We start from the raw sequence: 72,089 nt of genomic DNA, 5'->3' as shown, positions 1-72,089 counted from the left end.
TGAAGTCTGAAGTTCTTCGAAGATAGACCTTTAGGCACTCTACTGGACATAGAGAGACATCTTCCTTCAGAGGGCAGATTCTCCAAGGACCCCACCTTTTGGTGGGTAGCTCGTTTTTGGCAAGAAATGTAGGATCGGGAAAAAGATTCAGTTCTCCCTCTTCTGTGAACTGAATATGGCCCTCGTCCCTTGATAGGGCTACTATTTCACTAACTCTAGCCCCTGAGGCTATAGCGAACAAGAATATCACTTTCTGTGTTAGATCCTTTAGGGAGCAATCTTTATTGTTCAAGTTCGAAGCATAGTGCAAGACTTTGTCCAAAGACCATGAAATGGGCTTCGGAGGGGCTGCTGGTTTAAGTCTAGCGCATACCTTCAGAATCTTGTTGAAGATTTCGTTCGACAGGTCCACCTGGAAGGCGTATAGAAGAGGTCTAGTCAAAGCTGACTTACACGTAGTTATCATGGTGGAAGCCAAGCCTTGTTCGTGAAGATGGATGAAGAAGGACAGGCAGAAGTCTATCGAGATTTCTGTCGGCTTTTTTGCTTTAACAAAAGAGACCCACTTCTTCCAAGATGATTCATATTGTCTTCTAGTTGAATTTGACTTCTATTCTTCTATAAAGTCGATACTGTGTTTTGAGATCCCAAACCTTTTCTTGACTGCTTGACTGCTAAGGCGAGAAAATCATGAGATGTAGGTTTTCGGTTCTCAGTGATGAAGCGTAGACAGTCGACTTCTGAACTAGTTGGGATAGAACTGGGTTCAGTGGAGGAAACAGCCTCAGCCTCAGTTCTATCACTAGTGGGAACCAATTGCTCTTGGGCCATTTGGGGGCCACCACTGCTGCTGTCCCTTTGAAGGATCTCAGGTTGTTGAGGACCTTCAGCAGGAGATTTGTTGGCGGGTACAGATAGATATGACTCCATCTGTTCTAATCGAGGGACTTGGCGTCCATCGCTTCTGCCCAAGGGTCCTCGTATGGGGCTATGTATCGAGGTAGTTTCTTGTTGTCGCTCGTTGCGAAGAGGTCGATCTGCAGTTCTGGGACTTTTTCCAAGATGAAGGAGAATGAGTCTGCATCTAGGGACCATTCTGAACCCTTGTAGGTGAAGTGCTGATAAATGCCATCCTTTCTTTCTTGCCAAGCGAAAGATGGCCAACATCATGTGGTTGATGTAGGGCTATCTCAAGCCTTGTCGGTTTAGACATCTCACTATCACTTCGCTGTCCAAGACCAACTTGATGTGGGCTGATCTGTGAGGGGATAGCTTTTTCAACGTCATGAGGACTGCCATGGCCTCCAGAATGTTGATGTGAAAAGTCTTGAACAGGGATGACCAAGTCCCTTGAGCTTTCCTTTGATGGGAATGACCTCCCCATCCTTCCGTTGAGGCATCCGTGTGGATGACTACCGACAGTTGAGGTGTTTGTAAGGGAATAGTCCTTGCTAGGCTCTTGACCTTCGACCACGGCCTCAGAAGCGATCGCAGTAATGTCGGTGTTGGTCTCTGTTGATCTCTTTGAGCATTTGATGCGTATCTTCTCCATACTCCTGACGCATCTTTTAGCTGTCCTCTTAGCATTGGGTCTGTTACTGCTACGAACTGGAGAGAGCCCAGTATTTTTTCCTGTTGGCGTCTTGAAATCCTGTTGGATTTCAGTAGTCTCTTAACAGAATCCGCGATCTCTCTCCTCTCTTTTGGTGGAATGGAGAGGCGGTGTGACTGCAAGTTCCAATGGATTCCCAACCATTGAAACTCTTGAGCTGGAGAGAGGCGAGACTTCTTGTAGTTGATCTTGAAGCCCAGATGTTCCAGGAACTGGATCACCTTTGTGGGTGTCTGCAGACAAGCAGTCTTGGATGCTGTCCACACCAGCCAGTCGTTCAGGTATGCTGCTACCTGAACGCCTTCTAGGCGTAGCTGTTGTACGACTGTGTCCGCAAATTTCGTGAAAATCCTTGGGGCTCTGTTTAGTCCAAAGGGCATGGCTCTAAAGACATACTTTGTCTTTTTTAGCTTGAATCCTAGGTAGGAGGAGAGGGGGCAGCTGACTGAAAGGTGCCAGTAAGCATCTGCCAGGTCTATTGAGACTGTGTACGCCCCTTTCGGTAACAGGGTTCTTATGTGTTGTAAGGTTAACATCCGGAACTTGTTGTTCTGGATGAACTTGTTGAGTGGAGACAAGTCTAGAATGACTCTGAGTTTGTCCAAGTCCTTCTTGGGAACACAAAACAGCCTTCCCTGGAATTTGATGGACTTTGCTTTCCTTATAACCTTTTTGTTCTAGAGTTCTAAGGTATATTCTTCCAGTAAGGGGGTGGAGTGTTGGAAGAATTGAGGATATGAAGGTGGAGATCTGTTCCATTTCCATCCCAGTCCATTCTTGATTAGGCTGTGGGCCAAGGGATCGAAGGTCCAACGATCCCGAAAGTGGAGAAGTCTTCCTCCTACTGGAGCACCTCATTGCTTGGGTGATCCGTAGGGTTTGCTACCCTGACCCCGTCCTCCTCTACCTCTTGAGGGGTTTCATGAGGAACCTCATCTAGATCCTCTACCTTTCGGGCGAAAGTTAGTGGTATGCCTCTCAAAACCTGGGTTAAAGGCGGGTGTTGAGGCACCACTTGGAATGTGGTTTGCAGCTGAGCAACCATTTGGGGCACCGTGGTTATGGTTACCGTAGGATGTTGCACAGGTCGAGGAGGCAGTCTTGGCTTCTTCCTCTTCCTCTTAGGTTGGGGACCAGCATCAGGAGAAGATTTTCTCTTAGCAGAGAAGCCCCACATTTGGAGAAGGTTCCTATTTTCAGTGGTGGCTTTGGCGACTACCTCTTGGACTGCTTCCTTTGGGAAGAGGTCCTTGCCCCAGATGCAGGAAGTGATCAACTTCCTGGGCTCGTGTTTGACCGTTGCATTGGCAAACACAAACTCTCTGCAGCCCCTCCTGACCTTCACAAAAGCGTACAAGTCCTTGACCAATGTAGCCATGTCATCTTGGCTAGGACTGTATACATGTCTGGGGTGCTTGCAATGCCTGCACACATCTCCATGCAGTTTTGGAGGGACAGAGAGGTGGCTAGTCTCTCTTTTGTCTCCTGTTCTCTTCTCAGGAGAAAGTCCGACAGCTTCGGGAGGTTCTCATTGAACTGCTGTCCTGCAATGTCCGCGTCAAGCTTTGTGACTGAGAAGGTTAGATGGACCTCGTTCCAATCCTTCTCGCCCGTGGGCAAGGCCAGAGACAATGGCCTACACTCCTCTAGCGTAGGACATGGTTTGCCTGAATCAACCGCTTAAGCACATAGTGGAGAGCTTTCGACGTGAATGGAAAACCTCTGTATGAAGGAGCAAGGAAAGTAGGGTGCTTCTTACAAAACGCAGAAACTTTAGAGTTCGTATAACCTGCCTTCTTCAGGCAACTCGTCAAGAGAGCCTGTGCCTTGTCGTGTCAAAGACCATGATCTCCTTAGGTTCCGTCTCTTCCTTAGACACTGGTTCACTCTTCAGCCGGATGAAACATTCCGGGTAAGCAGAAAGGTTTGGCCAGAATTGAATATCGTCAAGGGGGATGGCCCCCATCTTCTCCGAGATGTAGAGTTTCCTATTCATCATGGGCATGAACTCTGCATACCTCCAGGGATTGGTTTCGGAGCATGGTGGCAGGTCAGAAACTTTGGGCCGCTTGTAGGATCCACGAGAAGCAAGTACTCGGCTTGCTTCCCTGAATTCCATCCTCATATCGACGTTTTCTTACGGAGAGTATCGACCAACTGCTGGATCTGGGCCATAAGCGCTTGGCCCGTGGGAAACAGCGGGTCTGGTTGAGGGGTTGGAGCCGAAGAAGTTGACGGCACAGGTTGAAATGCCGACACAGACAGAAGAGGGTCCTCCGCTTCTGTCGACTCGAGATCTTTTTCCTCCTTAGGTGGTTGGGCCACCTCTTCTCCAGGGTCTTCTTGAATGAGACCCTTTTCGGTGTCCGAGGACACTTCTGACATCCTCTCCTGATGGATGTCCATGCCTTGTAGAGCCTCTTGTAGAGCCTCGTTGATGTTGGCCTCTAATGCTAGTTGCACGCAGGGAGGCCCGGGTCGTGCCTGAGGCACGACTGCATCAGATGTCGCCTTAGGGAACAGCAGGCTTCTAATCGCGTCGCTCGGTAGAGACGGTCCCAGAGAGTTCTTCTGGAACCCTCGTACCCACTTCCGAAGCATTTCCCTCACAGTATCCCCCAACTCCGATGTCTTGGGATCGCCGAAACCCTCGGTCATTAAGGCCGAGCAGACTTTGCAACCCTTGAGGTCCCAGTAACTCAGGGTTTCAGTTGCGATGGAGCAGGGGGCATAAGACCTGCACATGTTGTGGCCACAAAAGTTCTTACTCTTGTGGTTGCAGTACATAACTGCACACTTCACCTTGGACTCCTCCTGTAAGGAAAGAAAAGGGTGAAATGAGTCTGGGGTAATTTATCACACTGAATAATTAATTTCATGCATTACAAATAGCACTTGCTGTTATCATTATAGCTTAGGATAGTAAGCTAAGAAAGAAATAGGAAAGACACATATCTGTGTTCCCTGTCCAGGCAATTGCTGTGACCTCCCTCAATATTAATATTAGAAAGTTCCTTATTAGGGAAATCTTGGGTGGAAGAGCTCTAGAATATAGTGCTGAAGATGGTGTGTACTAGCACTAACCCTCCCACAAAAGAAATGTTAATATAGTAGTGTAAAGATATTATGTTCTGATGACCTAGGAGTCATCAAGATATTGAAGGAATACTTCACTTCAACATTATTTAGCGGTCTCAACAATGGACTGTGAAAGGCTACACAGAATATGTTGGAAAACATGCTACTGTATATTATATACTATAGTTTTTTGGGCTCAAGCCATGTCGTCCTGATGGAAGTTCCTAAAGGGTAGCTTCCTTGGGTATATATAACTACGGCGATATTCCCAGAGAATTTACCTTAAGGTACCCATAATTCTAACTCCTGGAGCGAATATCCCTAATAAAAGAACCAGGGATATCGCGAAATATCAGAGGACGTATTCTTGACACGCCACATAGCAATCTGCACCCCGAACAGAGTTAACACTTCGAAAGGGTCAATTGGCAAGGAAACGAAAACGAGAAAGAAAGGAGAGCCGCTCGCAAGGTATCTCTCCTCTCCCGTTTCCTAAGCGTGCATTGCGCCGCTCACGGCGCCATCTGTATTCCTTTTTGCGTAGCTCAACAACTCTGTGTTTTTCCCTGTGTTATCTCGCAATTCTTGGATTATTTCAACGTTATAATGCTTTCTCCAACTTCTTCTGCTTCTGATAAGTTGAGTATTATTTCTTTTATGTATAAATGTAAGCTCTTGGTAATTTTAAAAGTGATTCGATAGTGATATCGTTGTTACAAGAGCTGTTGCCTACCGGAGGCGTCCTGGACGCTGTCGCTCGCTATGTATGAGTTATTTAGTTAGCCAGAGTGACGTTCTCGGCTGTTTTGCTTTAATAATTTTAGCTATTCAGTGTTACATAGGTTTTCTTTATATGATGCTTTTAGTATTTCCGTTTTGGCGGAAGATTTGCCGATTCTGGCCTACGCTAGACCTTGTAGCCTAGTCGTTTGGCCCTAGTACTTTCCTGCATGATATTCAGATTTCCGAGTGTTTTTAAAATTTTATTGAAGCTTTAGGCAGTTTTTTACATTTAAGATTACTGTATGTTGATTTTCTTCCAAGATAGTATACGAGTGAGTTTCGGTGATTTACTTTTTTTGGCTCAAGCCATGGCGTCCTGATGGAAGGTTCCTTTTTGGTAGCTTCCTTGGGTATATAACTACTAGATATTCCCAGAGAATTTAACCACAGGTTTATCACAGAATTCTAACTTCTGGAGCGAGTATCCAAAAGGTTTCCCTTTAAGACATCGTATATCAACAGGGGACGCATGTATTAACGCGCCCCATAGCTATCTGCACCCCACATAAAGTTAACACTTCGATGTGTAGGGGCGGAGAATAGCTGGGGAGCCGTTCCACAGCTAATCTTGTGGCTACTTTTGGTACTCGAGACGTAAACAAACGGGCGCCATTGCTAAATGACGTCACGTCCGTCCTCATCCTTCGCTTAGTAGCTTGCCTTACTAGACGGATTTTTCTCTGTGCGTATCTTACCGACTTGCATCTTAGCCATGTCTCTACCCTCGGCCTCGCCTTCTTCTGGAAAGTTGAGTACAAGGTTCCTGTATTGTTTAAATAAGCTCTGACCGTAAAGTAACTTTTACTTTTCGAGATATTTTATGTTTTCTGGCAGAGCTGTGCCTCGACCGGACCCGCCATTTTATGGCGTCGCTGTTGTTTTGCATGCCTTATTTAGCTAGCCTCAACAGCGTTTTCCGGCCTCATTAACTAATCGATACTATTAGTTATTTAGTCTTCATAGCTAGGAACTTTATATATTGTGTTTTGACGCTCTGTTATTGGTCATCGACTGACCCCATACCAGATCGCTAGTCTAGCCCCTAGGCCAGAGTGCCTATCATCAGTGTTCATGCATGATATATTTCAGTGATCCTAGGTTTAGTTATGAAGATAGTGGCATTATTTTATGATACTGTTGACTGTGATGCAAGTGTTTTCGCCTTCAGGGACCATATAGGGGATAGGTCTGATAGTGTGCCTTTCTAACCTAACCTAAATGTAGGACCCATATATGCTTCCTTCACCCCCTGCCTTAGGGCATCCCCTCTGTGTAGCCTTGCTCCCCCTACCACGTAAGGGGATCAAGCTCATATCAGAGTATCTATTGCCTCTCTGTCCTCCCTAAGGGAATGATCCCCCCTTAGGGTTGCATCTGAGAATGAGGAACGGCATGCCCTTCCTCTATTGCTGGGGGTAGGTTTCCGACCTTCCCTGCAATAGCGATACGTCTTCCATCCTTCCTAGTTCAGGGTGTAACATCCCTGCTCTAGGTTAGGCTTGGGGGGAGTTAGTTCTGTGCCTTGCTGAAACGATACCCATGCACCGTTCTCAGACAGGCTGCCTAACCTTAGGCTAGGGAGCGTCCTCCCTTCCTTGGTGGCCGCTTTGGTACAGAGCCTCTCCTATAGAAGACCCTTCTTCTTCTCCCCTCCCCTCCTATCTCTTGTATGGCCTAGCCTATACTTAGGTTAGTCTATACCCATCTGTCCCCTGTCCTACAACTCCTCCTTAGGGTGGAGTGATAGGGCTACCTTGAGTCCCTGTGTGCAGTCCCCTCTGGTACATATACCCTTCATAGTGTCCTATGGGGTTAGCCACTGGATGCGTTTTGTCCGCAGGGGTTCTCCCCCCTCTTGGGTGTTCCCTAGCCCTCCCTTGGGCTACCCTGGCTCCCGGCCGCCTGCGGCCCCTGCCACTGGGTGATAGGGCTAGCCTCTATCATGGGTACACCCATTCAGGTGAGATGTCTTGGGGTCCGTGTCCATACCCCTACATCCCTCCTTCTGTCTCTTTCACTGTCTTGGTGCCGGTCCCTTGCCGCCTCCCCTGTCGGTGATACCCACCTCCCACCCTTGGTGACACATTCCTTGCCCCCTGGGCCGTCAGTCCTCCGTGTGCCGGGGGACTGCCGCCTCCCGTCGGCGTCCAGCCGATGGCCTTCCCTCATACCTCATAGCTTCGGTCGTCCGTCCATTGGTCCGGCCCCCGGAGTGCCGGCATCCACTGCCGGCAGTCCGGTTCTGCTGTAGCCCTTTCCTTGTCCCTGTCACCAAGCCGGCAACCTTCGGCTGCCGGAGCCGCCGCTTCCCGCCGGCGTGCCGCCGTTGTGCTGGCGGTCGCCACCCTGGCATTACTCCTGACTTATATATTTGTCTTCCCTAATGCCAGAAACTCTGCTGGAGCGGCCTCCGGCGTGCCGTCGGTCTGCCGGAGCCTTCCGGAGGCGACAAAGCGACTTGCACCCCTTCTACTAGCTATCATCTCATGTTGATAGTCCTACATTGCAACCAGACGGTTTGACTACATAAATAGATAGGTATTATCTTACCGTTCTATTAACCCTGGATAGGTACGGTCCTCGGACACCCCTTTAAGGGTATACTCGGACGCGAACGACCCCGACGCCAAAAAAAATTCTTGAAAAATCAGTTTTTGCAGTAACCTCCTTTTTTCTTTTGCCAAAAAAAACTTCAATGAATGCTTAAAACAACTGTAAAGATAAATACTACTCATCTGCAGAAAAACTATTTATTATAAATATTTTAAAAAATTAAGTAGAAAAAAAAAAAGACCTGACATAAAAATTCATAAAAAAAAAGTTTATACATATATACACAAATCCTTTTAGGAATTGATTCTTGAATGTTTAGGACACATCTTGATGTATTTTGGATGAAGTCAGACCCATGGAGGTGAAGATCTGAAATGAGAAAAAAAGGGTAACTTTTTTTGGCCAAAAAAAATTGTCCAAATTTCATGAATTTTTTTGGGTACCCAAATGAAATAGGAAGTGGCTAATTTTTTTAGGGAATAAACATATGTTATCCTAAAATAGAAATATGTAAAAAAATCTTCATTATTTTGTAAATTACATTTATATCAGGGGCCATATCTAAAGGTAATTTTTTGAGTACTTGGAAATTTCGTAAAAAAATACATATATTTAATATATAATATGATATTTATGCAGGTAAAAATATACCAAAATATCACAAATTCTATAGGGAACAAGAATATATATAGATAGGGCAGCTTACGCTTCGGATATGTCCACAAAATGGCCGCCAACCACACTGACTCAGACTCCCTAATCTGCCACTTGAAATGTAGGAGGGGTATGTCAATTTCAAGGTGTTATTTACTAATCTAATTATTATTGGATATGCATAAAAATTGTATGGTGGGTTGCTGGATAATTGTCGATTATTTTACGACTATAAAATTAAAATTCTGACCCAAAAAAATTTTTTTGAAGGGAAATAAAATCGAAAAAAAAAATGTAAAACAATATTTTAGCAAAAAAAATTTGATGATATTCAATCAAAAAAAAAAGTAAACAAAATTTTCCGACAAATAAACATCTAGAGGAATCATTACTCTGTGATAGTTCCTTAGTACGTAGTAATTTTGAAAGAATTGGGAAAAAACGAAAAAATGGCAATCACCGGAAAATCGAACACATACCTATATATACGCCATATCTGGCTAAAAAAAAGATAGGCATGGGTAGCCAGATCATCTAGAAACACTTTCCAACACTATAAAAATATAAGTTTTGCGACACTACTTGCCAATTCCTTACGGTAACATGACTAAGCAAAAAAATGCAAAACAAATAAAAAGGGGCACTCGTGGAAAAATGGCCATTCTAATATACGGCATTTCAGAAAAAAAAAATTTCAGCCACGTGCTAGGCAAACCATCAAGGCATATTTTCCGACAAATAAACATATAAATGAAATATTACTCTGTGATAGTTCCTTAGTACGTAGTAATTTTGAAAGAAATGGGAAAAAACGAAAAAATGGCAATCACAGGAAAATCGAACACATACTTATATATACGCCATATCTGGCTAAAAAAAAAATAGGCATGGGTAGCCAGATCATCTAGAAACACTTTCCAACACTATAAAAATATAAGTTTTGCGACACTACTTGCCAATTCCTTACGGTAACATGACTAAGCAAAAAAATGCAAAACAAATAAAAAGGGGCACTCGCGGAAAAATGCCCAACATTCTAATATACGGCATCTCAGATAAAAAAAAAAAGACATGCACGTGTTAGCCCAACCATCAAGGCACACTTTCTAACACATAAACATGAAAAAAAAATCAATAATATACGGCAATTCCTTACTACGTAGTAAATTTTTACAAATATTGAAAAAAAAACAGAAATTGGCAACCGCAGTTAAATACCCAATATACCAATAACTACGTCGTATCTGACAAAAACAAAATCACGCATGGGTAGCCAGATCATCTAGACACACTTTCCAACATTAAAAAAGCAAAAGTTTTACGACACTATTTCGCAATATCTTACGGAAAAATGACTTGGCAAAAAAATTAAAAAAAATTAAAAAGGGACACTCGCGGTAAAATGCCCGACATTCTAATATACGACATCTCAGATAAAAAAAAAGACATGCACGTGTTAGCCCAACCATCAAGGCACACTTTCTAACACATAAACATGAAAAAAAAATGAATAATATACGTCAATTCCTTACTACGTAGTAATTTTTACAAATATTGAAAAAAAAACAGAAATTGGTAACCGCAGTTAAATACCCAATATACCAATACCTACGTCGTATCTGACAAAAACAAAGTCATGCATGGGTAGCCAGATCATCTAGACACACTTTCCAACACTAAACAAGCAAAAGTTTTACGACACTATTTGGCAATATCTTACGGAAAAATGACTTGACAAAAAAAAGAAAAAAAATGAAAAAAGGGCACTCGCGGTAAAATGGTCCTCGTGGTGATGAACGACATTTTAACTAAAAAAAAAAACATGCACATGGTAGCCAAACAATCCACCAAGACTTTCCACAACTGATAACCTATACAAGTTGCACCATTCTACGACAATTTCATAATACGTAATAACTTTGATAATTATGCAAACTACCTCAGAAGGGTAAACTCGGACGCGAACGACCCCGACGCGTCTCAGAAATCGGGGAAGGAGTACAGCTACAGCAATGCACATCTGGACACTACTAGAGCGTGTAGGGGAGACACCTCCTGCAGGTCGATCACCCACAAATTCAGTCACAGGGGTGAGTCACGTGAGAAAAACCTGTTTTTTTTTGACGCTCGGGGTCGCAAACGACCCACCGTACCTATCCAGGGTTAATAACCATGCTGTCTTCTTGCATATCACAATTTCCAGCATGCTGTGTGTATCTTAGCACGGCTGGTTGCCGGAAACCGTTACCCTATGGGATCGTCTACGTTCCCAATTCTATGGTCTGAATGGCCTCAGTCCCAGTTTTATATCCTTGGCAATTCCCACTAGAATTCCCCCTGCCTCCCTGTCAATCTATGAAGAATTCTGCCCTGTGCCCTCGGTCACAAACAAATTGCCTATGGATAAGGTTACGGTAACCAGCCGGGCGGGTTACACGGAGTATGTGTCTATCTCCTTCATTTCCGCCCACTCTCAAAACATCACATTGTTTATACCACTTAATATTAAGTTAAAGATTAATCCTTTAATATTTAACTTTAGAATATAAGTCATTCTTATGACTGCCCCATACTCATGTTCTCTTCCTCTTACAGGAGGAGTACGTGAAGTGCGATCACGGCTTCTGTGCAGTGAAGCGCCCGCACTTCTACGGGCACACGGCGTGTAGGACCCACGCCCCTTGCGCCAACAAGAAAGGCGATCTGAAGTTTTGGGACCCGCAGAACTGTACAGTCTGCAAGGACCGCCTGGTCGAGGCGTTCAATAATCCTCCCTCAGCGGAGGTTAGGGACGCTTCTCGAGAGAAGCTACGCAAATGGGTGCGTGGCTTCCAGAAGAACGCCACTGGACCATACCTTGCCACTGAAGACTTGAGGGCCTTGCTTTTCCCGAAGGCATCCCCATACTCTGTGGTCCCCAAGGATCAGATCCTCACCGTCCAGATCACGGTGGAACCCGATGTAGTCATGGCCCAGTCCATGCACGAGTGTCGCCTGGATACCGACAACGCGGAACGTATGTCGGAGGTGTCGGAGACCACGGAGAGGAACCTCATGGCCGAAGAACTGGACTATGAGGAAGACCAAGTGGAACACGTCGAGTCGGAGCAAGAGGTCGCTCCGCCTTCCACCCCCGCCCCAACTCCTACACCGACGGAAGTATCACTCCCGTCTACCTCCGCCACCCCGGACCCCATCCCATCCAGCGCCCAGGAGATGTTCCGTATGCACGAAGCTCTTATGGACAAGAAACTCCGTGAGACACACGAATACATCAGGACCATGGGAAGTTCAAAGGATTTTGGTTAAGGACCTCCCGGCATGTTCGCACGCCAACCCCTGGAGGTATGCTGAGCACATGCCTATCGCAACGGGCAGAATCTTCGTCAGTGAGAAGGTCGGCTCGGTTGCCCTGGAAGAAGTGGAGTTCTTCCCGAGTTTTGAGGCTTATCCGGACTGTTATGTCCGACCTCGATCCGAACCTGCCTCTAGAGAAGAGACCGAACCTAAGGAGGTGATAGTGTTCGATCTCCCGAATGCCCAGGCTATGCTGGCCAACGCTGTTAAAAGTAGGGGTTTTACCTGCTCAAAGCTTCCGGCGCTGAGCAAGAAGCACCCTACCTACGTCGCACCAGATGATGGGATCCTCCCCTTCATGGAAAAGGCCTTCGCTGCGGTACACAAAACAGTGGAAGAAGGGAAACCTTGCCCTGCACTGGAGGAGTGCAGACCCTTCTCCCTGATTACTCCCCCCGATGTTCGACACTGGAAAGATGTCCAGCATACTTTCGTGGTGGGGAAACTAGATCCTGACGTTGCTGGACGTCAGTTTAACGAAGACCTCCCGAAACTTAATGACCATCTCCTTCGTCGGGAACATGACACGAAGGAAAGGCTCGCCGCATCCATGTCCCTCCAGGTACAGCTCGACGTCATGGCCGGTGACACTAGAGTCCCCGATCACTACATGGTGCTCGCCAAAATGCATTTGGCGACTGTAGTTAAAGACCTGTACAGCTTCATGAAGGCTCGTAGAGCCTGTCGTGAATTCTTGTTCTCCAGTGCCACAGTGAGACACGAACCCCGGAGGCTGATTTCCTCCAACATCTGGGGTAAGCACCTCTTTCCCTCTACCCTTGTGAAAGAGATCACCGACAAGGCCGCCACGGAGAACAGGAACCTTCTCCACAAGTGGGGCATGTCGAAGAAGAGGAAATCCTCTCAGGACGACGGCCCTCAACCTAAGAGGAAATCCTCCAAGCAGAAACCCCAGCAACCTCAACAGAGACGGCAGTTTCCGGGATCCGCTACTCCCCAAGTGGCAGCTCAGCCACAGCAGACCTTTCAGCTGGTCACCCAACCGGTCTTGTCACAGACGCCGGTTTTCACCCCTGCTTTCGAGCAACAGACGACTACCTTTCGTCCCAAAGGTAGAGGCTCAAACAGAGGTGCAGGCAGAGACGCATCTCGCTGTCCCTCCAGAGGCAGAGGAGGAAGGGGAGCTAGCGGCCGAGGCAGTAAACCCTCGGGACACCAGAAGCAATGAAGTGCTTCCGGTGGGAGGAAGACTCCGCCAATTCCAGGATCGTTGGACCTTCGATCCCTGGGCACACAGCATCGTCAAGAAGGGTCTAGGCTGGAGTTGGACTCAACCACCCCCAACCTTCCAGCAATTCTTCCAACAATCAACCCCCCTTCTGGAAGAATATGTCCTAGATCTCTTGAACAAGAAGGTGATAAGGAGGGTAAAGTCAACCAGATTCCAAGGGAGACTGTTTTGCGTCCCCAAGAAGGACTCCGACAAGCTCAGAGTCATTCTAGACTTATCCCCCCTCAACAAGTTCATAGCGAACAACAAGTTCAAGATGCTGACTCTTCAACAGATAAGGACCCTTCTGCCTCAAGGTTCCTACACGGTCTCCATAGACCTGGCGGATGCCTACTGGCACGTTCCAATGAACCACCACGCTTCCTCCTACCTAGGATTTCGACTCCAAAGGAAAAGCTACGCCTTCAGGGCCATGCCCTTCGGCCTCAACGTGGCCCCTCGGATATTCACAAAGCTGGTGGACGCTATCGTTCAACAGCTTCGCCTCCGAGACGTCCAGGTGATGGCCTACCTCGACGACTGGCTAGTCTGGGCTCCATCGCCCGAGGATTGTTTAAGATCCTGCAACAAAGTCCCCCAGTTCCTAGAACACTTGGGATTCAAGATAAACACGAAGAACTCTCGCCTCTCTCCAGCTCAGAAGTTCCAATGGTTAGGAATCCAGTGGAACCTTCAGTCACACCGCCTTTCCATTCCCCAGAAGAAAAGGAAGGAAATATCAGGGTCTGTCAAGCGACTGCTGAAATCCAAACGGATCTCAAGACGTCAGCAGGAATGAGTTCTAGGCTCTCTACAGTTCGCCTCAGTGACAAACCCAGTGCTACGTGCACAGCTAAAGGATGCCGCGGGAGTCTGAAGACGTTCCGCATCCATCGCTCGAAGAGACCTCAAGAGACGGCTCCCAAACAGACTTCGGCTGCTCCTAAAGCCGTGGTCGGAAGCAAAGGCCTTGAAAAGGTCCATCCCTCTTCAACACCCACCTCCATCACTCAACATCCACACGGACGCTTCGCTGGAGGGTTGGGGAGGTCACTCCCACCAAAAACAGGCTCAAGGAACATGGTCTCCCCTATTCAAGACGTTTCACATCAACATCTTGGAGGCCATGGCGGTCCTTCTAACTCTGAAGAAACTCTCCCCGCCTCTCTCGATCCATATTCGTCTAACCCTAGACAACTCGGTGGTAGTTCGATGTCTCAATCGCCAAGGCTCAAGATCGCCCCAGATAAATCAGGTGCTTCTGACAATCTTCCGTCTGGCAGAGAAGAAGAAATGGCACCTGTCTGCAGTACACCTACAAGGATTCCGCAACGTGACGGCGGACGCTCTATCTCGGACAAGCCCGATACAGTCGGAATGGTCTCTAGACGCAAGATCATTCTCCTTCATCTCTCACCAAGTCCCAGAACTTCAGATCGATCTCTTCGCAACGTGCGACAACAATCAACTTCCTCGATATGTGGCCCCGTACGAGGACCCCAAGGCAGAAGCAGTGGACGCCATGTCACTGGATTGGAACAGGTGGTCCAAGATCTACCTGTTCCCTCCCACCAACCTTCTGCTGAAAGTCCTCTCCAAACTGAGAACCTTCAAAGGGACAGCAGCCCTAGTGGCTCCCAAGTGGCCTCGGAGCAACTGGTACCCCCTAGTCCTGGAGCTACAACCTACGCTGATCCCTCTCCCGGGCCCAGTTCTCTCCCAGCAAGTACAGAAGTCGACTGTCTTCGCTTCATCATTGAAAGTCAGGGACCTTCATCTCATGATTTTCTCTCCCTAGCCGTGAAGAAAAGGTTCGGGATATCGAAGAAGAGTCTCGACTTCCTCGAGGAATACAAGACCGAATCCACACGACGGCAATACGAATCATCCTGGAGAAAATGGGTCTCATTCGTCAAGGCAAAAAATCTTACGGAAATCACCATCGATTTTTGCATGTCCTTCTTCATTCACCTTCATGGACAAGGCTTGGCAGCCAACACGATTTCTACTTGCAAATCGGCCTTGACTAGACCACTAATGTACGCCTTCCAGATTGATCTGTCCAGCGACATCTTCAATAAACTGCCGAAGGCATGCGCTCGTCTACACCCAGCACCCCCACCAAAACCGATCTCCTGGTCCCTGGACAAGGTGCTCCATTTTGCCTCCAACTTGGAAAATGATTCGTGCCCTCTCAAGGATCTGACTCAAAAAGTTATTTTTCTTTTTGCTCTTGCCTTAGGAGCCCGAGTCAGCGAAATAGTGGCATTATCAAGGGACGAGGGTCACATTCTGTTTACAGATTCAGGAGACCTTACCCTCTTCCCGGATCCGACGTTTCTCGCCAAAAATGAACTACCCACCAAAAGATGGGGCCCTTGGAGAATCTGCCCCCTGAAAGAAGATGCCTCTCTATGTCCAGTAGAGAGCCTCAAGGTCTGTCTTCATAGAACTTCTGACTTTGGTGGAGGCCAAAACAACTACGAGCGAAAATCACCTACTTCATTCGCAGAGCGGATCCTGACAGTACACCCGCAGGTCACGATCCTAGAAAAGTTGCATCGTTTCTGAATTTCTTTCAGAGTATGGATTTTGAGAGCCTTAAGAGTTTCACAGGCTGGAAATCCTCACGTGTTTTCTTCAAACATTATGCGAAACAAGTGCATGAAGTCAAACATTTTGTGGTAGCCGCAGGTAGTGTTATGAAACCTGCACCTAACTCTGCATAGAACAGTGAGTTACTTGGGACTCTAACTCCTCGGGTGCCTATGTTGACCCTCGTGTGATACGTAGTGATTTCAAAGACACTTAGTGCTTTTTCATATACTGTTCTTATCCCAGGTGAAATGTCATAGTCGTCACATGAGTGCCGCATGCCTAGAGCGTGATGTGTTTTCTTTTTAAAGACTGACGTTCCTCTGGAACGAGTGCCTACTAATAATTTGAAATTCCCTTTCAGATTCAAGAGCAAGTCTTTCATTACTATGTACATTATAATTTGTTGTAAATTACTTTTACATACTTATTGCATTTAATTACCATATTCTGCAATTGTGAAATAAAATTTCTATTTTATTACTTGTGCGTCTCAATCCGCTCCTACTTATACAATAAAATACATGACTGTCATAGTTTTATTATCCCCTTCCTCTTATATACGATGAAGATTACTAAGGATTCAATCCTTATTATATACTCACCTCTGCAATGTAATATTCCTACCCGAATACTTACTTACATCATGCCTTCGAGACCAGACGATTCTCTCTCTTCACATACAGTGCCTAACCACCACTTGTCTGCTTTTGAGAATGTTCCTATATGAATACCAACCATTCAGTCTTGTCTCCGAGTTCTTCATGTTCTCCCAGCAAAGTGGGTAGCCCTTCCATGTCCACTTTGATCTTCAGCATGGTCCGTTGGCACTTCACTGCCAGGGGGGCAGGAAGTTTTCTTCCCTACGGTTCCTCTATTGAGATTACTATGCTAACCTGTTCAAAGCCCTCGGCACTTACTCTTCAAAGGGAAAAATCTACCACGATACATTGATTCTCTGGTATTCTTCCATCAGGACGCCATGGCTTGAGCCCAAAAAACGGATTTTGAGCGAAGCGAAAAATCTATTTTTGGGTGAGATAGCCATGGCGTCCTTATGGACCCTCCCTGCTACTTCGTCCAGTTTTTTCAGGTCCCACCCTGTCCTGCTGTATCATGGTGATCGGCAAGCAACTGGCTTCAGGATGAGGACGGACGTGACGTTATTTAGCAATGGCGCCCGTTTGTTTACGTCTCGAGTACCAAAAGTAGCCACGGACGAGATTAGCTGTGGAACGGCTCCCCAGCTATTCTCCGCCCCTACACATTGAAGTGTTAACTCTATGTGGTGTGCAGATAGCTATGTGGCGCGTTAATACATGCGTCCCCTGTTGATATACGATGTCTTAAAGGGAAACCTTTAGGATACTCGCTCCAGAAGTTAGAATTCTGTGATAAACCTGTGGTTAAATTCTCTGGGAATATCTAGTAGTTATATACCCAAGGAAGCTACCAAAAAGGAACCTTCCATCAGGACGCCATGGCTATCTCACCCAAAAATAGATTTTTCGCTTCGCTCAAAATCCGTTTCTCACACTCCCCGGTTGCTCTCTTCTCTTCGGAGAAGGTGTGCAATCCCTTTCCCTCTGTTTAAGCCTTGGGCTTAACCCTCATGGCTTATCTGAATTGACTTTAGATACAACTATATTAGGGTGTTTCTATTCTTTCCTGTTTCCAGTGAGTCTGGCTTCAGGAAGGGGGCAGGACATCAGAGTTCTTAGTCTGAGTCTGTTTCTGTCTAGCTTGTGGTTGAGATTCCCTTGCTAGGCTGACAGCAGACATAGGAGGCTTAGCCTCCTTAGTTCACTTTCGAAGGTTTCTGTACGAGATGATTCCTTCTTTTTGTGATCTAGCAGACTAGTCCAGTGCTGTTGTTCTCAGTGTGGAGGATGAGATCCTCTTTTCTGTGAATAGCAACGCCTTCCTTGCTTTGGTTCCGAGGGAGTTGGCAGGTATTGCTGGCCTCCCTCCTCGGATATCCCCTAGGCTAAGATGAGTTTTCTTGGCTGCGGGTGATTCATTCTTGAGCAAGGTTGGCAGGACCCTCTTCTCCCTTTCCCCCTCTTTCCTTAGTGATGGCCTAGCCATTGAATTCATGTCCGTCATTCTACATCTGTACCTAGCATAGGTTAGGATGTGGGGTTGACTCAGTCCCTTGCCGGCCGGTACGCACTTCTGCTTTGAGTGCTACCCAGACCTCCCTTGGTCTCTCATCCTTGTTTGTCTGAAGAGCCAGATGGCATTGGTCAGGAAGCCTGAAGTTATATTCTCCCCTTCCTTATGTGCACTCTTTCGGGTTGCCGGGTTATGAGGCAGTACAGTCTCTTATCCCGGCATCCATTCTGTTTTTCTTCTAGTGTTGTACCCTAGCCCGGCTGCCGGCCTGAGGGGCCGGCAGCCGGGCAGTCGGAGTTCTCTGATTCTTTTGTTGCCGGCAGGCATTGGTTGTATACCTTTGCCGGCCGGCTATATATCACACAATTGTCTGCCAGCCGCTACGATTAGTGGCCGGCAGCCGGGTGTGGTTGTTGTTTAGCTGCCGGCCGGCAGGGGACTGCCGGCCGGCAATAGAAACACACCGAGGTTTTGCCGGCCGCTACGTTTGCCGGCCAGCAGCCGGGTGCTACCTTGCACACGCATTTGAACCAGCGTTCTTCCACCTTATAGTTTATAAGTAGTATACTATGGAACTAGTTAAGGTGTGTGCCGGCTGGCACATTACCTTCTATACTGTAGCCAGTATTTTTCAGTATAGTATATACTGTTGGGAGAAAACTATAGTATAGTATTTGTTACAACACTAAGTTTTTCTAACACTTTTGTGTTGTCTTGCACAGCCCTTTGGTGTAACCTTACGGATAAAGAAAGTGAGTTCTTTCTTGTCTACTATCCAGCATTTTAAAATCACTTTTTTGGGTGTGAGCTACACCTGTTTCCGCTGGAAATTATTCATTGGTTGCTCTAGAATAGATTAACCATACGATTTTATTATCTGGAAGGTTGCAGCAATTGACTGTGCGGGAAATACAAGTGTGTGTCTTTCCTTTCTAGTTTAGTTATGCTAAGCTATGTATATCCAGTGATACGTAGTTCACTTGATACTCATGGAATTTTCTTCTCTTTACAGGAGGACCATTCGAAGTGTGGAAGCGTTTTCTGCAACGTCCGCAGCAAGAACTTCTGCGGACATGATTTGGGTAGGAGGCACTCAGCATGCGCAGTCTCCAAAGGTGATCTCCGGTATTGGGACCCGCAGGTATGTACCGTGTGCACAAACCTGATTACTGAGGCTTTTGATTCCCCTAAGACGGCAGAGTCAAGGGACGCAGCAAGGGAGAAGCTTCGTACCTGGGTAAGGGGCTTTCAGAAGAACACTTCTGGGCCCTATCTTCCAAGTGAGAAGATGAGGGCTTACCTTTTCCCCAGGGCGTCAGCTGAGGCAGTGATTCCCCAGCCTCAAGTGGAGATACCAGTGGTTCAGATCCCCGTGGATGCTGAAATCGCGGACGCCCTGCAGGACATCCAATTGGACGATAGGATGTCGGAGGTGTCCGAGCGTCTGGAAGATGACCTTCTGGCAGAAGACCAGGATGAAGAGCAGGCTCCAGACAATGAAGAGGAAGAGGTCGACGAGGTGTCGGCTACTCTGGTTCAGGCCCCTGAACCTATTCCCTCAACATCGTCCTCTCTCCCAGATGAGCTGGGAAAGACCCTTTCCTCCATCGTTGGAATGATCCAACAAATGCAGAGGGAAAATAATGAGAAGGCGGCTGCAATGAAGCTGGAAATGCGGAGACTTGCAGCATCACGTGGGCCCCAGAAGAAGCTCAGCGTGAAAGACCTTTCCTTGTGCTCAGATGCTAACCCTTGGAAGTATGCTGAGCACATGCCTATGACGACGGGAAAAATCGTCATTTCGGAGAAGTTAGGCTCAGTCCCTCTTGAGGAGGTGGAATTCTGGCCCAGCAAGGAGTCGTATCCGGACTGTTATGTCCGTCTAAGGAAGGAACCAGCCTCAAAGGAAGAAACGGAGCCGAAGGAGGTCATAGTTTTGGACCACGCTAAGGCTCAAGCTTTACTGTCAAGGTCGATGAAAGAGAGGGGCTTCACAAACTCAAAGGTACCTGCTTTGAGTAAGAAGCACCCTTCCTTTGTGTCCTCTCCTTCTAGAGCCTTCCCCTTTATGCAGAAAGGGTTTACGGCTGTGCTGAAAGCAGTCGAGGCAGGTAAGCCATGCCCCTCCTTGGAGGAGTGTAAACCTCTGTCTTTGGCCCTACCCATGGACCACAAGGACTAGAAGGACGTCCATCTTACCTTCTCAGTCGGGAAGTTGGAGGCTGATATTGCCGGACGTCAGTTCAGTGAGAACCTCCCCAAGCTGTCTGACTTTCTTTTGCGAAGGGAGCTTGAGACAAAAGAAAGACTTCCTGCCTCAATGTCTCATCAAACGACTCTGGAGACAATGGCAAGTGACCCCAAGGTCCATGAAATGTTCATGGTAGTGGCTAAGACACACCTAGTCACAGTGACGAAGGACCTTTATAGCTTCGTCAAATCTAGGAGGGCTTGTAGGGAGTTCGTGTTCGCCTCGGCTGCGGTGAGGCACGAGCCAAGGAAGCTAATCTCCTCCAACATTTGGGGCAAAGACCTCTTCCCTAGTGAAGCGGTCAAGGAGGTTGTAGATAAGGCCGCAACGGAGAATAGAAACCTTCTCCAGAAGTGGGGCCTATCTCTCAAGAGAAAGTCTTCCCCGGATGAGGGTCCCCAACCAAAGAGGAAGACTAAGAAGACTAGGCTACCCTCTCGGCCAGCCAAGCCATTCAGACAGCAGCAATTTCCTATGCCTACAGTGCCCCAGATGGTGGCACAAACCCCGACCACGTACCAGGGGGTACCCCAAGCCGTGTCGACGCAGTCTCCGGCATTTAACCCAGCGTTCGAAGGGCAGTCAACTACCTTTCGAGCGAAGCCTAGAGGAGCAGCCAGAGGTTCGTCTAGACGCCCCTAAAGGGGGAGGGGATTCAGGGGTGGTCGCGGTCAAGGAAGCAAGGCCTCAGGGCAACAGCAGTCAAAGTGAGATGATACCGGTAGGAGGGAGACTTCAGAATTTTCAGGATCGGTGGACCTTCGATCCCTGGGCCCACAGCCTACTCAAGAATGGACTGGGTTGGAGCTGGTACAGCACTCCACCCCCGTGCCCTCGATTTTTCCAACACTCCACCCCCGTTCTGGAGGAGTACATTCAAGAACTGTTGGAGAAAAGAGTAATCCGAAGAGTAAAGTCCATCAAATTCCAAGGGAGGCTGTTTTGTGTTCCCAAGAAGGACTCAGAAAAACTCAGAGTCATTCTGGACTTGTCGCCACTCAACAAGTTCATAGTGAACTGCAAGTTCAAGATGCTAACACTGCAACACATAAGGACCTTACTGCCCAAGAGGGCATTTACCGTCTCCATAGATTTGTCAGACGCCTATTGGCACGTTCCAATCAATTGTCAACTCTCCCCCTACCTAGGGTTCAAGCTACATCGAAGACTCTACGCCTTCAGAGCCATGCCATTCGGGCTAAACATAGCCCCAAGGATCTTCACGAAGCTTGCGAGCGTAGCTCTCAAACAATTACGCCTAAAGGGAATCCAGGTGGTAGCCTACCTGGACGACTGGCTGGTGTGGGCAGCATCCAAGAAAGAATGTTTGCAAGCTTCCCTACAGGTGATCCAGTTCCTAGAGTATCTAAGCTTCAAGATCAACAGAAAAAAGTCTCGACTTTCTCCATCTCAAAAGTTCCAGTGGTTGGGAATCCACTGGGACCTAGTATCACACCAACTCTCCATCCCGGCGAAGAAGAGGAAGGAGATAGCTGGTTCTGTCAAGAGACTTCTGGATTCCGAAAGGATATCAAGACGCGAACAGGAGAGAGTGCTGGGTTCTCTCCAGTTTGCTTCAGTAACAGACCCGGTGCTAAGAGCACAGCTAAAGGATGCAACCGGAGTTTGGAGAAGTTATGCATCAAACGCGCGAAGAGATCTGATAAGACCAGTTCCACTTCGTCTACGTACGCTTCTCAGGCCTTGGTCCCAAGTCAGGCAACTAAAGAAGTCGGTACTTCTTCAGCTACCTCCCCCCTCGTTGACTATTCACACAGACGCCTCGAAGGAGGGGTGGGGAGGTCATTCTCATCGGAAGAAGGCCCAAGGGACTTGGTCCAATCTATTCAAGACATTTCACATAAACTTTCTGGAAGCTATGGCAGTACTCCTTACCTTGAAGAAAGTCTCCCCTCGTCGCTTGATCCACATAAGGTTGGTGCTGGACAGCCAGGTGATTGTGAGATCTTGAATTGACAAGGATCGAGGTCACCACCTCTCAACCAGGTGATGTTGGCCATCTTTCGACTGGCGGAAAAGAAGAAGTGGTACCTGTCGGCAGTTCACCTTCAAGGAGTCCGCAATGTGACAGCCGACGCTCTATCCAGGTTCACACCGATAGAGTCGGAATGGTCCCTAGACGCAGGATCATTCTCCTTCATCTTGAGTCAAGTCCCAGAACTGCAGATAGACCTCTTTGCGACGAAAGACAACAAGAAGTTACCCCTTTACGTGTCCCCGTACGAGGATCCCTTGGCGGAAGCAGTGGACGCGATGTCCCTCGACTGGAACAGATGGTCCAGGATTTACCTGTTCCCTCCTCACAACCTTCTATTGAGGGCCCTCAACAAACTGAGATCTTTCAAGGGAGTAGTGGCAATAGTGGCTCACAAGTGGCGAAACAGCGTGTGGTTCCCTCTGGCAATGGAACTACGGCTGAAGTGTTTACCGTTACCAGATCCAGTTCTGACCCAGCGAGTTCAGAAGTCGACTGTCTGCGCTTCATCACAGAAAACCCGGAGCCTGCAGCTCATGATTTTCTCTCCCTAGCGGTGAGAAAACGTTTCGGGATTTTGAAAGACAGTATAGACTTCCTAGAGGAATATAAGTGCAAATCTACTAGAAGGCAATATGAGTCATCATGGAGGAAATGGGTGGCCTTTGTCAAGGCGAAGAATCCGCAAAAGATCTCGATGGACTTCTGCTTATCTTTCTTCATCCACCTCCATGGTCAAGGGTTAGCAGCCAACACAATATCAACGTGTAAATCTGCTTTGACAAGACCCATTTTATATGCCTTCCAGGTCGACCTCTCTAACGATATTTTTAATAAAATTCCGAAAGCCTGTGCTAGGCTCAGACCATCAGCACCTCCAAAGCCCATTTTATGGTCTTTAGATAAAGTTCTTCATTTCGCTTCGCTGTTGAACAATGAGGAGTGTGCTTTAAAGGATTTGACCCAAAAAGTTATTTTCCTGTTTGCACTCGTGTCGGGGGCCAGGGTTAGTGAAATTGTAGCCCTCTCGAGAGAGGAGGGTCGTATTCAGTTCTTGGATGGGGGAGAACTGAACCTGTTTCCGGATCCTACGTTTCTCGCCAAGAACGAGTTACCCACCAACAGGTGGGGTCCCTGGAGAATCTGCCCTCTGAAAGAAGATGCATCTCTATGTCCAGTGGAATGCCTAAAGGTCTATCATCGTAGAACTTCAGACTTCAGGGGTGGTCAACTATTCAGGGGAGAAATATCAGGCTCAAATTTATCACTGAAACAACTTAGGGCGAAAATCACCTATTTTATTCACAGAGCGGATCCAGACAGTACACCCGCAGGTCACGATCCGAGGAAAGTTGCCTCATCCTTAAATTTCTTTAATTGTATGGATTTCGAACATCTTCGTTCATACACTGGCTGGAAGTCTTCCAGGGTGTTCTTTCGTCACTATGCGAAGCAAGTGGAGCAACTAAAGAGGTCTGTGGTAGCAGTGGGTAGTGTCGTTAACCCTGCTGTTTAACTCTGCGAGGAACAGTGGATTTAATTGGGACGATTAATTCCGGGGTGAGTGTGTAGTTACGAACTGTTCTACAAACTAAGTGTTAGGGCACTGGGTTGCCCACATTGACTGTTCCACATTCAAAGGTGATCCTAGCATAAGTGCAGACATGTGTGCCGAGCGTTTCCAACGCTAATGTAACTGATTAGTAATACAGACTTTTATGATTTTGATACCTCGGTATGTTAAAAGTGGCGCTAATGTTTTTCTTTCAGATAAACAAATTTTATGTTTACTATCATGCTTATGCTTATTTATTGGTTATCCTCCTCTTATATATATATATATATATATATAATGGTTGTTTAACCTGTTTTATTTATTGTTTGTCAATAAACTAGTTCTTGTGAACCTTGCGTCTCCTTCACCTGTGTCAATTTATTTGAAATAATTTAGCATTACGTTTCTATGTATATTTATCTGGGATAATTCTAATAGATTGTTCCTTTATGCAAGCATTCTTTGCATTGGTTTATGCTTTCCCTTGGCGGGAGGACTCCATGCCCTAAGGGGATGGTGGCGGATATGCAAGTTTTCCTCCTACTCGGATATAAACCTTTGTCCAATCCAGTATTGAACGGGGAACTGGTCGATATTTCATATTGACTCAGTGGTTCTTTACAAACTATGCTTTACATGATATAGGGTGAGACCACTATATTGGCTTGTCTGTTATTCATACATAGGTATATGTACTCTTCGAGACTTTTCCAGAGTCTAGTAGGACTCTTCCCTGTAGGGGGCAGGAAACACTAACATGGTCTATGGTTAGTTGAAAAGATGTATGACGGTAACATCTTAGGTCTCTAGGTCTAGTTGGCCGGGAAATACCTTCGGGGAGTACGGCACGTTTTGAGAATCCACAGATACAGTAATGCTCTGGTATGCTTCCATCAGGACGACATGGCTTGAGCCCAAAAAACGGATTTTGAGCGAAGCAAAAAATCTATTTTTGGGTGAGATGGCCATGTCGTCCTGATGGACCCGCCCTTCCCTTTCTTCTAAAGGGCTGTTTGTCCCCTCCCTACATACAGTATCTGTAGCACCTCGTGTATCACTACAAGGAATACAGATGGCGCCGTGAGCGGCGCAATGCACGCTTACGAAACGGGAGAGGAGAGATACCTTGCGAGCGGCTCTCCTTTCTTTCTCGTTTTCGTTTTCTTGCCAATTGACCCCTTCGAAGTGTTAACTCTGTTCGGGGTGCAGATTGCTATGTGGCGTGTCAAGAATACGTCCTCTGATATTTCGCGATATCCCTGGTTCTTTTATTAGGGATACTCACTCCAGGAGTTAGAATTCTGGGTACCTTAAGGTAAATTCTCTGGGAATATCGGCGTAGTTATATATACCCAAGGAAGCTACCCTTTAGGAACTTCCATCAGGACGACATGGCCATCTCACTCAAAAATATATTTTTCGCTTCGCTCAAAATCCGTTTTCTAACTGCTGTATTTACTATACTGCAGAAATACTGACAACTGTATAATCTTATACTGTAGTTTTGCCGGCATGCTACCGGCTAGGCTAGTACCTGACGGCACCGGCCGACAGAGAGAGAGAAAGCATGGAGAGAAGGGCTACCATATTATTATAGTTTAGTAAAATAATTAGGGTTGTAGGGACTACTGTCTCTACTGCCTTCTTCCAAAATTAGGATTAAATGGAAGGGGAAAGAATGTATTAATTGTAGCTTCTATCCAGCCACAATATCTGTTGCCGGCTGCTCTGCCAGTTCCAGGGTTTGTGGATGGCAGTCCAAGAGAGGACTAAAGAATACTCATAGTTGTATAGGGTCTCCCACCGGCAGCCATCATGGCCGGCACAACCTTTCCCGGAGCCTTGCTTCCGTTAGGGGGAAGGTTGAAGCGGCAATCAAGCCACCTTTGTAGGAGCCCGGCTGGCATCACAACCCGCCTAGCAAGCGTGGAGATTGTAGAATATCGGCCACAGATGTTGTGACAGCTAGACCATCACTAAAGGACAGAAGGGGAAGGGAAAGAGTCTTATATTTTGCTGTCGGCAGCAAAACAAGAAAACATAGTTTCCTATGCCGGCGTCGTCTTGGGCAGCAGAGGAATAACGATTCCTCAGCCTAAGAACTGCCGGATATAAGACATGTCTTCTAGACCACAAGGGAGAATGTGGCGGCAACTGTACTACCACTTTCAGTTGTGGACTAGGGAAGCCGGGCTTCCTATGCCTGCAACTGTGAACTGACAGGGAATTTACTAATCCCCCGTCAGTAGAGTTGCAGACAACAAGACTGAATACTCTCAGTTACTGTCGTAATTCAAAGCCAGGATACTCACCGGCAAAGAGAGAAGACAAAAACACTATCCCAGTCATGCTGGAGTACACTACTCTATGGTAAGACCAAGATAGGGTTGTCACCTAATGGCAGCACTCAAAGGGAAGGAAGGGTTTATCCTTAAATCTCTAAAAGAGACGATTATCGAATTATATTAGTAATTCTAGGAGATATGCTATCTCCGACTGAATTGGTAAAACAATACAAGAGGATAAATGGGAATAACGTTACTAAAGTATACTAAACCGTATTAGGCTAGCCTAACTCGAGTCGGGATCTCGACTACGCTACGTCACCGAGACCCTATTGTATACGATTGAAATGTTTCACAGAAGAAGAAATATTACATGAATAATCTGATCTTCACTAGTATAATTTGCCTAAATAGCTATAATTCATTCAAACTAAATACCGGGGACGTCGTACTACTAACTAAATAAACGGATTTTGAGCGAAGCGAAAAATCAATTTTTGGGTGAGATAGCCATGTCGTCCTGATGGAAGTTCCTTTAAGGTAGCTTCCTAGGGTATATTTGACTACGGTGATATTCCCAGAGAATTTTACCTTAAGGTATCCAGAATTCTAACTCCTGGAGCGAATATCCATAAATAAACGTTAATAGGATATCGCATAATATCAGAAGACGTAGTCTTGACACGCCACATAGCTATCTTCACCCCGAATAACGCCAGGATACTCACCGGCAAAGAGAGAAGACAGAAACACTATCCCAGTCATGCTGGAGTACACTACTCTATGGCAAGACCAATATAGGGTTGTCACCTTATGGCAGCACTCATAGGGAAGGAAGGGTTTATCCTTAAATCTCTAAAAGAGACGATTATCGAATTATATTAGTAATTCTAGGAGATATGCTATCTCCGACTGAATTGATAAAACAATACAAGAGGATAAATGGGAATAACGTTACTAAAGTATACTAAACCCCATTAGGCTAGCCTAACTCGGGTCGGGATCTCGGCTACGCTACGTCACCGAGACCCTATTGTATACGATTGAAATGTTTCACAGAAGAAGAAATATTACATGAATAATCTGATCTTCACTAGTATAATTTGCCTAAATAGCTATAACTCATTCAAACTAAATACCGGGGACGTCGTACTACTAACTAAATAAACGGATTTTGAGCGAAGCGAAAAATCTATTTTTGGGTGAGATAGCCATGTCGTCCTGATGGAAGTTCCTTTAAGGTAGCTTCCTAGGGTATATTTGACTACGGTGATATTCCCAGAGAATTTTACCTTAAGGTATCCAGAATTCTAACTCCTGGAGCGAATATCCCTAAATAAACGTTAATGGGATATCGCATAATATCAGAAGACGTAGTCTTGACACGCCACATAGCTATCTTCACCCCGAATGACGCCAGGATACTCACCGGCAAAGAGAGAAGACAGAAACACTATCCCAGTCATGCTGGAGTACTCTACTCTATGGCAAGACCAAGATAGGGTTGTCACCTAATGGCAGCACTCATAGGGAAGGAAGGGTTTATCCTTAAATCTCTAAAAGAGACGATTATCGAATTATATTAGTAATTCTAGGAGATATGCTATCTCCGACTGAATTGATAAAACAATACAAGAGGATAAATGGGAATAACGTTACTAAAGTATACTAAACCGCATTAGGCTAGCCTAACTCGAGTCGGGATCTCGGCTACGCTACGTCACCGAGACCCTATTGTATACGATTGAAATGTTTCACAGAAGAAGAAATATTACATGAATAATCTGATCTTCACTAGTATAATTTGCCTAAATAGCTATAACTCATTCAAACTAAATACCGGGGACGTCGTACTACTAACTAAATAAACGGATTTTGAGCGAAGCGAAAAATCTATTTTTGGGTGAGATAGCCATGGCGTCCTGATGGAAGGTTCCTTTTTGGTAGCTTCCTTGGGTATAAGACTACTAAGATATTCCCAGAGAATTTAACCACAGGTTATCACAGAATTCTAACTTCTGGAGCGAGTATCTCAAAGGTTTCCCTTTAAGACATCGTAATTTCAACAGGGGACGCATGTCTAAACGCGCCACATAGCTATCTTCACCCCGAACAGAGTTAATGCTTCGGTGTGTAAGAGTAGAGAATAGCTGGGAGCCGTTCCACAGCTAATCTCACTCGTGGCTACTACTGATACTCGAGACGTAAACAAACGGACGCCATTGCTCTAATGACGTCACGCCCGTCTTCATCCTGAAGCCAGTTGCTGCCCATCACCATGATACAGTAGCACAGGGTGGGAACAAAACTGGACGAAGTAGTAGGGAGGGTCCATCAGGACGCCATGGCTATCTCACCCAAAAATAGATTTTTCGCTTCGCTCAAAATCCGTTTTTTGGGCTCAAGCCATGGCGTCCTGATGGAAGAGTACCAGAGAATCAATGTATCGTGGTAGATTTTCCCCCAGTATTAAGTGCCTAGGCATTGACAAAACAGCAAAGTAATCTTAGATAAAGAACCATAGGGACGAAGTATCCTGCCCCCCTTGGCAGTGAAGTTCCCATGGGCTATGCCGACGTCAAAGTGGTATTGAAGGGCTATTCATCCTGAGAGAAGAACTTGAAGAACTTAGAGATGAAGCGGAATGTTTGGTATTTGTATAGGAACATTCTGAAATTAGACCAGTGGTGGTTGGACACTGTGTAGAGTTCATCTCTTGGTTATCAGAAGTAAGTATTCGTGTAGGAACCTTACTTAGTCAGGGTGAATATAATTTAGGATTAAACATCTTAAATTCTTCATAACCATAAGAAAGGAGGAATAAATAAAACTATGACAGGTATGTATTTCATAGTAAGTAGGAGCTGATAGAGACGCACAAGTAATAAAATAGAAATTTTATTTCACAATGCAGAAATTAAATAATTTACAGCAAAAGTAAAGTTCATTTACAGTAATAATAATGTACATAGAAATAAAGGCTTGCTATTGAATCTGAAAAGGAATTTCAGGGTATTAGTAGGTACTCGTTCTCGAGGAACGCAAGTCTTTAAATAAAACACATCATGCTCAAGGCATGCGGCACTTGTGTGACACTATGACATTTCACCTGGGATAAGAACAGTTATAAAAGCACTAAGTGTTTTTCGACATCACTATGAATCGCTCGAGGGTCAACATAGGCACCCGAAGAGTTAGAGTCCCAAGTAACTCACTGTTCTACGCAGAGTTAGGTGCAGGTTTCATAACACTACCTGCGGCTACCACAAAATGTTTGACTTCGTGCACTTGTTTCGCATAGTTTTTAAAGAAAACTCGCGAGGACTTCCAGCCCGTGAAGTTTTTAAGGCTTTCAAAGTCCATGCTCTGAAAGAAATTCAGAGAAGATGCCACTTTTCTAGGATCATGACCAGCGGGTGTACTGTTCGGATCCGCTCTGCGAATGAAGTAGGTGATTTTCGCTCTTAATTGTTTCAGTGACAGGTCGCTGCCCGATGTTTCTCCTTTGAAGAGTTGGCCTCCACCAAAGTTCGAAGTTCTGCGAAGATAGACCTTGAGGCTCTCTACTGGACATAGAGAGACATCCTCCTTCAGGGGGCATATTCTCCAAGGGCCCCATCTTTTGGTGGGTAATTCATTTTTAGCGAGAAACGTCGGATCAGGGGAGAGGGTCACTTCTCCTGAATCGGTAAACAGGATGTGTCCTTCTTCTCTTGATAATGCCACTATTTCGCTGACTCGAGCTCCCGAAGCGAGAGCAAATAAAAATATAACTTTCTGAGTCAGATCCTTGAGGGGGCATGAATCGTTGACCAAGTTGGAGGCGAAATGGAGTACCTTGTCTAGTGACCAGGAGATCGGTTTCGGTGGGGGTGCTGGACGTAGGCGAGCACATGCTTTCGGTAGTTTGTTGAAGATGTCGTTGGACAGATCAATTTGGAAAGCATATAGAATTGGTCTAGTCAAGGCCGATTTGCAGGTTGAAATCGTATTGGCTGCTAATCCTTGTCCATGAAGGTGAATAAAGAAGGACATACAGAAATCAATCGTGATTTCTTTAGGATTTTTTGTCTTGACGAAGGAGACCCATTTCCTCCAGGATGATTCATATTGCCGTCTCGTGGATTCGGTCTTGTATTCCTCTAGGAAGTCTAGACTTTTCTTCGAGATCCCAAACCTCTTCTTTGAGGCAAGGGAGAGAAAATCATGAGATGAAGGTCCTTGATTTTCGATGATGAAGCGAAGACAGTCGACTTCTGTACTTGTTGAGAGAGAACTGGGCCCGGGAGAGGGATCAGCTTGGGCTGCAGCTCCAGGACCAGGGGGTACCAGTTGCTCCGGGGCCACTTGGGAGCCACTAGGGCCGCTGTCCCTTTGAAGGTTCTCAGTTTGGAGAGGACTTTCAACAGAAGGTTGGTGGGAGGGAACAGATAGATCTTGGACCATCTGTTCCAGTCCAGTGACATGGCATCCACTGCTTCTGCTTTGGGGTCCTCGTACGGGGCTACGTACAGAGGAAGTTGATTGTTGTCGCTCGTTGCGAAGAGATCTATCTGAAGTTCTGGGACTTGGAGAGAGATGAAGGAGAACGATCTTGCGTCTAGAGACCATTCTGACTCTATCGGGTTTGTCCGAGATAGAGCATCCGCTGTCACGTTGCGGAATCCTTGTAGGTGAACTGCAGACAGGTGCCACTTCTTCTTCTCGGCCAGACGGAAGATTGGGAGAAGCACCTGATTTATCTGGGGCGATCTTGAGCCTTGGTGATTGAGACAACGAACTACCACCGAGTTGTCTAGGGTTAGACGGATGTGGATCGAGGGCGGCGGGGATAACTTCTTCAGTGTTAGAAGGACCGCCATGGCCTCCAAGATGTTTATGTGGAACGTCTTGAATAGTGGAGACCAGGTACCTTGAACCTGTTTTTGGTGGGAGTGACCTCCCCAACCTTCCAGTGAGGCATCCGTGTGGATGTTGAGTGATGGAGGAGGGTGTTGGAGAGGAATGGACCTTTTCAGGGCCTTTTCTTCCGACCACGGCTTTAGGAGGCGTCGCAGTCTGTTCGGAAGCCGTCTCTTGAGGTCTCTTCGAGCGATGGATGCCGAACGTCTCCATACTCCCGCGGCATCCTTTAGCTGTGCACGAAGCACTGGGTTTGTCACTAAGGCGAATTGTAGAGAGCCTAGAACTCGTTCCTGCTGTCGTCTTGAAATGCGTTTGGATTTCAGTAGTCGCTTGACAGACCCTGCTATTTCCTTCCTTTTCTTCTAGGGGATGGAAAGGCGGTGTGACTGAAGATTCCAGTGGATTCCCAACCACTGAAACTTCTGAGCTGGAGAGAGGCGAGATTTTTTCTCGTTGATCTTGAATCCCAGGTGTTCTAGGTACTGGGTAACTTCGTTGCAAGACTTTGCACACTCTTCGGGCGATGGAGCCCAGACTAGCCAGTCGTCGAGGTAGGCCATCACCTGGACGTTTCTTAGGCGGAGTTGTTGTACTATGGCATCCGCCAGTTTTGTGAAGATCCGAGGGGCCACGTTGAGGCCGAAGTGCATGGCCCGGAAGGCGTAGCTTTTCCTTTGGAGTCGAAATCCTAGGTAGGAGGAAGCGTGATGGTTCATTGGAACGTGCCAGTAGGCATCCGCCAGGTCTATAGAGACCGTATAGGAACCTTGAGGCAGAAGGGTCCTTATTTGTTGAAGCGTCAGCATCTTGAATTTGTTGTTCGCTATGAACTTTTTGAGGGGGGATAAGTCCAGAATGACTCTGAGTTTGTCTGAGTCCTTCTTGGGAACGCAAAACAGTCTCCCTTGGAACCTGGTGGACTTTACCTTCCTTATCACCTTCTTGTCCAAGAGGTCTAGAACATATTCTTCCAGAAGGGGGTTTGATTGTTGGAAGAATTGCTGGAAGATTGGGGGTGGTTGAGTCCAACTCCAGCCTAGACCCTTCTTGACGATGCTGTGTGCCCAGGGATCGAAGGTCCAACGATCCTGGAATTGGCGGAGTCTTCCTCCCACCGGAAGCACTTCATTGCTTCTGGTGTCCCGAGGACTTGCTGCCTCGGCCGCTAGCTCCCTTTCCTCCTCTACCTCTGGAGGGACGGCGAGATGCGTCTCTGCCTGCACCCCTGAATGAGCCTCTACCTTTGGCATGAAAGGTAGTTGAATGTTGCTCAAAGGCAGGGGTGAAGACTGGTGACTGTGACAACACCGGTTGGGGGACCAATTGAAAGGTCTGTTGTGGTTGGGCAACCACTTGGGAGGTAGCGGGTCCCGGAAACTGACGTCTTTGCTGACGTTGCTGGGGTTTTGACTTTTGGGGTTTCCTCTTAGGCTGAGGTCCGTCGTCCTGAGAGGGTTTCCTTTTCCTGGACATGCCCCACTTGTGGAGAAGGTTCCTATTCTCCGTGGCGGCTCTGTCAGTGATTTCCTTCACAAGGTCAGAAGGAAAAAGGTGCTTTCCCCAGATGTTGGAGGAAATCAGCCTCCGGGGTTCGTGTTTCACGGTGGCGCCGGCGAACACGAATTCACGACAGGCTCTTCGAGCCTTTATGAAGTGGTACAAGTCCTTCATTACAGTCAGTAAGTGGGATTTGGAGAGTACCATGTAGTGGTCTGGTACTCTAGTGTCACAGGCCATAACTTCAAGTTGGACTTGATGAGAAAGAGATGCCGCAAGCCTCTCCTTCGTGTCTTGTTCCCGACGAAGGAGGTGATCGTTGAGCTTAGGGAGGTCTTCATTAAACTGACGTCCGGCGACGTCAGGATCGAGCTTCCCCACGACGAAAGTATGTTGGACATCTTTCCAGTGTCGAGCGTCAGGGGGGGTCACGATGGAGAAGGGTCTGCACTCCTCCAGTGCAGGGCAGGGTCTCCCTTCGTCCGCCGCTTTAAGGCATGCAGCTAAGGCCTTTTCCAAGAATGGAAGAACCGCAGTTTCAGGTGCAACGTAAGTAGGGTGCTTCTTGCTCAATGCCGGAAGCTTAGAGCAGGTAAAGCCTCTACTCTTGAATGCGGAGGCTAGCATAGCCTGGGCCTTTGCGAGATCGAACACTATCTCTTCCTTAGGTTCGGTCTCTTCCTTCGAGGCAGGTTCGGAACGAAGCCGGACGTAACAGTCCGGGTAGGCCTCAAAGCTTGGGAAGAACTCCACATCTTCCAAAGGGACCGTGCCGATCTTATCACTGACAAAGATCCTGCCGGTCGCAATAACCATATGCTCTGCATACCTCCACGGGTTGGCATGAGAGCAAGCGGGGAGATCCTTGACCGAAATCTTCTTCGGTTCTCTGGATCCTATCATCGACCTGATGGACTCCTGGTTCTCCTTCAGCCTGTCGTCCATGACGGCTCTAATCAGCCGGATCAATTCTTGAGTGGAAGAAGAAGGATCCGGAGTCGAGGAGGTAGACGGAATAGACATTTCCGTCGGTGTAGGAGTAGGAGGGGGGATGGACGGGGGAGCGACCTCTTGCTCCGACTCGGTGTATTCTACCTTGTCTTCGTCATCTTCGGCTCCTTGAGCCATAAGCGTTTTCTCCGTGTCTTCCGAGACATCCGAAATCTGTTCGTCATCTTCGGAATCCAAACGACACTCGTGCATGGACTGAGCCATGACTACATCAGGTTCCACCGTAATTTGGAGAGTGGGGATCACGTCTTTGGGTACCACTGAGTCAGGGGAGGCCTTAGGGAACAATAGTGACCTCAGTTCTTCGGTGGCCAGGTACGGTCCGGTAGCATTTTTCTGGAAGCCACGCACCCACTTGCGCAGCTTTTCACGAGAAATATCTCTAATCTCCGCTGAGGGAGGATTATGGAAGGCCTCAACTAGGTGAGCCTGACAGACCGTACATTCCAGTGGATTCCAAAACTTCAAATCCCCTTTCTTGTCTGCACAAGGGGCGTGAGTCCTGCAAGCCGTATGCCCGTAAAACTGCGGGCGTTTCACAGCGCAGAAGGCGAAATCACACTTCATCTGCTCCTCCTGTGGAAGAAAGAGAAAATGAGTATGGGGGAGTCATAAGAATGGCTCTTAAACTAAGTTAATATTAATTATTAATTTTAACTTAATGAAGGTGTGATGCATAGAGAATGAAAATAGTAAAGAGAACATGCTCCATGCATCTTGCCCGGCCGGTTACCATAAGCTTAGTCCCTGGATAATCCGAGTGACCGAGGGCACCGGATATAATTCCTTAGAACTCCAAGTATTTGGAATTCCATGGAAAATCCAAGGACAAGATTGGGACCGAATTCATTCGGTTCCCAGTTAAGGGCCAGAAGGCCTCATTTCAAAAGGGTAACTGCTTCTGGCAACCAGCCGTGCTAAGATGCACATAGCATGCTGGAAATAGAAGAATGCAAAGATACAGCATGATCACTAATAGAGCAGTACTAGGTACTGACCTTAATAGCAGAAACAGCTTATCTGTTTGCAATATAGGGCTATCATTGTCTATGATAGCTACAGGAAGGGGGTGCAAGTATTCTTGACGCCTCTGGGGCATCCGGCAAGCCGCCGGCATGCCGGAGCTCGCTCCAGCATAGATTCTGGCATTAAGACAGACAATGTTCAAAGTCAGTCAAATACCAGGATGGCGGCCGCCGGCACAACGGCGGCACGCCGGCAGGGAGCGGCGGCTCCGGCAGTCGGAGGATGCCAGATTGGTGACTGGGATAAGGATGGTTAAGGCTGTATCGGGTTGCCGGCAGTATCTGCCGGCACTCCGGCGGCCGACCGCAAGCGGACGACGAGTTAGGAGGAGGAGAGCCGCCGGTAGTAGCCGGCGGCAGCCGGCGGTCCCTCGGTACACGGGGGGGGGGGCTGGCGGCAAGGTTAGGAAGAGTCACCAAGTAGGAGGCAGGTATTGCCGACAGTAGAGGCGGCAAGAGACCGGCACCCGGATAGGGGGAGAGACAGGGGGGGAGGGGGAAGGGATGTAGGAAGTACCATCAGGATTCCAGGCATCCCTTCCCCTCCCTGAGAGGGTGTACCCATGATAGAGGCAGGCTCTAACATCCATAAGCAGGGGTCACTAGGGACCGGGAGCAAGGTAGCCCAAGGGGGGGCTAGGGAACACCCAAAAAGAGGGGGGGGGAGACTCCCATATGCAGAACTAAACTAGTAACTAACCTTATAGGGCACTATGAAGGTATATGTACCAGAGCGGACTGCACAAGGAAGCTCGGGTAGCCCTACTATTCCACCCTAAGGAGGAGTTGTAGGACAGGGGACAGATGGGTATAAACTAACCTAAGCATAGGCTAGGCTATACAAGAGATAGGTGGGGAGGGAGAAGAGAAAAAGTCTTCCCAGGGAGGGTTTCTGTACCAGAGCGGCCACTAAGGAAAGGGAGGACACTCCCTAACCTAAGATCAGGCCGATCAGCTAAAACGGTGCAAGAGTACAGTTTCAGCATGGAACAGAGACACCTTCCTAACCTAACCTAGAGCAGGGCTAAGAGTCCTGAACTAGGAGAGGAAGAAGACATATCGCTATCGCAGGAAAGTCATAGACTATCCTAGCCATAGAGGTAGGGCTAGCCTAACCTCACTCTCGGACGCAACCCTAAAGGGGGTTCATTCCTTTAGGGAGGACAGAGAGGCGATATATACTCTATTAGACAATTAATCCCTTTACTCAGAAAAGGAATCAAGGCTAAATAGAGGGAATGCCAAGGCAGGGGATGAAGGAAGCATATAGGGGTCCTATCATTAGGTTAGGCTAGAAAGAGTCACTGACTAGCCTATCCCCTATATGGTCCCTGAAGGCGAAAACATTTGCATCACTGTCAAAAGTATTGTAAAATAATGCCACTATCTTCATAACTTAGTCTAGGATCACTAATGAATCATGCATGAACACTTGTATGTAGGCTCCTGGCCTGGGGGCTATAGTAGCCGACTGGTATGAGGTCAATCGATGACCGATAAAAAGCGTCTAAACACGATATAAAAGTTCCTAGCTATGAAGACTAAATAAACTAATGTAATCGATTAGTATATAAGGCCGGAAACGTTGTTGTGGCTAACTAAATAAGACATGCATAACAACAACGACGCCATAAAATGGCGGGTCCGGTAGAGGCACAGCTCTGTCACAAAACAGCAATTATCTCGAAAAGTAATATTTACTTTACGTCCAGAGCTTAATTAAACAATACTGGAACCTTGTACTCAACTTTCCAGAAGAAGGCGAGGCTGAAGGTAACGACATAGCGAAGATGCAAAACGATAAAGTTAACACAGGGAAAATCCGTCTAAGTAGGGCAGCTACTAAACAAAGGATGAAGACGGGCGTGACGTCATTAGAGCAATGGCGTCCGTTTGTTTACGTCTCGAGTATCAGCAGTAGCCACGAGTGAGATTAGCTGTGGAACGGCTCCCAGCTATTCTCTACTCTTACACACCGAAGCATTAACTCTGTTCGGGGTGAAGATAGCTATGTGGCGCGTTTAGACATGCGTCCCCTGTTGAAATTACGATGTCTTAAAGGGAAACCTTTGAGATACTCGCTCCAGAAGTTAGAATTCTGTGATAACCTGTGGTTAAATTCTCTGGGAATATCTTAGTAGTCTTATACCCAAGGAAGCTACCAAAAAGGAACCTTCCATCAGGACGCCATGGCTTGAGCCCAAAAAACGCATTTTGAGCGAAGCGAAAAATCAATTTTTGGGTGAGATAGCCATGTCGTCCTGATGGAAGTTCCTTTAAGGTAGCTTCCTAGGGTATATTTGACTACGGTGATATTCCCAGAGAATTTTACCTTAAGGTATCCAGAATTCTAACTCCTGGAGCGAATATCCCTAAATAAACGTTAATGGGATATCGCATAATATCAGAAGACGTAGTCTTGACACGCCACATAGCTATCTTCACCCCGAATAACGCCAGGATACTCACCGGCAAAGAGAGAAGACAGAAACACTATCCCAGTCATGCTGGAGTACTCTACTCTATGGCAAGACCAAGATAGGGTTGTCACCTAATGGCAGCACTCATAGGGAAGGAAGGGTTTATCCTTAAATCTCTAAAAGAGACGATTATCGAATTATATTAGTAATTCTAGGAGATGTGCTATCTCCGACTGAATTGATAAAACAATACAAGAGGATAAATGGGAATAACGTTACTAAAGTATACTAAACCGCATTAGGCTAGCCTAACTCGAGTCGGGATCTCGGCTAAGCTACGTCACCGAGACCCTATTGTATACGATTGAAATGTTTCACAGAAGAAGAAATATTACATGAATAATCTGATCTTCACTAGTATAATTTGCCTAAATAGCTATAACTCATTCAAACTAAATACCGGGGACGTCGTACTACTAACTAAATAAACGGATTTTGAGCGAAGCGAAAAATCAATTTTTGGGTGAGATAGCCATGTCGTCCTGATGGAAGTTCCTTTAAGGTAGCTTCCTAGGGTATATTTGACTACGGTGATATTCCCAGAGAATTTTACCTTAAGGTATCCAGAATTCTAACTCCTGGAGCGAATATCCCTAAATAAACGTTAATGGGATATCGCATAATATCAGAAGACGTAGTCTTGACACGCCACATAGCTATCTTCACCCCGAATAACGCCAGGATACTCACCGGCAAAGAGAGAAGACAGAAACACTATCCCAGTCATGCTGGAGTACACTACTCTATGGCAAGACCAAGATAGGGTTGTCACCTAATGGCAGCACTCATAGGGAAGGAAGGGTTTATCCTTAAATCTCTAAAAGAGACGATTATCGAATTATATTAGTAATTCTAGGAGATATGCTATCTCCGACTGAATTGATAAAACAATACAAGAGGATAAATGGGAATAACGTTACTAAAGTATACTAAACCCCATTAGGCTAGCCTAACTCGAGTCGGGATCTCAGCTACGCTACGTCACCGAGACCCTATTGTATACGATTGAAATGTTTCACAGAAGAAGAAATATTACATGAATAATCTGATCTTCACTAGTATAATTTGCCTAAATAGCTATAACTCATTCAAACTAAATACCGGGGACGTCGTACTACTAACTAAATAAACGGATTTTGAGCGAAGCGAAAAATCTATTTTTGGGTGAGATAGCCATGTCGTCCTGATGGAAGTTCCTTTATAGTAGCTTCCTAGGGTATATTTGACTACGGTGATATTCCCAGAGAATTTTACCTTAAGGTATCCAGAATTCTAACTCCTGGAGCGAATATCCCTGAATAAACGTTAATGGGATATCGCATAATATCAGAAGACGTATTCTTGACACGCCACATAGCTATCTTCACCCCGAATAACGCCAGGACACTCACCGGCAAAGAGAGAAGACAGAAACACTATCCCAGTCATGCTGGAGTACTCTACTCTATGGCAAGACCAAGATAGGGTTGTCACCTAATGGCAGCACTCATAGGGAAGGAAGGGTTTATCCTTAAATCTCTAAAAGAGACGATTATCGAATTATATTAGTAATTCTAGGAGATATGCTATCTCTGACTGAATTGATAAAACAATACAAGAGGATAAATGGGAATAACGTTACTAAAGTATACTAAACCCCATTAGGCTAGCCTAACTCGAGTCGGGATCTCGACTACGCTACGTCACCGAGACCCTATTGTATACGATTGAAATGTTTCACAGAAGAAGAAATATTACATGAATAATCTGATCTTCAATAGTATAATTTGCCTAAATAGCTATAACTCATTCAAACTAAATACCGGGGACGTCGTACTACTAACTAAATAAACGGATTTTGAGCGAAGCAAAAAATCTATTTTTGGGTGAGATAGCCATGTCGTCCTGATGGAAGTTCCTTTAAGGTAGCTTCCTAGGGTATATTTGACTACGGTGATATTCCCAGAGAATTTTACCTTAAGGTATCCAGAATTCTAACTCCTGGAGCGAATATCCCTAAATAAACGTTAATGGGATATCGCATAATATCAGAAGACGTATTCTTGACATGCCACATAGCTATCTTCACCCCGAATAACATTAAACTTCGAGGGGGAAAAGTAGCAAGAAAATGAAAAACGAAAAACGAAAGGAGAGCCGTTATTAAGGTACCTCTCCTATCTCATTTCGAGTGTGTATATGACGTCATCGACGGTGCCATCTTTATTCCTTGTAGCGATATACGAGGTGCTACAGATACTGTATTATAGAGAGGGGTCCTTCAGCCCTTTTTATGAAAATGAAGGGCGGGTCCATCAGGACGACATGGCTATCTCACATAAAAATAGATTTCACTTTTTTTTGGCTCAGGCCATGTCGTCCTAATGGAGGTTTACCAGAGCATTACTGTATCTGTGGACTCTCATTTCGTGCCATATCCTCAAGAAAGCTTTTCCTGGTGTGCATACACCTAGAGACCTATGATGTTTCGGTCATATATTATTACTTCTAAGCATAAACTATGTTAGTGTTTCCTGCCCCCTACAGGGAAGAGTCATACTAGACTCTGGAAAAAATCTCGAGTAATACATATTACCTATGGATGACTAACAGACAAACCTGTATAGCGGTCTCACACTATACATTGTAAAGCAAAGTTTTTATAAAACTCACCAATGTCGGTATGAAATACTGGCACCTCCTCCGATATGCCTATCCTGATTTGTGCATCGGACAAAGGTTTGTATCTGTTTAGGAACAAATTTTGCATATCAATAATCATCCCTTTCAGAGTACAAGGGTCTATCCTACATGAGGATCGGTTAAACAGATGAATGTTTGTTTGTACTAAGGAACAATCTTATAAGATTTTTCATTATATATTAAAATTATCCATTGTTTTATTTTCAATGCTCAGTACATTTATTGTAAAAAGGAACATGGGCGAATAAGATGCAAGGTTCATTAACCCTGGATAGGTACGGTCCTCGGACACCCCTTTAAGGGTATACTCGGACGCGAACGACCCCGACGCCAAAAAAAATTCTTGAAAAATCAGTTTTTGCAGTAACCTCCTTTTTTCTTTTGCCAAAAAAAACTTCAATGAATGCTTAAAACAACTGTAAAGATAAATACTACTCATCTGCAGAAAAACTATTTATTATAAATATTTTAAAAAATTAAGTAGAAAAAAAAAAAGACCTGACATAAAAATTCATAAAAAAAAAGTTTATACATATATACACAAATCCTTTTAGGAATTGATTCTTGAATGTTTAGGACACATCTTGATGTATTTTGGATGAAGTCAGACCCATGGAGGTGAAGATCTGAAATGAGAAAAAAAGGGTAACTTTTTTTGGCCAAAAAAAATTGTCCAAATTTCATGAATTTTTTTGGGTACCCAAATGAAATAGGAACTGGCTAATTTTTTTAGGGAATAAACATATGTTATCCTAAAATAGAAATATGTAAAAAAATCTTCATTATTTTGTAAATTACATTTATATCAGGGGCCATATCTAAAGGTAATTTTTTGAGTACTTGGAAATTTCGTAAAAAAATACATATATTTAATATATAATATGATATTTATGCAGGTAAAAATATACCAAAATATCACAAATTCTATAGGGAACAAGAATATATATAGATAGGGCAGCTTTCGCTTCGGATATGTCCACAAAATGGCCGCCAACCACACTGACTCAGACTCCCTAATCTGCCACTTGAAATGTAGGAAGGGTATGTCAATTTCAAGGTGTTATTTACTAATCTAATTATTATTGGATATGCATAAAAATTGTATGGTGGGTTGCTGGATAATTGTCGATTATTTTACGGCTATAAAATTAAAATTCTGACTCAAAAAATTTTTTTTGAAGGGAAATAAAATCGAAAAAAAAAAATGTAAAACAATATTTTAGCAAAAAAAATTTGATGATATTCAATCAAAAAAAAAAGTAAACAAAATTTTCCGACAAATAAACATCTAGAGGAATCATTACTCTGTGATAGTTCCTTAGTACGTAGTAATTTTGAAAGAATTGGGAAAAAACGAAAAAAGGGCAATCACCGGAAAATCGAACACATACCTATATATACGCCATATCTGGCTAAAAAAAAGATAGGCATGGGTAGCCAGATCATCTAGAAACACTTTCCAACACTATAAAAATATAAGTTTTGCGACACTACTTGCCAATTCCTTACGGTAACATGACTAAGCAAAAAAATGCAAAACAAATAAAAAGGGGCACTCGTGGAAAAATGGCCATTCTAATATACGGCATTTCAGAAAAAAAAATTTCAGCCACGTGCTAGGCAAACCATCAAGGCATATTTTCCGACAAATAAACATATAAATGAAATATTACTCTGTGATAGTTCCTTAGTACGTAGTAATTTTGAAAGAAATGGGAAAAAACGAAAAAATGGCAATCACAGGAAAATCGAACACATACTTATATATACGCCATATCTGGCTAAAAAAAAAATAGGCATGGGTAGCCAGATCATCTAGAAACACTTTCCAACACTATAAAAATATAAGTTTTGCGACACTACTTGCCAATTCCTTACGGTAACATGACTAAGCAAAAAAATGCAAAACAAATAAAAAGGGGCACTCGCGGAAAAATGCCCAACATTCTAATATACGGCATCTCAGATAAAAAAAAAGACATGCACGTGTTAGCCCAACCATCAAGGCACACTTTCTAACACATAAACATGAAAAAAAATCAATAATATACGGCAATTCCTTACTACGTAGTAAATTTTTACAAATATTGAGAAAAAAACAGAAATTGGCAACCGCAGTTAAATACCCAATATACCAATAACTACGTCGTATCTGACAAAAACAAAATCACGCATGGGTAGCCAGATCATCTAGACACACTTTCCAACATTAAAAAAGCAAAAGTTTTACGACACTATTTGGCAATATCTTACGGAAAAATGACTAGGCAAAAAAATTAAAAAAAATTAAAAAGGGACACTCGCGGTAAAATGCCCGACATTCTAATATACGACATCTCAGATAAAAAAAAAGACATGCACGTGTTAGCCCAACCATCAAGGCACACTTTCTAACACATAAACATGAAAAAAAAATGAATAATATACGGCAATTCCTTACTACGTAGTAATTTTTACAAATATTGAAAAAAAACAGAAATTGGTAACCGCAGTTAAATACCCAATATACCAATAACTACGTCGTATCTGACAAAAACAAAGTCATGCATGGGTAGCCAGATCATCTAGACACACTTTCCAACACTAAACAAGCAAAAGTTTTACGACACTATTTGGCAATATCTTACGGAAAAATGACTTGGCAAAAAAATGAAAAAAAATGAAAAAGGGGCACTCGCGGTAAAATGGTCCTCGTGGTGATGAACGACATTTTAACTAAAAAAAAAAACATGCACATGGTAGCCAAACAATCCACCAAGACTTTCCACAACTGATAACCTATACAAGTTGCACCATTCTACGACAATTTCATAATACGTAATAACTTTGATAATTATGCAAACTACCTCAGAAGGGTAAACTCGGACGCGAACGACCCCGATGCGTCTCAGAAATCGGGGAAGGAGTACAGCTACAGCAATGCACATCTGGACACTACTAGAGCGTGTAGGGGAGACACCTCCTGCAGGTCGATCACCCACAAATTCAGTCACAGGGGTGAGTCACGTGAGAAAAACCTGTTTTTTTTTGACGCTCGGGGTCGCAAACGACCCACCGTACCTATCCAGGGTTAAATTAAGAACTAGTGTATTGATGATCAATAAATATATAGGTTAATCAACATTTATAGAATCTATAAAATGTGGATAAGATACTTTTAAGCATAAAGGTAACAGTAATATCAGAAAATATTGTTTCATCTGAAAAAGAAACATATACATGCCACTTAATAACCAAATTGTTAAAGATTTTGTTAATATCTGTAATACTGTTCATTCACACTAGCGTAACAAACGCCTGGCACATGTGTATGCATTATGCTTACTTCACCTTTGTCTATGGAACAGTTCATAAGGACACCTTAGTGGCCTTTCACTAGTCTGTAGTACCAGTCCGGGACCACACACACACCCTCGAATTAATCGTCCCAATTCATTTCACTGCTCCTCGCAGATCTAAGCAACAGGTTTAAGGACACTGCCTGCTGCCACCACAGACCTCTTAAGTTCCTCCACCTGCTTTGCGTGATGTCTAAAAAATACCCTGGATGACTTCCAGCCAGTGTATGAGCGAAGATGTTCAATATTCATATTATTGAAGAAATTTAAGGAGGAGACAATTTTCCTCGGATCATGACCTGCGAAAGTACTGTCTGGATCCGCTCTGCGAATAAAATAGGTGAGCTTCACCCTTAGTTGCTTCAGAGATAAATTTGAACCTCCCCTAAAGTCTGAAGTTCTACGAAGATAGACCTTTAGGCACTCTACTGGACATAGAGAGACATCTTCCTTCAGCGGGCAGATTCTCCAGGGACCCCACCTCTTGGTGGGTAGCTCGTTCTTGGCAAGAAACGTTGGGTCCGGAAAAAGATTCAGTTCTCCCCTTTCCAAGAACTGAATATGACCTACCTTCCTCTCTCGAAAGGGCCACTATTTCACTAATTCTGGCCCCCGAAGCGAGTGCAAACAGAAATATAACTTTTTGAGTCAAATACTTTAAAGCGCACTCATCATTGTTCATCCTCGAGGCAAAGTGGAGAACCTTATCTAGAGACCATGAAATGGGTCTCGGACGCACTGATGGTCTGAGTCTAGCACAGGCCTTCGGGATTTTGTTAAAGATTTCGTTAGAAAAATCGACCTGGAAGGCATATAATATAGGTCTTGTCAAGGCAGACTTGCAAGTTGATATTGTGTTGGCTGATAAACCTTTTTCATGAAGGTGGATGAAGAACGATAAACAGAAGTCTGTCGAGATTTCTTTTGGATTCTTCGCCTTGACAAAGGACACCCACTTCTTCCATGATGATTCATATTGTCTTCTGGTATATTTGGACTTATATTCCAAAAAGTCTATACTGTCTCTTGATATCTCGAATCTTTTTCTCACCACTAAGGAGAGAAAATCATGAGATGCAGGTTCTGGGTTTTCTGTGATGAAGCGAAGACAGTCGACTTCTGCACTAGCTGAGAAAGAGCTGGATCCGGCAGCGGCACAAACTTCAGTCGTAGTTCTAACGCCAGAGGGAACCAAACACTGTTCGGCCACTTGTGAGCCACTATTACCGCTTTCCCTTTGAATGATCTCAGTTTGTCGAGGACCTTCAGTAGACGGTTGGGCGGAGGGAACAGATAAATCCTGGACCATCTGTTCCAGTCGAGGGACATAGCGTCCACTGCTTCCACTAGAGGATCCTCGTACAGGGCCACGTAACAATGTATCTTCTTGTTGTCGCTCATCGCAAAGAGGTCTATCTGCAGTTCCAGGACTTGACTCAGATGAAGGAGAACGATCCTGCGTCTAGGGACCATTCTGACTCTACCGGTGTGAACCTGGATAGAGCGTCCGCCGTCACGTTGCGGAACCCTTGAAGGTGAACTGCTGACAAGTGCCATCTCATCTTTTCCGCCAGATGGAAGATGGCTAAGATCACTTGGTTGATTTGAGGTGATCTCGACCCTTGGCGATTCAGGCATCTCACTATCACCTCGCTGTCTAGGACCAATCTTATGTGGGTCGAGTGGCGAGGAGATAACTTCTTCAGTGTAAGAAGTACTGCCATGGCTTCTAAAAAGTTGATGTGAAATGTCTTGAATAGATTGGACCAAGCTCCTTGTTTTTTTTTGTTTTTTTTTTTTTTATGAGAGTGACCTCCCCATCCTTCCTTTGAAGCATCTGTATGGATGGTAATTGAAGGGGGAGGTGATTGAAGAAGTATCGATTTCTTCAATTGCTTGGCTTTGGACCACGGCTTGAGAAGCGTTCGCAATTGAGTCAGTAATGGTCTCTTCAGATCTCTTTGAGCGTTTGATGCATATCTTCTCCAGACTCCTGTTGCATCCTTTAGCTGTGCTCTTAGCACTGGATCTGTTACTGAAGTAAACTGTAGAGAGCCCAGCACTCTCTCCTGTTTGTGTCTTGATATCCGTTTGGATTCCAGCAGTCTCTTGACAGATCCTGCTATCTCTTTCCTCTTCTTCAGAGGGATGGAAAGTTGATGTGACTGTAAATTCCAGTGGATTCCTAACCACTGAAACTTCTGAGCTGGAGGTAGTCGAGACTTTTTGGTATTGATCTTGAATCCTAGATGTTCCAGGAACTGGATCCTTTCTTGGAAGCTTGCATGCATTCCGTCCTGGATGCTGGCCACACCAGCCAATCGTCCAGGTAGGCCACTACTTGGACACCCTTTAGGCGTAACTGATGAACGGCTGCATTCGCAAGCTTCGTGAAAATCCAAAGGGCATGGCTCTGAAGGCATAAAGTCTTCGTTGTAGCTTGAACCCTAGGTAGGAGGAGACGTGACGATTGATTGGAACAGGCCAATAAGCGTCTGACAAGTCTATCGACACGGTGTAAGCCCTTTTGGGAAATAGGGTCCTTATGTGTTGAAGTGTCAACATCCTGAACTTGTGGTTCACTATGAACTTGTTGAATGGCGACAAGTCCAGAATGACTCTGAGTTTGTCTGAGTCCTTCTTTGGAGCACAAAACAGCCTTCCTTGGAACTTGATGGACTTTACTCTCCAAATTACTCTTTTCTCCAAGAGTTCTCGAACATACTCTTCCAGGACGGGGGTAGAGTGTTGGAAGAATTGTGGGAACGGAGGTAGAGTGCTGCTCCAGCTCCAACCCAGTCCATTCTTGATTAGGCTGTGGGCCCAAGGATCGAAGGTCCAACAATCCCGAAACAGAAATAGTCTCGCTCCTACCGGGAGCATCTCACTTTTGTTGTTGTTGTTGACATGAGGCCTTGCCTCTTTGACCGTGTCCGCCCCTGAATCCCCTTCCTCTTGAAGGGCGTCTAGAGGAACCTCTGGCTGCTCCTCAAGCTTTTGGACGAAAGGTCGTTGACTGCCTTTCGAACACTGGGTTAAATGCAGGCGACTGTGTCGCTACTGTCTGAGGTACCAACTGGTGCGTGGTTGGAGGTTGTGCCACCATCTGAGGCACTGCGGTTGCAGGCAGTTGCTGCTGTTGTTGTCTATAAGGCTTAGCCAGCCGAGAGGATAGCCTAGGCTTCTTTGTCTTCTTCTTAGGTTGGGGACCCTCATTCGGGGAAGACTTTCTCTTAAGAGATAGGCCCCACTTTTGGAGAAGGTTCCTATTCTCCGTGGCGGCCTTGTCCATTACCTTTTTGACCACTTCGCTAGGGAAGAGGTCCTTACCCCAAATACTGGAGGAAATCAGTTTTCTTGGTTTGTGCCTCACCGCAGCCGAGGCGAACACGAACTCTCTACAAGCTCTCCTAGCTTTAATAAAACTGTAAAGGTCCTTTGTCACTGTGGCCAGGTGGGTTTTGGCCACTACCATGAACATTTCTTGGTTCTTAGGGTCGTTTGCCATCGTCTCCAGAGTAGTCTGTAATAACATCGATGCAGCGAGCCTTTCCTTTGTCTCTTGCTCTCTACGCAAGAGAAATTCCGACAGCTTTGGAAGGTCCTCACCAAACTGACATCCGGCAATATCTGCTTCCAACTTCCCGACTGAGAAGGTAAGGTGGACGTCCTTCCAGTCTTTTTGGTCCATAGGTAAGGCCAGGGACAACGGCTTGCACTCTTCCAAAGAGGGACATGGTTTCCCTGCCTCAACCGCCTTCAAGGCTGCCTTATATCCCTTCTCCATAAAGGGAAAGGCTCTAGTTGGGGAAGCCACAAAAGAGGGGTGCTTCTTACTCAAAGCAGGTACCTTTGAGTTCGTGAAGCCCCTCTCTTTCATTGAGCTCAATAGTAGAGCCTGTGCCTTACTATGGTCAAAGACTATGACCTCTTTCGGCTCCGTCTCCTCCTTTGAGGCTGGCTCCTTCCTAAGACGGACATAGCAGTCCGGGTAAGACTCTTTGTTGGGCCAAAATTCCACTTCTTCAAAAGGGACTGAACCCAACTTCTCCGACATGACAATCTTCCCGGTTGTCATTGGCATGTGTTCGGCATACCGCCAAGTGTTGGCATCCGAACACAAAGGAAGATCCTTCATGTTGAGCTTTTTCTAGGGCCCACGTGATGCTGCGAGTCTGCGCATCTCCAACTTCATCGCAGCTTCCTTCTCGTCGTTCTTCTTTTGCATTTGTTGAATCATTTCCACAATAGAAGAAAGAGTCTTTCCCAATTCACCTATGATAGCAGACGATGTCGAGGGAACTGGTTCCAAGGCCAGAACCGGTGAAACCGACACCTCGTCGATCTCCTCCTCCTCAGTTTCAGGAGCCTGGGTCTGCTCCTCTTCCTGATCTTCCGCCAGAAGATCTTTTTCAGTGTACTCCGACACTTCAGACATCCTATCGTCCAATTGGATGTCTTGTAGGGCGTCCAAGACTTCGGAACCTACCGGAATCTGAACTGTTGGGATCTCCGCATGAGGCTGAGGAATAACCGCATCCGCAGATGCCTTAGGAAAAAGGTAGGCCCTCATCTTCTCACTTGGAAGATAGGGCCCGGCAGCGTTCATCTGAAAACCCCTCACCCAGGTTCGCAACTTTTCCTTAGCTGCATCCCTTGACTCCACCGACTGAGGGGTGTCAAATGCCTCGGTAATCAGGTTAGAACAAACAGTACATACCTGAGGGTCCCAATACCGGAGATCACCTTTGGAGACTGCGCAGGGTGCGTGCCTCCTGCACAACTCATGTCCGCAGAAGTTCTTTACAAAACATGCTCTCATACTTCGGATGGTCCTCCTGTAAAGAGAAGAGACTCCATGAGTATCAAGTGAAAACATATCACTAGATTAATCTTATTATTAGTAAACATAGCTTATGACAGTAAAGCTAGAAAGGAATGAAGGAAAGACACATACTTGTATTTCCTGCACAGCTATTTGCTGTAACCTCCCAAGATATTAAAACAAAGGTTAATTCTCATTCTAGAAAAACCTTCAGAATATTTTCCTATAAGGAAAGTTAGGTGCAACTCACACCAGATTATAAAAGTTTTAATATAAGGGATATTAATTTTAATAAAGCAAGAACTCACTTCCTTTATACTGTACGGTCTCACCAAAAGTCTGTACAAGACAACACAAAGTATGTTGGAAAAAACTTTATGTTACAGTATACTCTGTACTGTAGTTTTCTTAATGCAGCATATACTATACTGCAAAATACTGGCTACTGTATATCATATAATGCTATGACGGCCAGCATGTACCTGAACATAGTTCAAAGATATATACTGGGCGGCAGATCGTTGGTTTCCGAGTGCCGGCTGGCAAACTCTGCCAGCCGGCAACTGAAAAATGTCAGCACCCGGCTGCCGGCCACAATCGTAGTAGCTGGCAGATCTTATGGTGTGCTGCTCTTGCCAGCCGGCTATGACAGGTAATACCTGTGCCAGCCGTCAGATATTTTAAGAACCAGAGAACTTCCACCCACCCGGCTACCGACCACTAAGCCGGCAGCCGGGTAGGAGGGAGGTACAATACACTAACAAGAAAAATAGCATGGATGTAAGGTTGTAGGGCAGCACTGCCTTACTGCCTTCCATCCAGAAAGATTGAACATATGGAAGGAGAGAATGTAACATTCAGGCTTCCATCTATCCATAGCATGCCGGGCTCTACCAGCAGATATGAATGGTAGACCAAGGGAGGTCTGGAATTCACTCGACAGAGAGTAGGCTTCTGCCGGCCAGCAAATTCTTGCCGGCCGGCAGAAGACTGAGCCAGTCCCACATCCTAACCTACACTAGGTACAGATGTAGAACGGTGGCCAAGAGTTTGTAATGGCTAGGCCATCACCAAAGAACAGAGGGGGGGAGGGGAAAAGGGTCCAACAAACTTCAATCTAGTATGAGATTTACCCCAGTTGCCAAGAAAGCTCATCCTAGCCTAGGGTTGTCTAATAAGGAGGGAGGTTGGCAGCACTTGCCATCTCCCTTAATACAAGAACGAAGTTTGGTGCTGTTATTTCGCTAGGCAATGGAAAATCTAATTCTCCAGCCCGAGAATAACAACACAGGACTAGTCTGCTAGACCACAGAAGAAGGAATCATCTCGAACAGAAACCTTCGGATGTGGTCTAGGGAGGCTAAGCCTCCTATGTCTGCACCTAACCTAGCAAAGGAATCTCATTCTCTATGCCAGGAGGTCACAGACCCCTGAATACTCTGATGTTCTGACCGAGCCCTAAAACCAGTTACTCTGGATACAGGACCAGGGCAGAACCACCCTAGTATAGTTTTACCTGAATACTATCCAGTTAATCCACTAGGGTTAAGCCTAGGCTTAACTCAGAGGGAAAAAGGGATTGATCTTAGATCTCCAGAGGAGAAAAGAACAACCGGGGAGGTGTGCGAAAGTATACTAAAGCCCCATAGGCTACTAGCCTAGGCGGGGTGAGAATCGATTACCTAAATCACCGAAACTCTCCCGTATACAATCTTGGAAGAGAAATATTTAACAATATCTTACAAGTATAAATTATGCCTATAGCTTCAATAAAATTATTACTCTCGGAAATCTATATATCATGCATGAAAGTACTAAAGCCACATGCCTAGGCTACTAAGCCTAGCGTAAGAAAGGATCGGTTACCTAAATCACCGAAACGGAAAAATACTAACGACATCATATAACGGATTTTGAGTGAAGCGAAAAATCTATTTTTGGGTGAGATAGCCATGGCGTCCTGATGGAAGGTTCCTTTTTGGTAGCTTCCTTGGGTAAATAACTACTAGATATTCCCAGAGAATTTAACCACAGGTTATCACAGAATTCTAACTTCTGGAGCGAGTATCCTAAAGGTTTCCCTTTAAGACATCGTATATCAACAGGGGACGCATGTATTAACGCGCCACATAGCTATCTGCAACACCACATAGAGTTAACACTTCGATGTGTAGGGGCGGAGAATAGCTGGGGAGCCGTTCCACAGCTAATCTCGTCCGTGGCTACTTTTGGTACTCGAAACGTAAACAAACGGGCGCCATTGCTAAATGACGTCACGTCCGTCCTCATCCTGAAGCCAGTTGCTTGCCGATCACCAAGACACAGCAGGACAGGGTGGGACCTGAAAGGCTGGACAAAGTAGCAGGGAGGGTCCATCAGGACGCCATGGCTATCTCACCCAAAAATAGATTTTTCGCTTCGCTCAAAATCCGTTTTTTGGGCTCAAGCCATGGTGTCCTGATGGAAGAATACCAGAGGATCAATGTATTGTGGTAGATTTTCCCCTTTTAGTGTAAGTGCCGAGGGCTTTGAATAGAGTAAGCATGGTAATCTTGATAGAGGTTCCGTGGGGCTGAAACTCCTTGCCCCCCTTGGCAGAGAAGTCCCAACGGACCATGCTGAGGATCAAAGTGGTTCTTGAAGGGCTACCTACCTTGCGGGGAGAACGTGAAGAACTCAGAGACAAGACAGAATGGTTGCTATTCGTATAGGAACATTCTCAAAAAACAGACAAGTGGTGGTTAGACACTGTATATTGTAAAGGAGAACAGTCTGGTCTTGAAGGTATAGCGCAAGTAAGTATTCAGTTAGGAATATTACATAGCATGGGTGAGTATATAATATGGATTGAACCAATTATCTTCATCTTTTTTATAGAGGAAAAAGGGGAAGGATAATGAAACTATGACAACCATGTATTTCATAGTATAAGTAGGAGCAGATTGAGACGCACAAGTAAATAAAATAGAAATTTTATTTCACAATTGCAGAATATGGTAAATAAATGCGATAAAGGATGTAAAGGTATTTACAAAAAATTATAATGTACATAGTAATGAAAGACTTCGCTCTTGAATCTGAAAGAAAATTTCAAATTATTAGAAAGCACGGGTTCCAGAGGAACATTAGTCTTTTTAAAAGAAAAACACATCATGCACTAGGCATACGGCACTCATGTGACGACTATGACATTTCACCTGAGAGAAGAACAGTCTATGAAAAACAGTAAGTGTCTTTGAATTCACTACGTATCACGCGAGGGTCAACATAGGCACCCGAGGAGATAGAGTCCCAAGTAACTCACTGTTCTATGCAGAGTTGGGTGCAGGTTTCATAACACTACCACGAAATGTTTGACTTCATGCACTTGTTTCGCGTAATGCTTGAAGAAAACACGCGAGGATTTCCAGCCTGTGAAACTCTTGAGGCTTTCGAAATCCATACTCTGAAAGAAATTCAGAGACGATGCGACTTTTCTAGGATCATGACCTGCGGGTGTACTGTCAGGATCCGCTCTGCGAATGAAGTAGGTGATTTTCGCTCTTAGTTGTCTCAGTGACAGGTCGCTGCCCGATGTTTCTCCTTTGAAGAGTTGGCCTCCACCAAAGTCAGAAGTTCTATGAAGATAGACCTTGAGGCTCTCTACTGGACATAGAGAGGCATCTTCTTTCAGGGGGCAGATTCTCCAAGGGCCCCATCTTTTGGTGGGTAGTTCGTTTTTAGCGAGAAACGTCGGATCCGGGAAGAGGGTAAGGTCTCCTGAGTCTGTAAACATAATGTGACCCTCGTCCCTTGATAATGCCACTATTTTGCTGACTCGGGCTCCTGAGGCAAGAGCAAAAAGAAATATAACCTTTTGAGTCAGATCCTTGAGAGGGCACGAATCGTTGTCCAAATTGGAGGCAAAATGGAGCACCTTCTCCAGGGACCAGGAGATAGGTTTTGGTGGGGGTGCTGGGCGTAGACGAGCGCATGCCTTCGGCAGTTTATTGAAGATGTCGCTGGACAGATCAATCTGGAAGGCGTACATTAGCGGTCTAGTCAAGGCCGATTTGCAAGTAGAAATCGTGTTGGCTGCTAAGCCTTGTCCATGAAGGTGAATGAAGAAGGACATGCAAAAATCGATGGTGATTTCCGTAGGATTTTTTGCCTTGACGAATGAGACCCATTTTCTCCAGGATGATTCGTATTGCCGTCGTGTGGATTCGGTCTTGTATTCCTCGAGGAAGTCTAGACTTTTCTTCGAGATCCCAAACCTTTTCTTCACGGCTAGGGAGAGAAAATCATGAGATAAAGGTCCCTGACTTTCGATGATGAAGCGAAGACAGTCGACTTCTGTACTTGCTGGGAGAGAACTGGGCCCGGGAGAGGGATCAGCGTGGGTTGTAGCTCCAGGACTAGGGGATACCAGTTGCTCCGGGGCCACTTGGGAGCCACTAGGGCCGCTGTTCCTTTGAAGGTTCTCAGTTTGGAGAGGACTTTTAGCAGAAGGTTGGTGGGAGGGAACAGGTAGATCCTGGACCATCTGTTCCAGTCCAGTGACATGGCGTCCACTGCTTCTGCCTTGGGGTCCTCGTACGGGGCCACATATCGAGGAAGTTGATTGTTGTCGCTCGTTGCGAAGAGATCGATCTGAAGTTCTGGGACTTGGTGAGAGATGAAGGAGAAGGATCTTGCGTCTAGAGACCATTCCGACTCTATCGGGCTTGTTCGAGATAGAGCGTCCGCCGTCATGTTGCAGAATCCTTGTAGGTGAACTGCAGACAGGTGCCATTTCTTCTTCTCTGCCAGACGGAAGATTGTTAGAAGCACCTGATTTATCTGGGGCGATCTTAAGCCTTGGCGATTGAGACATCGAACTACCACCGAGTTGTCCAGGGTCAGACGAATATGGATCGAGGGAGGCGGGGAGAGTTTCTTCAGAGTTAGAAGGACCGCCATGGCCTCCAAGATGTTGATGTGAAACGTCTTGAATAGGGGAGACCATGTTCCTTGAACCTGTTTTTGGTGGGAGTAACCTCCCCAACCCTCCAGCGAAGCGTCCGTGTGGATGTTGAGTGATGGAGGTGGGTGTTGAAGAGGGATGGACCTTTTCAGGGCCTTTGCTTCCGACCATGGCTTTAGGAGTAACCGAAGTCTGTTTGGGAGCCGTCTCTTGGGGTCTCTTCGAGCGATGGATGCGGAACGTCTCCAGACTCCCGCGGCATCCTTTAGCTGTGCACGTAGCACTGGGTTTGTCACTGAGGCGAACTGTAGAGAGCCTAGAACTCGTTCCTGCTGACGTCTTGAGATCCGTTTGGATTTCAGCAGTCGCTTGACAGACCCTGCTATTTCCTTCCTTTTCTTCTGGGGGATGGAAAGGCGGTGTGACTGAAGGTTCCACTGGATTCCTAACCATTGGAACTTCTGAGCTGGAGAGAGGTGAGATTTCTTTATGTTTATCTTGAATCCCAGGTGTTCTAGGAACTGGGTAACTTTGTTGCAGGATCTTAAACAATCCTCGGGCGATGGAGCCCAGACTAGCCAGTCGTCGAGGTAGGCCATCACCTGGACGTCTCGGAGGCGAAGCTGTTGAAAGATGGCGTCCGCCAGCTTTGTGAATATCCGAGGGGCCACGTTGAGGCCGAAGGGCATGGCCCTGAAGGCGTAGCTTTTCCTTTGGAGTCGAAATCCTAGGTAGGAGGAAGCGTGGTGGTTCACTGGAACATGCCAGTAGGCATCCGCCAGGTCTATGGAGACCGTGTAGGAACCTTGAGGCAGAAGGGTCCTTATCTGTTGGAGAGTCAGCATCTTGAACTTGTTGTTCGCTATGAACTTGTTGAGGGGGGATAAGTCTAGAATGACTCTGAGTTTGTCGGAGTCCTTCTTGGGGACACAAAACAGTCTCCCTTGGAACCTGGTTGACTTTACCCTCCTTATCACCTTCTTGTTCAAGAGATCTAGGACATATTCTTCCAGAAGGGGGGTTGATTGTTGGAAGAACTGCTGGAAGGTTGGGGGTGGTTGAGTCCAACTCCAGCCTAGACCCTTCTTGACGATGCTGTGTGCCCAGGGATCGAAGGTCCAACGATCCTGGAATTAGCGGAGTCTTCCTCCCACCGGAAGCACTTCATTGCTTCTGGTGTCCCGAGGGTTTACTGCCTCGGCCGCTAGTTCCCCTTCCTCCTCTGCCTCTGGAGGGACGGCGAGATGCGTCTCTGCCTGCACCTCTGTTTGAGCCTCTACCTTTGGGACGAAAGGTAGTTGACTGTTGCTCGAAAGCAGGGGTGAAAACCGGCGACTGTGACAAGACCGGTTGGGTGACCAGCTGAAAGGTCTGCTGTGGCTGAGCTGCCACTTGGGGAGTAGCGGATCCCGGACACTGCCGTCTCTGTTGACGTTGCTAGGGTTTTGGCTTGGAGGATTTCCTCTTAGGTTGAGGGCCGTCGTCCTGAGAGGATTTCCTTTTCTTCGACATGCCCCACTTGTGGAGAAGGTTCCTGTTCTCCGTGGCGGCCTTGTCGGTGATCTCTTTCACAAGGGAGGAGGGAAAGAGGTGCTTACCCCAGATGTTGGAGGAAATCAGCCTCCGGGGTTCGTGTCTCACTGTGGCACTGGAGAACACGAATTCACGACAGGCTCTACGAGCCTTCATGAAGCTGTACAGATCTTTTACTACGGTCGCCAAATGTGTTTTGGCGAGAACCATGTAGTAGTCAGGGACCCTAGTGTCACCGGCCATGACGTCGAGCTGTACCTGGAGGGACATGGATGCGGCGAGCCTTTCCTTCGTGTCATGTTCCCGACGAAGGAGATGGTCATTAAGTTTCGGGAGGTCCTCGTTAAACTGACGGCCGGCGACGTCAGGTTCTAGTTTTCCCACCACGAATGTATGCTGGACATCTTTCCAGTGTCGAACATCGGGGGGAGTAGTCAGGGAGAAGGGTCTGCACTACTCCAGTGCAGGGCAAGGTTTTCCTTCTTCCACTGCCTTATGTACCGCAGTAAAGGCCTTTTCCAAGAAGGGGAGGGTCGCATCGTCTGGTGCGATGTAGGTAGGGTGCTTCTTGCTAAGCGCCGGAAGTTTTGAGCAGGTAAAACCCCTACTTTTTACTGTATTGGCCAGCATAGCCTGGGCCTTCGGGAGATCGAACACAATCACCTCCTTCGGTTCGGTCTCCTCTTTAGAGGCAGGTTCGGATCGAAGTCGGACGTAACAGTCCGGATAAGCCTCAAAGTTCGGGAAGAATTCCACTTCTTCCAGTACAATCGAGCCGATCTTCTCACTGATGAAGATCCTTCCTGTTGTAATTGGCATGTGCTCGGCATACCTCCAGGGGTTGGCATCCGAGCATGCCGGGAGGTCCTTAACCGAAATCCTTTTCGGCTGCTTTGAACTTCCCATGTTGGACCTGATGTACTCGTGTGTCTCACGGAGTTTCTTGTCCATGAGAGCCTCGAGCATTCGAAACATCTCCTGGGCGCTGGATGGGATGGGATCCGGGGTAGCGGAGGTAGGCGGGAGTGATACGTCCGTCAGTGTAGGAGTCGGTGTGGGGGTGGAAGGTGGAGCGACCTCCTGCTCCGACTCAGTGGATTCCACCTGGTCTTCCTCATAGTCCAATTCTTCGCCCATGAGGTTCCTCTCCGTGTTCTCCGACACTTCCGACATACGTTCCGCGTTGTCGGTATCCTAACGGCACTTGTGCATGGACTGGGCCATGACTACATCAGGTTCCACCGTTATCTGGACGGTGGGGATCTGATCCTTGGGGACCACAGAGTCTGGGGATGCCTTCGGGAAAAGCAAGGCCCTCAAGTCTTCGGTGGCAAGGTATGGTCCGGTGGCGTTCTTTTGGAAGCCACGCACCCACTTGCGTAGATTCTCTCGAGAAGCGTCCCTAACCTCCGCTGAGGGAGGATTATTGAACGCCTCGACCAGGCGGTCCTTGCAGACTGTGCAGTTCTGCGGGTCCCAAAACTTCAGATCGCCTTTCTTGTTGGCGCAAGGGGCGTGGGTCCTACACGCCGTGTGCCCGTAGAAGTGCGGGCGCTTCACTCCACAGAAGCCGTGGTCGCATTTCACGTACTCCTCCTGTAAGAGAAAGAGAACATGAGTATGGGGAAGTCATATTAATGACTTATATTCTAAAGTTAAATATTAAAAGGTTAATTTTTAACTTAATCTTAAGTGATATAAACATTGTGATGTTTGAGAGTGGAGCGGGAAATGAAGTAGATAGACACATACTCCGTGTAACCCGCCCGGCTGGTTACCGTAACCTTATCCATAGGCAATTTGTTTGTGACCGAGGACACAGGGTAGAATTCTCCATAGATTGCCAGGGAGGCAAGGGAATTCTAGAAGGAATTGCCAAGGATGTAAAACTGGGACTGAGACCACTCAGACCATTGAATTGGGGATGTAGAAAACCCCATAGGGTAACGGTTTCCGGCAACCAGCCGTGCTAAGATACACACAGCATGCTGGAAAATTGTGATATGCAAGAAGACAGCACGGCTACTAATAGAACGGTAAGACAATACCTATCTATTTATGTAGTCAAACCATCTGGTTGCAAGGTAGGGCTATCAGCATGTGTTGATAGCTAGGAGAAGGGGTGCAAGTCTCTTGGCGCCTCCGGAATGCGCCGGCAGACTGGCGCCACGCCGGAGGCCGCTCCAGCAGAGTTTCTGGCATTAGGGAAGACAAATAGAGAAGTCAAGAGTAATGCCAGGATGGCGGCCGCCGGTACAACGGCGGCACCCCGGCGGGAGGCGGCGGCTCCGGCAGCCGAAGGTTGCCGGCTTGGTGACAGGGACAAGGGCGAGCTATAGCAGAACCGGACTGCCGGCAATGGATGCCGGCACGCCGGGGGCCGGTCCGATGGACGGACGACCAAAGGTAGGAGGTATGAGGGTAGGCCATTGGCTGTACGCCGACGGGAGGCAGCAGCCCTCCGGCACACGGAGGGCTGTCTGCCACGGGGGGCAAGGAAGGTGTCACCAAGGGGGAGGTCGGTATCGCCGACAGTAGAGGCGCAAGGGACCGGCACCAGGACAGTGAAAGAGACAGAAGGAGGGATGTAAGAGTACGGACACGAACCCCAAGGCATCCCACCTGAATGGGTGTACCCATGATAGGGGCTAGCCCTATCACCCAGTGGCAGGGAGCCGCAGGCGGCCGGGAGCCAGTGTAGCCCAAGGGAGGGCTAGGGAACACCCAAGAGGGGGAGAACCCCTGCGGACAAAACGCATCCAGTGGTTAACCCCATAGGACACTATGAAGGGTATATGTACCAGAGCGGACTGCACACAGGGACTCAAGGTAGCCCTATCACTCCACCCTAAGGAGGAGTTGTAGGACAGGGGACAGATGGGTATGGGCTAACCTAAGTATAGGCTAGGCCATACAAGAGATAAGTGGGGAGGGGAGAAGAAGAAGGGTCTTCCATAGGGGAGGTTCTGTACCAAAACAGCCACCAAGGAAGGGAGGACGCTCCCTAGCCTAAGGTAGGCAGCCTGGCTGAGAACGGTGCATGGGTACCGTTTCAAGCAAGGCACAGAACTAGCTCCCCCCAAGCCTAACCTAGAGCAGGGATATCCTCCCTGAACCAGGAAGGTTGGAAGACGTATCGCAATTGCAGGGAAGGTCAGGAACCTAGCCTCAGCAATAGAGAAAGGGCAGGCCGTTCCTCATTCTCGGACGCAACCCTAAGGGGGGATAATTCCCTTAGGGAGGACAGAGAAGCGATAGGTACTCTGATATGAGCTTGATCCCCTTACGTGGTAGGGGGAGCAAGGTTACACAGAGGGAATGCCCTAAGGCAGGGAGTGAAGGGAGCATATAGGGGTCCTACATTTAGGTTAGGTTAGAAAGGCACACTATCAAACCTATCCCCTATATGGTCCCTGAAGGCGAAAACACTTGCATCACAGTCAACAGTATCATAAAATAATGCCACTATCTTCATAACTTAACCTAGGATCACTGTAATATATCATGCATGAACACTGATGATAGGCACTCTGGCCTAGGGGCTAGGCTAGCGATCTGGTATGGGATCAGGCGATGACCAATAAAAGAACGTCAAAACACGATATATAAAGTTCCTAGCTATGAAGACTAAATAACTAATAGTATCGATTAGTTAATAAGGCCGGAAAAGCTGTTGAGGCTAGCTAAATAAGGCATGCAAGACAACAGCGACGCCATAAAATGGCGTGTCCGGTAGCAGCACAGCTCTGCCAGAAAACATAAAATATCTCGAAAAGTAAAAGTTACTTTACGGTCAGAGCTTATTTAAACAATACTGGAACCTGGTACTCAACTTTCCAGAAGAAGGCGAGGCCGAGGGTAGAGACATGGCTAAGATGCAAGTCGATAAAGTAAGCACAGGGAAAATCCGTCTTAGTAAGGCAAGCTACTATGCGAAGGATGAGGACGGACGTGACATCATTTAGCAATGGTGCCCGTTTGTTTACGTTTCGAGTACCAAAAGTAGCCACGGATGAGATTAGCTGTGGAACGGCTCCCCAGCTATTCTCCGCCCCTACACATCGAAGTGTTAACTCTATGTGGGGTGCAGATAGCTATGTGGCGCGTTAATACATGCGTCCCCTGTTGATATACGATGTCTTAAAGGGAAACCTTTAGGATACTCGCTCCAGAAGTTAGAATTCTGTGATAACCTGTGGTTAAATTCTCTGGGAATATCTAGTAGTTATTTACCCAAGGAAGCTACCAAAAACGAACCTTCCATCAGGACGCCATGGCTTGAGCCCAAAAAAAGAATTTCCAGTAGGAAAGTTAAATAGCTAGATTTATTAAAGCATAATGACCGGGAACGTCGCTCTGGCTAACTAAATGACTCATATATAGCGAGCGACAGCGTCCAGGACGCCTCCGGTAGGCAACAGCTCTTGTTTACGTTAATATCACTTTTGATTTAATTCCAAAACGACAAGAGCTTACATTTATACACAGTAAAGATAATACTCAACTATCCAGAGTCAGAAGAACCTGGAGAAAGCATCATAGTTGAATATGATCCAAAAATCACGAGAGAAACACAAGGAAAACACCGAGTAATGGAGCTACGCAATAAGGAATAAAGATGGCGCCGTCGATGACGTCATATACACACTCGAAACAAGATAGGAGAGGTACCTTAATAACGGCTCTCCTTTCGTTTTTCGATTTTCGTTTTAGTTTTCTTGCCACTTTTCCCCCTCGAAGCGTTAATGCTATTCAGGGTGAAGATAGCTATGTGGCGTGTCAAGAATACGTCCTCTGATATTATGCGATATCCCATTAACATTTATTTAGGGATATTCGCACCAGGAGTTAGAATTCTGGATACCTTAAGGTAAAATTCTCTGGGAATATCACCGTAGTCAAATATACTCTAGAAAGCTATCTTAAAGGAACTTCCATCAGGACGACATGGCTATCTCACCCAAAAATTGATTTTTCGCTTCTCTCAAAATCCGTTTATTTAGTTAGTAGGACGACGTCCCCGGTATTTAGTTTGAATGAATTATAGCTATTTAGGCAAATTATACTAGTGAAGATCAGATTATTCATGTAATATTTCTTCTTCTGTGAAACGTTTCGATCGTATACGATAGGGTCTCGGTGACCTAGCCGAGATCCCGACCCGAGTTAGGCTAGCCTAATACGGTTTAGTATACTTTAGCAACGTTATTCCCGTTTATCCTCTTGTATTGTTTTATCAAATCAGTCGGAGATAGCATATCTCCTAGAATTACTAATATAATTCGATGCTCGTCTCTTTTAGAGATTTAAGGATAAACCCTTCCTTCCCTATGAGTGCTGCCATTAGGTGACAACCCTATCTTGGTCTTGCCATAGAGTAGTGTACTCCAGCATGACTGGGATAGTGTTTCTGTCTTCTCTCTTTGCCGGTGAGTATCCTGGCTTTGAATTACGACAGTAACTGAGAGTATTCAGTCTTGTTGTCTGCAACTCTACTGACAGGGGATTAGTAATTTCCCAGTCAGTTCACAGTTGCAGGCATAGGAAGCCCGGCTTCCCTAGTCCACAACTGAAAGTGGTAGTACAGTTGCCGCCACATTCTCCCTTGTGGTCTAGAAGACATGTCTTATATCCGGCAGGTCTTAGGCTGAGGAATCGTTATTCCTCTGCCGCCCAAGACGACGCCGGCATAGGAAACTATGTTTCCTTGTTTTGCTGCCTTCTCTCTATGCAAAATATAAGACCTTTTATAAGATATTGATGCTTAGGTAGGAAGTTCTATTAACCATAATAATTACCTGGAACATAGATGAATAATTGTTAGTAATTATTTCTCAGCTGATCCCATCTGACGCCGTCGAATGTGGCTTGATGGGTAATAATACGTTGGTATTATAAAAATACACCTTTAATGTATAAAAGACTACATTATGAACTTTACTCTGTGACAGCTGACTCCCAAGTGCATATGGAGCGTCTTACACAAATCTCATAAACCAAAACATTGCTAAACAAAAGAGCATCGCTCTGAAAAGACTTAAATCCTACTCCAGTACAAATCATAAAGAATCACATCTTATCTGAGGTAATCAACAAATGTTTGAATCCTAATACCAAAACAAATCATTACTCTTATGTATAAAGCATAACATGTCTTATTCATGCAATATGATGCAATGTTGTGCAATACCTGAAACACTTGAAATAATATAGTACATTGTTACAATAATACATAACAGTCTCCTCCCCCTTAACTTGACATTGTAAAAATATTCATAAATCTAATCTCTCAGGGGGCTTTCCTCTGTTAATCCTATTAGGAAGCACTTTAACATCATCTTGTACTGGTACATGAATTGGTTCTGAATCTACATTGGATGTTGGACCATCTTGGTTAATACTTGACTCATTTGATCTAACTACTTCTTTAAGTTTCTCATCTCTAACACTCACATGCTCTACTGTCTTTCTGTTTAACGGCTGTAATTGATCAACATGACGTTTTACAACATTATCACCAACACGAACATCATAATGTAAATTTCCTATCTCTCTTACAATCTCTCCTGGTACCCACTTCTCTGGAGTGTTGTACGATCTTACCCTGACATCAGACAAAGGTAAAAAATGTCTTACATTAGGAAGCTTTGCTACTTGTTTATACCCTTTATCTTCTAAATCACTTTGCAAACTTAGATACAACAAATCTAACTTACTCCTTATCCTCCTCCCCATTAACAAATTTGAGGGTGCCACGCCTGTAGTGCTGTGCGGCGTTGTTCTATAAGAAAATAAAAATTTTGACACATGCAAAAATATATTACCTGAATTTGCTTTTCTACACTTCATATTGTGTTTAAACGTTTGAACAAATCTTTCAGCCTCTCCATTAGTGGATGGATGATATGTAGCTGAAAATGTATGCTTTATACCATTGACATTACAAAATTCTTTAAACTCTTGTGAGGTAAACTGTGGACCATTATCTGTAACAATTCTTTCTGGAATACCATGCGTTGAAAAATTTGCATTAACTCTTTTATTGTGGCGTAAGACGTTGTTGTCTTCATTGGGATAATTTCTGGCCACTTACTGTAAGCATCTACTACTATCAAAAACAAATAATTCAAAAAAGGACCTGCAAATTCTATATGCACTCTTTGCCATGGATACCTGGGTAACTCCCACGGGTGCATTCTAGCAAATTGAGGATTGTTTTGTTGCATAACACAATTCATACAATTCTTTATATAACATTCCACATCTTTATCTACACCTGGCCACCATACAAAAGTTCTCGCAATTGACTTTGATCTTACAATACCTTGGTGATCAGCATGTATTTCAGACAAAACCTTATTTCTCAGTGAATTTGGAATAACTACCCTGGAACCTCTCATCACTATTCCTTGTGCCACACTTAGTTCATACCATATATCCTAATACGGTTTACAATTTTCCTCCTTTCCGCATAAGTCCCTACCTGTCATTAAACTCTCCAAAACCTTACTAAGTACTGGGTCTTGCTTGGTACTGTGTGCTACATCTTTTGCAGTTATTGGTACATTACATACTGAAATTAACAGAACACTGTCATCATACTCTTCTGGAGCTTTGTCTACGGGTAATCTGGATAAAGCATCTGCATTACCCATATTTGATGTTGGACGGTATTCTATATCATAGTGGTACGCTGCTAACGTAACTGCCCAACGTTGTAGTCTTGCAGCCACCAACGTAGGTAAACTTGCTTTTGGACCCAATATTGCTAATAAAGGTTTATGATCTGTAACAAGTGTGAACTTTTTCCTACCATAAAGATACATATGGAATTTTTTAACTCCATAAACTAATGCTAAACCTTCCTTTTCTATTTGAGAGTAATTCCTTTCTGCCTTGTTCAATACTCTAGAAGTGAATGCAATTGGTTTTTCTGTTCCATCTGGCATTACATGAGATAATACTGCACCTAAACCTATGTTTGATGCATCACATATTAATTTAACTGGCAAATCCATTTGATAATGTACTAAGAATGTAGGTGATGTTATTTCCTGCTTGATTCTTTCAAAAGATTCCTGACACTCTTTTGTCCACTTCCATTCTACACCCTTATTCAACAGATTATACAATGGATGTGCAATTGTAGACAAATTCTGAATGAAATTCCCATAAAATGTTACTAAACCTAGAAATGATTGTAATTCCTTAACATTTTCTGGCACTTTTGTTGATTGTACAGCTTTAATCTTCTCTTTAGTTTTGTGAATACCCTTGCCATTTATTAAAAAACCTAAGTATTCCACTGAATCAACTTCTAAAATACATTTGTTCTTATTTACTCTAATATTATGTTCCTTCAACTTCTTCAGAACTGTTCGCAATCTTTCTCTATGTTCTCTTGTGTCTTTACCCGCAATTAAAATATCATCTATAAAAATGAATACTCCTTGCATTCCTGAAAAAATCTTATCCATAGTTTGTTGCCATATAGCTGGACTACTTGCAACTCCATAAGGTAATCTCTTTGGCCTAAACAAACCTAAGGATGTATTTACTGTACATAATTCTTGTGAAGTTTCATCCATGGGAAGCTGTTGAAATGCTTGTCTTAAATCTAATTTAGAAAAAACACTGCATCCTGACATAGTTGCAAACATGTCTTTCGGATTTGGTAAGGGATGTTGAGCTACTTGCAGTTGTGGATTTAACGTTACTTTGTAATCTCCACATAACCTAACCTGTCCACTTTCCTTCACAATAGGAACTAATGGTGTAGCCCAATCTGAATATGTAACCTTTTCCCAAGAACCTTCACTTTCTAATCTCCTGATTTCTGTTTCAACTGCACTTTTCAATGCATACGGTACTGGTCTCGGAGCAAAAAATCCAGGAGAACTGTCAGGTTTCAAAACTAAAATTGCCTTTGCATTCTTTACTGTACCTATTTTATCTTCAAATACGTCTTGAAACTTTGATATGATATCATCCAGAGACATTTCATTTTTGTTTTCATCTTGTCTACCTGCAACCTTCAAAATACTAGGCCAATCTAACTTCAAATACTGTAGCCAATCTAAACCTAGCAAAGTTTGTCCATTACCTTTTACAACTGTTAATGGCATTCTCTCTAATTTCTGTTCTTTGTACTGTACTTCTACGTTCGAAGCACCTATTACCTGAATATCAAAACCATTATAACTTTTCAAAACTCTATTTGTACCTTCTAACAACAAATTAGGAATGCCTTTAGCCATTTTCTCAGACATAATTGATACATCGGCTGCTGTGTCAACTTGCATCAAAATTGGTTTACCATTTATGATTACTTCTACCATGATATGTTTCTTTGCACCTTTGTTGACTGAATTTATGTGAAACGCAAAATCAGTTTCTGAACTAACCTGATTATCATGAACATTTTCCTCATTATTCTCTTGACCCATAGTATCAACTGTAGCATTTATTTTCTTTGCGTACTGTTTAGGGAATCTACAAGCAGTTGCAAAATGACCCAGCTTTCTGCAATTCTGGCATGTCTGTCCAGTAGCAGGGCATTTCTTTGCTTCGTATGCAAGATGATCAGTTTTACCACACGTAAAACACTTGGGTTTTTCCTGTTGTTTCTGTGTATAAGCCTGATTCTGATATTTATGAACATTAGTGTTAGGCACTTTTCTATGACTAGGCTTTGACATATTCCTTCTCTGATTCTCATTGGTTTTCCACTTAGAACCTACTGTATTAATTTTAGAATTTTCCATTCTATTGCTTGTAGAACTACCTATTATGTGACTTTGCCTATTTGATGTTTCTAAAGCTCTGCCTGTTATCAATACCTTTTCTAATGTTAAATCTTTATCTTGCAATAATTTCTTTCTTAGCTCTTCTGATGTGCAATGTGCAATTACTTGATCTATGATAACATTTTCTAATTCTAGAAATTCACATGAAACAGCTAAATTCTTTAGTCTAGTCACAAATGCATCTAAACTTTCATTTTCTTTCTGATAAGCCTGCGCTGAAAACTGGTATCTTTCAAAACATTTATTGACCTGAGGAGCAAAATATGTGGTAAGAGCCTTAATTGCAGCTTCACTTGTGTCATCTGTAGGCTGCAAAGTCTTAACCCTGGATAGGTATGCTACTCGGACACCCCTTTAAGGGTATACTCGGTCGTGAACGACCCCAACTCTGAAAAAAATTCAGGAAAAATTTAGTTATGCATCAATCTGTATTGTTTGACTTGCTAAAAATACTTCAAAGAATGCTAAAAATTACTGAAAATATAAATGATACCCATCTACAAAATAACTATTTATTGGAAATATATTAAATATTTAAGTATAGAAAAAAAAAGAATTGACATAAATATTCACAAAAAATAGAAATATAGATATACACATAAATCCCTTTAGGGACACCTTCTTAGATGGCAAAGCAACAGCGTGTAATTTCTGGAAATGAGTTGGACCCATAGAAGTCAAGATCTGAAAGGAGAAAAAAAGGGCAAATTTTTTGGGCCAAAAAAATTTGTCCAAATTTCATGAATTTTTTTGGGTACCCAAATGAAATAGGAAGAGGCTAATTTTTTTTATAGAATAAACTCATATTATCCTAGAACAGAACTACATAATAAAATGTGCACTAAGATGTAATTTACTGTTATAACAGGGGCGAAATCTAAAGGTCATTTTTTGACGGCCTAGTTCACAATGTAAATTTCTTATGAAAATCATTGTATCTCCTATAAAATATGATATTTATGCATTAAATTATACCAAAATATCACGAATTCTATACAGAACAAGAATATATAGAGATATATCAACTTACCTTTCGGGTATGTCAACAAAATGGCCGCAGACCGCAACAACTCTTACAGCCCAATCTACCACTTGGAATGAAGAATGGGGTTGCAAGCTCCATATTAACATCAACATCTCTTTTTAACTCCATTAGAAGTGTGTTGATGACATCCATGCCGAGGGAATACTGTCTGCTGGCCATTATTGAAAATAAATTCAAAATAATTAGAAAAAAAATCAAATTTGCAAAAAACCTAAAAAATCAGAAATTAGCATTTAAGGGAAAATGGACCTCATGGCAATATATGGCATCTAAGCCAAAACCAATGTCATGCAAGTGGTAGACACACCATCCACCCACACTTTCTAAACTATAAAGAACCAAACAAGTATCAACACCTTTCGACAATTTATAATTATGTAATAACTTTACTGTTTGATCACTTACCCCTATAAAGGTATTCAGGGTCGAGGTCGACCCCTGGGGGGGTAAAAAAACGGGGAAGGAGGGAAGTTAGACGAAAATCAGTCCTAAAGCAGACAATGGCATGTAGACTAGTCACCCCTTGCAGGTCAATCACTTCCATATTCGAGACAGCTGATGATTTATGGGGAAAAAACAGGTTTTGAAAATGCTGTAGGGGTCGCAAACGACCCATCATACCTTTCCAGGGTTATACACTTCCCGAACTTCCCTACCTGCTGTATGAAGTAATAATGCCTTCTTTTGTGCATCCTTCATGTTCCCTAATGCTTCTAAATAAATCTTAAATTCCTCACACCACTGTTGCCATCGTGTTGCAACAGAATTAGGCTCAGCAGTGACGCTGAAAGCTTGAGGGGTTCTATATTAAAAGGCATTTTGTTTGCTTACCTTAATAACTGTGGTAGGTTAAGTTACTGTTCTGCAGTCACAAGTATACTTCCTACCTACCCAACTTTAAATTTCACCCTTTTGTGTATTTGATGAAATTCCTATTCTGCTGCTGGTAAAATCTTCATTGGGCGATTTTACTCTTGTTCCCTTATGTACAAAGACCTTCTCTTGTGCTGGCCGTCCTTGTGCATAGGCTCCAATGCTTCTCCCTGCTTGCTTCTCCCTGCTTGTCCGTCGTCCTCAAACGTCGCCAAATATAAGATATTGATGCTTAGGTAGGAAGTTCTATTAACCATAATAATTACCTGGAACATAGATGAATAATTGTTAGTAATTATTTCTCAGCTGATCCCATCTGACGTCGTCAAATATAAGATATTGATGCTTAGGTAGGAAGTTCTATTAACCATAATAATTACCTGGAACATAGATGAATAATTGTTAGTAATTATTTCTCAGCTGATCCCATCTGACGTCGTCGAATGTGGCTTGATGGGTAATAATACGTTGGTATTATAAAAATACACCTTTAATGTATAAAAGACTACATTATGAACTTTACTCTGTGACAGCTGACTCCCAAGTGCATATGGAGCGTCTTACACAAATCTCATGAACCAAAACATTGCTAAACAAAAGAGCATCGCTCTGAAAAGACTTAAATCCTACTCCAGTACAACTCATAAAGAATCACATCTTATCTGAGGTAATCAACAAATGTTTGAATCCTAATACCAAAACAAATCATTACTCTTATGTATAAAGCATAACATGTCTTATTCATGCAATATGATGCAATGTTGTGCAATACCTGAAACACTTGAAATAATATAGTACATTGTTACAATAATACATAACACCTTTCCCTCTATAATACTGTATCTGTAGCACCTCGTATATCACTACAAGGAATAAAGATGGCGCCGTCGATGACGTCATATACACACTCGAAACAAGATAGGAGAGGTACCTTAATAACGGCTCTCCTTTTGTTTTTCTTTTTTCGTTTTTCGTTTTCTTGCCACTTTTCCCCCTCAAAGCGTTAATGCTATTCGGGGTGATGATAGCTATGTGGCGTGTCAAGAATACGTCCTCTGATATTATGCGATATCCCATTAACATTTATTTAGGGATATTCGCTCCAGGAGTTAGAATTCTGGATACCTTAAGGTAAAATTCTCTGGAATATCACCGTAGTCAAATATACCCTAGGAAGCTACCTTAAAGGAACTTCCATCAGGACTACATGGCCTGAGCCCAAAAAAGCATTCATAGCGTACGACAGTGGTCCAAAATGGCCGCCTCCGGTGATGGCTGTGCTCTGCTAAACACATCTAAATTATGCTAATTTAACTGTGAGAAGGGAGCTAAAAATTATACGCAGGAAAGATTAAATACTCAACTTTCCAGAGAATGAAGATGCTGGAGAATGCATGGTAATAATTCCTTGAATAGTAACAAAACCGAGAGCAAGAGGGAGATACACCATGCTTAATTGGCTACTATTAAAGGAAATGAGTTGCGCCGATGTAGTACAGGAAAGGGGATCCACCATGTAACCTTGATGACGGCTCCCCTTCATTTTCGCCACTATTCCCCCTCAGAACGAAAACTCTATTCGGGGTGAATATTACCATGTGTCGTATCAAGAAATACGTCCTCTGATATTATGCGAGATCCTTAAGAATTTTCCTAAGGATACTCGCACCAGGAGTTAGAATTCTGGAGACCTATGGTCAATTCTCTGGGAGTATCACTGTAGCTAAATATCCCTTAGAAAGCTGCCTAAAGGAACCTTCCATCAGGACGACATGTTTGAGCCCAAAAATATCACACAGTAGCAACAAGCTGCGGACAAAGGAATGAAGCGGCAGGGTCATATGTGAGCACCGAAAGGTGATAGGATATGTAATGGCTCCTCACTTACCCTTCCCCTTAGAGGATTAGACTGGGAAAGGTCTATTCAGGGTGCAGATATCCATGGTTATCTTAGAATACGTCCCTGATTATACACAATATCTTCAGATAGTCGTTCAGAGGGTTAGACCCCATGATACCTGATGGTAATTCTCTTATAATATCAATCGCAGAAATATTATACAGTAGGAAGTTGCCGGAGGGAACCTCTATCAGGATGACATTACTCGAGCCCAAAGATATATATATATATATATATATATATATATATATATATATATATATATATATATATAAATATATATATATATATATATATATATATATATATATTTATATATATATATATATATATATATGTACATAAATGTATATATGTATATATATATATATATATATATATATATATGTATATATACACATACACCAATATATATTTATATATATATCATTAACATCATCATCATCATCATCTCCTCCTACGCGTATTGATGCAAGGCGTCTGTTAGATTTCGCCAGTCATCTCTATCTTGAGCTTTTAATTAAATTCTTCTCCATTCATCATCTCCTACTTCGCGCTTTATAGTCCTGTAGGTCTAGGTCTTCCAACTCTTCTTGTGCCTTGTGGAGCCCAGCTGAACATTTGGGAATGGGAAAAGCATGCCCAAACCATCTCCATCTACCCTTCATCATAATCTTATCCACATATGGCACTCAAGTAATCACTCTTATAGTTTCATTTCTAATCCTGTCCTACCATCTGACTCCCAATATCCTTCTGAGGGCTTTGTTCTCAAATCTGCTAAATCTATTGGAGATGGTTTCATTGTCATACCAGACTCATGTCTGTAGAGTAACACCGATCTCACTAAACTGATATATAGTTTGATTTTTATATGCAATTTCAGGCAATTCGATTTCCAAACTTTACTTAACCTAGCCATTGTCTGATTTGCTTTTTTCAATCTTTCACTAAACTCTGATTCTAACGACCCTATATTAGAGATCATAGTTCCTAGATACTTAATTGATTCTACCTTATTAATCCTTTATCCTTCTAATGATATTTCATTTTCCATTGCATACTCTGTTCTCATCATCTCTGTCTTTCTTCTATTTATCTTCAAATATATATATATATATATATATATATATATATATATATATATATATATATATATATATATATATGTATATATATATATATATATATATATATATATATATATATATAAATGTTTGTACACTTATGTATATGTATTTGTATTTATGTACTGTACGTATAAATATATATATATATATATATATATATATATATATATATATATATATTTATATATATATATATATATATGTGTGTGTGTGGGTGTGTATATATATATATATATATATATATATATATATATATATGTATATATATATATATATATATATATATATATATGTATATATATATATATTTAACAAGAGGTGGTAATCTATAGATAAATTTATTTGCCAGCAATTCTGCTATTGATAGTTTGGCTTCAAGACTAGTAGATTCAGTCGATCAAGGTTTTTTTTTTATAGAAATATAAATGAAATTATATTTGTCATTCTAAATTAAATCATGGTGACGATATAAAGACGATTGGGGTTTTGAAAAGTAGAAAGTTAGAAATCTATATGGATTTAATAATGTAAAAAAAAAAAAATAATTGTCATGCTTAAGTTGCTTTGGAAAATATTACTTGATTCACATATAATGAGGTGCGTAACGACAGATTGTGGAAAAATGAGAGAAACCAACAGATTCGTCTATTGATGGTAAATGAAAAAGAAACTGTCATAGAGATAACTCCAGAATTTAATAGTTGTGTATAAACTAGAAAAGCACTCTGAGAGTACAGACCTCTGCCACGGCAGCTTATTTCTCGAAACCAGATTGCCTTTCCCAGAATTAATTTAGACTGTAGGCATATTGGAAATCTGTGTGACAACCATGTGTGAACTTGGGGTTAAGGTTATGGTTTATTCGGTCGACCTTTTGTTCGACGTTGACCCTGACATTTGACCTAGGATTTCCCAAATTGAATCACTTGCACGTCTCAACATAACAATTAATCCCTGAAAGTTTCACTATATGAGTAAAATTGTGACCAGGAAGTTGTTCACAAACAAACAGACAAACGGACAAACAGTGGCAAAAATATAACCTCCTCCCTACTTCGTTGGCGGAAGTGAAAATAAACCATCGGAAATAGTGGAAAAGCATGAGAAGCGGAAAGAATAGAATTCCAAATTGTAAAATTCGAGCTTGCCTATGTGGTTTTGATTGATTAAGATTTCCTTGCCTCTTTTGGCATGACATAGGCCCTTGCAAATAAGCATCCGGAAAGAGACGTGGTTTCTGAAAGGGTTCAACATAGTTTCATCATGATGGACTAGACTGAGGATGAGATGAATACAACAGCCATGGAGCAGTGACTGGGTGGGAAGGAGTCTGGGGCTGAAATATCCATTGCGACTAGCAGCCACAATTCAGTGCCCCTAGACTTGTTCCTCCCAAAGGCAAAGTCAGATCTACTGTAAGTGCCTGGTTGCTGAGTTAGTAAAGAGGGGCCTCTCTCCCTTACGCTGGGGAATTAGTGGTAATTTAAAATATATACTCTCCTAACTCTACTCTGAAGACATCCCTCTCCATTAAACCCAGGATGGTGCAATTTCAAAAAACCCATCCCTCCATTAGCTACGCTACTGGATCCTCTTCGATCCTCGATAAATGTCCTTTTCCTTATACTATTTTCACTGGCTGAGAGCCAGCAAGGGAATCCAGCAACTTATGTGGAGACCTGTTTGATTTCCTATACCTCAAGAGAGAAGGCTTGAAATGAGAGGCCAAAATTAATTACAATAAATATATTGGTTTCCATTACTGAGTTGTATCGCATACAATGGAGCTTTATTACATGGTCAGTGTACATTGTTTTAGGATAAATCCATTCTTTTCTTCCTTAACATTGAATGACCTTCCGGCGCCAGTCCTTATGACCTTAATGTGGAGTGGCTCTGAAGAAAAGAAATGCAGCTGTCACCACCACGCTCATGCTGATTTTTCTGATTAGGAAACTACTATGTATCTGGACCCACTTCTTAGCGATCAGCATACATTAACTGTATTCCAGCTTTTTACATCCACCTTTAACTTTTACATCGTAGTGCCACTGTAAAGTATTTGCTCATTATACCCTGTCTATCAATGTCTTCTTTGGCACCAGTGCTAGACCAAATGGCCAAAGAGTTAAATACTCACTCTTTTTAGTACATATTGCTGATTTAAGGGTCTGTTCTGGAGCCACCAAAAGTCACATGCTGAGTGTTTATATGTCTGCATTGGCATTGATGAACTCCCCTGAAATCTGCGAAGGGAGGTGTTAATCCTGTGATAAATTATAAAGTTTAGGATTTCAATTTCAAATCCGGCTGTAAATATTCGTAAACAATATGCTCTTGCAAATGTGAGAAGCCTAGGGCTTCTGGGCCTCTTCAGGTGTGGTTCAATGCAGCGATTAATAGTTTGTCAATCATGAATTAGAAAATTAAGGTGTATTGATCCAAGCTGCCCTCTTGGATGACTCTAGAGCTATCATTAAAAAAAAAAAAAAACCAGTAATTGATAAGTCTCTTTGATCGGGAAGTGAATACAATTTTTTCAACATGATGAGATATTCAATTAATCGGTGAAATTATATACATATGTTTCTAAAACCTGTAATGGAGTTGGCTGTGCAATTGGTAAATTATTGAACAATACATATATTTTTACAATAATGTTGACTGCCATAGATAGTCATATCTCGAGGTAGTTATAACCTATGCCGGTCCAATTGTTCAACGATTTCAGGATTAGCTCTGTAGACAAGCCTCAGAACTTAAATTTGTCCATTACTGCTGGGTCCCTACTCACGTAGGTACCCCAGGTAATGAACTTACTGACCAAAAAGCAAGATTTGTAAGAACTAGGGGCATGATTACGTTCCACCTTATTTCTCATACTGATATGAAATACATTATCAGATCTTACATCAAGAACAAATGGCAAGCTAATTGGTCTTCCTCAATAATGAGCATTGGGCATCAGAATATCGCCCCAAACATAGATTAGCTTGTGTTTTCCTGGCTAAAGATGGTCTTACTCGACC

This window comes from Palaemon carinicauda, chromosome 19 (assembly GCF_036898095.1).
Source record: "Palaemon carinicauda isolate YSFRI2023 chromosome 19, ASM3689809v2, whole genome shotgun sequence".
NCBI classification, from domain to species: Eukaryota; Metazoa; Arthropoda; class Malacostraca; order Decapoda; family Palaemonidae; genus Palaemon; species Palaemon carinicauda.
The sequence above is the reverse complement of the archived record's forward strand: the minus strand, read 5'-3'. Positions refer to the sequence as shown.